This window comes from Silene latifolia, chromosome 3 (genome assembly GCF_048544455.1).
Source record: "Silene latifolia isolate original U9 population chromosome 3, ASM4854445v1, whole genome shotgun sequence".
NCBI classification, from domain to species: Eukaryota; Viridiplantae; Streptophyta; class Magnoliopsida; order Caryophyllales; family Caryophyllaceae; genus Silene; species Silene latifolia.
The window spans coordinates 89745452-89817540 of NC_133528.1; the positions used below are offsets into that span (position 1 = coordinate 89745452).

The 72089-nt window shown below is 37.3% G+C and overlaps 1 protein-coding gene and 1 non-coding gene across 2 annotated transcripts; both read left to right on the plus strand.

Moving 5' to 3' along the window:
- Positions 1-17118: 17118 nt before the first annotated feature.
- On the plus strand, positions 17119-17225 carry LOC141650241 (small nucleolar RNA R71). The gene has a single exon (XR_012546285.1). It is a non-coding gene; the product is annotated as a small nucleolar RNA R71 (small nucleolar RNA).
- A 30518-nt stretch (positions 17226-47743) lies between these two features.
- On the plus strand, positions 47744-59440 carry LOC141649324 (peroxidase 3-like). Its single transcript, XM_074458016.1, has 4 exons — positions 47744-47980; positions 56935-57126; positions 57817-57982; positions 58981-59440. Exons 1-4 carry the CDS (start codon positions 47744-47746, stop codon positions 59391-59393), a joined length of 1008 nt encoding a protein of 335 aa, XP_074314117.1. The 3' UTR covers positions 59394-59440.
- Positions 59441-72089: the final 12649 nt, after the last annotated feature.

Sequence of the window (72089 nt, forward strand, 5' to 3'; positions counted from 1 at the left end):
AGACGAGATATGGCACGACACACTCGGCCGAGTGTTACTCACTCGGTCGAGTATAGTGTGTACTCGGTCGACTGGAACTATTCGGTCCACTACGGCTTCCACTCAATCCAATACGGCTTCCACTCGATCCACTATACCCCCACTAGGTCTAACATAGCTCACAGTAGGTCCTTTGTAAAGATGTCCTGTAATACTACGGTTTTATGTGCTGTTGGGTACTCTATCAAGTAGGACTTACTCTGTCGAGTAAGTGAGTGTTACGTGCGAAATAGTGTACTACTAATGGGTAATCGATCGAGTAAGTGTGTTACTCGATCGAGTAGGGGGTACTCGATCGAGTAAGTAACTTACTCGATCAAAAAAGTTTGTTTTACGGGTTGTTTTTGACGGTTTTTGATAGCAACGTGAGAATGATATATAAACTTAATCCGTCAGTGTCTTTTCATTTTACCCTACTTTAACTTTCATAAAGATTAAAACAAAGTTATGTTGCTTCTCTCTCTCTCTCTCTCTCTCTCTCTCTCTCTCTCTCTCTCTCTCTCTCTCTCTCTCTCTCTCTCTCTCTCTCTCTCTCATTGCTATCAAATCCCAAGGCTTGTGTTGTCGGAATCCTGAGTTCTTTAGGCCGTTGAGACCGTCGCATTGTGGGTAAGATCCTAGTATAGTTTTTATGTTATTTCATTGATTTTGGTTGAAACCCTAATTGGGTATTTAGGGGGGCTTTTGGAGTATTGTGATTGTTCGATAGTAATTGTATGATTGTGTATTTGATAAGAGGTGATTTCGTAGAGGAACGTTTCTGATTAGGTGATTGTGACGATCTTGGTGACTGCTTTTCCAGGTAGGGTTTATCTACTCGGTTATTAATTATATTGTGTTGATTGTGGATTTTCGTTGGCTGTTTACTGTTGTTGATCTTTATCGCATTGGTAATTGTTGTTATATAATTGGTTGGATGTGTTTGTCTGTGGTTCGCGAGGCGCGTCCTCGGCTGAGTGGAGTCACTTGTAGGAGTGGCCTCACGCCCTTGATTCGCCCTCTATGAAACCCGCTACAGGAGGGGATTTGGACATTAAGGAACTTGGGTTTTCACTCGGAGTTGATGAGTGGGGATTAGGTGGGAACAGCTGCGGCCCCCCACTAGCGGTGTGGAATATCTGTTGCGATTGATATTATGGTAGGGCTACACACATTAGTGTGTATTCAGGAGTGTGGAGATGTGACAGAGTTGGGTGATCGTATGTATTGTTATCTTACTTATCTTGTATTGTGTAATAAGTAACTGACCCCGTTTAATTTTTTTAAAAACTGTGGTGATCCATTCGGGGGTGGTGAGAAGTTGTCTAGTAGCTATAAGATGTATGCGCACGGGATTAGCTGGTAATGAAGTCGCCACGAGTCTGATAGTAGTCTTCCGCTGTGTTATCATAATATTTTTGTTACTTTAGTTGTAGTTGGGGTTTAGAACAGTTATACTTTACTTTACAGTTAGTTTTGATGTAATTACTTTAAACTTTATGCTTAAATTATGTTTCTTGATGGTCACTTTTGATTACTATGTCTCGCGTAACTGAGATGCTAGCACTTCCATGCATTAGGTGGTCTTGGTAAGGCACCTTGGTGTATGGGGGTATTACAAAGTGGTATCAGAGCGACGATTTTGGAACCTGTAACTAATGAACCTAATGAATCTAGGGAGTCAAACTAAAATGAACCCGGGTAGGAGTTAATAGGAGATAATGCAAAGGCTTGGGAGACGTCCTAAAGTCGCGAACTCGCCCTACAACTTTGAACCGTTTACTTTTCGGTGTCATGGGATCGCTATGTGTTTACTAATGTTCAATTGCATATGTTGGATGAATATGTATATATGAATTGGTTGGATGAATGTTATGTGGTTGAATGGAGGATGTGGTGGGAAGGATGAAAGTAATAGTATATGGTAATATGATTTGTGGTTAAGCTACTTGTTTAGTGTTATTTCATATGCATACGTTGAATGAATATGATGGATGAATTGGTTGTAAAAGATGGAAGTACTAATTGAATAAAGGATATGGAATTTATGTTGGAGCGTGTTCATGTGACGAAGTGAATTTATGATGTGGTCATATTAGTAACATGTGATTAGGGGATGTGATGCTTTATATTTATGATTTTGTTGTACGCAAAGGTATAGAATAAAAGTATGTGGGTAATACATGATTGACAAGTTGAATAATATATGTGCATGATGGATGTTTTTGCTTGGCTTTTGTAGATAGTAACATGTGGTTAGGGATACTGGTTTTATGAGTATTGAGTTGTTTTTGTGGCCTTGTTGTTGTTTAAGTTGTTTGGAAGTAAAAATCTAGTAGTTATGTTGTCCGATTATAGAGAGGTTATCTTTAAAATTTTATAAGTTGAGATTTATATATGATTTTGATTTGATTCCAATTGGAGGTGATAGCTTGCTCTCTTAAGATTCTAAAAATAAGTCATACGCCCTAAATGACCAAGAAACGAGTGAGATATGATCGTTTTACAAAAATTGGACAGTGCTCAGAACTACGTAGGGTACTCGGTCGAGTAGCCCTTACTCGATCGAGTGCACCTCTTGGTACTCAATCGAGTACCCCTTAGTCGATCGAGTAGACCTAGTAATTTATTGTACGTGCTTCTGACCTTCACCTACTCGATCGAGTAGGCTGTACTCGATCTAGTGACCCCTGTATTGGTCTTATACTTATATTTTTTACCTCCGTGCATGTTATAATTATTTCAACGATGTTCTTTTGCTTCTTTATGCATTATTTTACATATGTGTTGGTCCTGATGCGTAAGTTACCAGACCTTGTGATGTAACGAGTAGTACCTTATGATGAGTATGAGATTGGTGGGGAGGACATGAGTTATATGTGGTTGTGATGGATAGTGGAAAAAGAAACGGGAGGTTGATGAGCTTATTGAAGCATTTAGCATGTTTTGTGAGACGTGGTGAGTGATATAATTGCGAGTTTGAGTAATGTAAGGTAAGTAAATATGGGCAGGGATGATGTATGTCTAAGGAATGTGAGAATGAAAAGATTGAAAGGAAGGATGTGGATAGTGGCAACTTGAGATGTGGAAGGATTTATGGAAGCAGATGGTTAGGATTGTGTTGGTTAAGAATATATGTAATGAAAGGTTGATGTATATGGTATATAGTGAACTTAGATGGAGTCATGTCGCGACGTGGATTTGTAGATATTGACTGAGTTTGGGGAATTTGATTTATTAAGAGGTGAACCTAGTATGTAATTCTTTGGGCAGTTAATGGTATAAAGTAAAATTTTGGGTTCTATAGATGTATAAGGAGAGATGCAATTAGTTGATGAGTACTCATTGATGGTGGGGACTTAATGGTGACAAGTGTGAGTGAGTAGCATGGTGAGAGGGATCAGTGATAAGAAAGAATAATAAAATATTAATATAAATGAATGGAATTTGAGTAGTGGAGCAACGAGAAGGTAACCGGATTACTAAAGAGTTAGGTAGAAAGAGGAAGTAGATGAATTAGTGATTGGTATTATTGAGTAAAAAGGGTAAAGAAGGATGGAAGTAAGCTGAGAGAACTTTAACCGGAGTTAAGGAGCATGAAAGTAAGGAATCAGGGAAATGTAAGATAGCATCATCAGAGGGTGTGAGTTAATGGTTATATAAAAGTTTCAGGACAACATATTAGCCATGAGTTTCGGGGAAGTAAGGAAAGTAAAAAATTGGTAAAATATTTGCACGATATGAAATTTTGGTGGGGAGTTAGGTGATGATACAATTAAGGATAGAATTGGAATGAATGCTGAGGTAAAAGTTTGTTGACAGAATTGTTGTTTGTTAATTAGGGATGTTAACCGAAATAGAGATGAACTGTTATGTTTAGAGGTGAGTGTAAGAGATGTGATATATGAACAGTGGTGGTGTTGTGGTGTTATCACTAGTGAATAAGGGTGATGATAAATAGGAAAGATAACCATTCTAAAGAGGTTGATTTTGTAGAGGCCGGATTGATATGTATGGTTGTGAGGGAGTATAAGATGTAGTTATAGGAGGCGGTTGCCAGTAGTTGAGTATTAATGGTATGGTTACATTTTCAGGAGGTGATAGTTATGCAAATGGGAGAATGTGTTATGCGGGGCATACGAGTCAAGCTCGGGCGAGAGGTAACCTTTATCAGGTGGTAACTTACGTGATCAGGATTGGTTAGTTGGATTCGATTATGGGGCTATGATTTGTGTAAGTGTTTGTGTGAGGTTCTAACCTCACGAATAGTGGTATGGTGTGATGGTTATAAAGTCGTTATCTGAGTGTCCCGCGTCATAGATGATATTAAAAAAGTAATAATTTGAGTGATCTGGCATGGCTAATTATACTTGTATGTGTATTTATGATATATGTAAGTGATAGTGTGATGTTCTGACCTCATGAGTAATAGTATGGATGATATTCGTAAGGTTATTATTTGTTTCTGTACGATTTGTTGCGTTGTGATCTAGTATAGCGGTTTTATGAAAGTTTTCTTGTCAAGTAAGTTATACTGAGTCAGTGTTTACGGGATTGTATAAGTTGCGATGACTATCGATGTGGTTGTTGTGCCTCGGGTGGCCATCCGGACTTGGTACTTCGTGTTGTGATGCGGGTATTTTCGCGTTGTTGGTGGCGGTGTTGCGATGCTGTCATCGGTTATGGTGAAGTAGGCGGGATACTTATGAGATGATTTTTCGAAAGTGTATACCAGTTATATAGATTGTTGTTTTGTTTATTACTGTTTCCTATGAGTTTCGGTTTGGACATATAAACTGTTGTTTTGTTTATTGATGTTTCTTACCAGTTTCGGCTTGGGAGTAAGGGTAGAGTATGATATGGAAGAGAGTTGCGTATGTTTCCGTTGTTCTCATGGTATAGTGATATTCTGTTAATGGGACATAGATGTCAGAGGTTGTTAGAATACTTTTGATCTTGTTTTAGATGAGATATTTGTGGACATAGTTGTGGCAAGAGATTTGTGGAACGCGTGTGCTGAGCTGGAAGCGGCAAGCGGTTTGTAATATTTATTGGGACAGTGGGTATAAGGTTGGCAATTAGTATAATGTTAAGTTATGGATGAGCTTTGCGGTAATAAAAGAAATGAACTTGAGGATCTAGTGTTAGTGTGTGTAACAATGGTGGATCGTGAGTTATGATCGTGGAGATGAGTGTATATATATAGAAGTATGTCATTTTGTGGTTATGTTGAAGAGTTGGGGTAGTGGTTATGTTGAGGATTTTATTATATAGGTTAGATGGAGTGCAGAATGAATTGAGGTATGAGGACTGTTAGAGAAAGAGATCCCTGGATATAGGAATGGTTGTAGGTGTTGAGGTTATAGTGGGTTATCGTTGACATGCGCTGGTAATGAGAAGTATGGGAAGATATAGCTAAGGATCTAGTATTAGTGAGTTACGAGGATGTAACTTTTATCTTAAGAGAAGTAGGATGCGACGAAGAGAGTTGATGGTTATATATGTTGAGGTATATTAGGAAGTTTAAGCCTTCGTGTAGAATAATGGATGGATTGATGTTGTGGTTGATACTATTAAAGGTAATGGCAGTGTTTGTAGTGGTGTGTCATTTATGAGTGTAAGAATACTTTGATAGTGTTGGCTGTTGTGTAACAACCCGGATTTTCAAATACGGAAAAACAATATATAAATAAGTGAATTAGTAAATAACATTATTAAAAATTCTTTCGGTGGCGGAAACACCGAGACAAAACCGGTTTGTTACTAACTCGAATATAAATCTTTACTACAACTTGGAGTGGGAATAAATACCCACCCGATAAAACAACTAAATGAAATATAACTATATAGCTTAAATTATCATAACTAATTATTTCCTTAGCTCGGAGTTCTCACTCGATTATCCCAACCAGCAACAGTAAATCATAAACCACCTGCAATCATCACCTGAAAGGGGAGGGCGATAATCAGTCGGGAGTAACTAGGTGCTCCCCAGTCATATTTTACCCAATAGAACATAAATTGTAAAATATTAAACATGCCCAACATGAAAGCACATATAGGACTGTTCGTAGAACTGTCCCTTCAAGTCTGGAGTCAAATGGAACAGTCACGAGGAGAGTTCTAACGGGTTCTCAAACATAATTAATAACACATTTGATCAACCAACATGTGATATCAGATAAATAACATTTATACAAATTATCAACAGAATAACGTTAACAAGTGAATAATGAGTAAATATGGTCAGGTATTACAAATATAGTAACAAGTGTCAACAGTTAAGTCAAATATGAGAACGGTGGAACGCCCGTGAATCAACAATATGACACACTCAAGATGATCAGACAATACTCACACCTCATTCCCTATGGTAGGACGACGATCATAATACGGTCCTAGTCTAAGTTTGGCCAAACTCTCGAGTACCAATTATACCCGATTCAACAACTGGTAACCTAAATGGTAAACCAATCCCATAGTCTTAAATCAAGTAACACGCAGCTACTCGATGGAGCGACCTCGTGGACCTAGTACCAACAATATGGCACAAGGATCTACCCACTCAGTGGTAACCTATCAATAGGTGGCACTTGTTCCAAAACAAGGGAAATCAAAGACCCTTGCTACCTCTCAAATAGACTCAACTAAAATTACATATAAGTGTTCTAACCACACAAGAAAACAGTAGGATCCGTTCACTTGTAAGTCTATCATTCATAAGTCACCCCAACATTTACATGTTTGAATCATCAATTTCATTCAGCTAACAATATCAATACTAACTGGGTTTATAGTTAATAAAGCAAATGCTATTAAACAACAAGACACGGTATAAACAAGTCAGACAACTCATTATTAACAAATGACAACACCATTTAGTGTTAGTACAAACATATTCCATCCACTATCACTAAGTTCATCATTAATGAGTGTAATTATACGTAGTGGAACAAATATCTCACTTAACCCACAACGAACAGCCAAGACAAGGCAAAAACGAGAGGCCCGATCGGGAAAAAATAAGCTAGGCGGGCTGCTATACCTTCAGATGATCAGACCATGTCTATATCAGGAGAGCAAAGCCTCTATGTTCGTAAGGCTATACCAGCAATAGAAACTCACTTCATGCAGTATTACCATAACTTACATGAATAATTTGTCGTAATTAATAGTTCATTATCGACCCACCACACTCACAAACTCAATCACAAACTCAATAAATATTGATGACCATGAGAGTCAGTGCTACGTTAATCAAAGACAAGCAACTTTAGAGTTTACTGCATACCTATTACCACACCCACATATATTCAATTTTTCAATAATCTATCTGAAACATCAATAAAATTCATTGAGGCAAGAACTTTAAACATCGATATACTAACAAGGAGACATCCAGATCATGCTAAACACACCCAATGTCCTACAATCATGTCTTAGAGGCTAAAATACAATTAAGGGGTTAGCCTAGTTACCTTATCGGAACGCTTCTTGTCAATAACATAAAGGAGTCGATATCGCCGTCGACGTAGTAAACCCGGTTAGAAGTGAAAGCACTACTGATAGAAACGGTGATGGAGACAAATTGGTGATGTCGAGACATTGAAGAGCATGTCGGGATGATAAAAACGCCAAAACACAGAGGAAGGAGCAGTCAATAGATCAGAGAAAGGACCAGCGCACAGCAACTCACATAAAAATTGGTGATAGGTTTAGGTTAATCTTAATTCTTTTGTTCAGTTTGATAGATGAACTCTTCGGTCTATTAGTCCACAATTTGGAGTATATAATCCTGAACAAGTTTTTATCATCTAATAAGAATATCGAGAATGGTAAAAATGTTTTTAGGCTAAAATTGTACGATGGTACCCACCCGTTTTAACCCATCTGAAAGTAAGTTATCTGAGAAAATGAATAAAATTAAGGTCGAAGGCTAAAATATAAACTTTAAATCAAAATATAAATTTGTAAATTATTAATTAACTATTTAAAAACATGGGGTGTTACATGTTGGGTGATGATGTTTATGAGTGTGAGTAAACTTCGAGGACGAAGTTCTTTTAAGGGTGGTAGAATGTAACATTCCGTTTGGTGGTTGATCTTTCTTGGCGGATTATCTTGATATTGGATTTTCTAGTATATAATATGTTAGTGAGACAGAGCTAACGGCATTTGTGGATGGTATTCGGTAGTGCATGGAGTTAATGTCGAGAGGCTATGATGTGGTTGATACGATATCATGAGCCATGTTGCGGAAGTAGCCATAGTTGGTGGAGTTAGTGTTAGGAGTTCATGTTTTGTAGGTTGAGTTTGAACTTCCGGGACGATCGTTTTTAAGGAGGGAAGACTATAATACTACGGTTTTATTTACTGTTGGTTACTCTATCGAGTAGGGTTTACTGGTGTGACTAAACTAGTCATCAAAGCTATCAACCAAAACAATATTTATAACTTCACAAACTACTCTTAGTAAGAGGTAAGTAAAGGTCGGATCCCACGGGACGGGTATTGATGTAGGATTTTCAATTGCAAGTAGCTATGTCTTAGGGTGTCACAAATTCGGTTGAGATGAGGTGTATTCTAAACTAATCAACAAGATGAATGTAAAACAAAGTAAAGCAATAAAAAAGAAATGGTAGACAAATGATTAAAGGCACTAGGGTGCCATGGGTTCATAGGGAATTCATGGGAGTAGATCATGCAAACATGTTCTCAATTTAGATGCAAGCACTTATTGTTGTGATGGGATCGAGTTAGTGTATATCTTATAATCCCTAGGAAGATTTAGGTCTCGGAGCCGAGTCGTCTAGACTGTACAACACCTACAAGTCGACTTAGTCTCCTCCTATTCAACTCTATGCATGGTCTAATGAGGCTCGAGTTGGTTTATGTCTTACAAGCCTCATTGAAGAGATAAGGGATGATAAAAAAAGGCAAGGTTTCATAGTCTAGCCTTTCCTCAAACATAACATGTGCATAGGTTGAAATCACAACAAGCAAGCAAATTAATTATGAGAACATATTAGATTAAGCATGGATCAATCCCCATGTTTGTTTCCCCTAATTCCCCAGTAACCCTAGCCAATGAACTACTCACTCATGATCAAGTTTAGCATGCTAATAAGGTTGTCAATCATACTAACAAAGCAAAACATGATGAATAAAATAAAGTGATTTACAATATTTAAACAAGGGTAAAAAGGAATTATACCTATGGAGATGATCCAAATAATAAAGTAAAGAATAATAGAAGTACTTGATGATTGATGGAAGGTTGTCAATCCTCCAAATAAACCCAAATAATCTTCTAATTACCCAAATAAAAGGAAGAACAATTGAAAAATTAAGGAAAGATTAAGATGTGATTAATATTGGAAAGTATATTACAACTAAATTAAGACTAAATTGAGAGATGATTAAGAACTAATTAAAGGATTGATTAAGATTGTATTAAGGGTTGATGATAATCTAGGTAATACAATGGGGTATTTATACTAAGATTAAGTACAAGGATTAGGGTTACTAAGGACTTAAATGACTATTAAGACCCTAAAAGAGACTTGAGGAATTGCAACTCCTGAGGGACATGCGCGGATCGTCTTTGCAAGTCCCACCAGGATCCGCTCGTCCTGGCCTGGGCATGGGTTGTCCTGTAAGAAGATCCACTCGGATCGTCCAGGGGACGCTCGGATCGTTGCTCTGGCACGCTCGGATCCAGCTCTGGGATGCTCGGATCGTTGCTCTGATCTGCTCGTCCTTAGCTCAGGATGCTCGGATCGTTAGACAGGATTCTTCTCTTGTTTGGCTCCTCAACAATCCGCGGGGATCTTTTTGGGGATTCAAGGATCTTTTCATCATTGCCCATTTCACTTTATTTATCTACTTAGGCCTCTAGTGTCGGTCTTCTCTTTGATGCTTGGTCATTAGATGGGATCCATATAGCTCCATTTCACTCCATATATGCAAGGTTAGCAATTCTCTCCTACCAAGGACATAAAACCTCAAAGAATATGCAAAATGGGAAACTAAAGATAAGAAATGACCCTAATATATGCTAGAAAGCATGAAAACGAGGCTAATTCGGGGACTAAATGTGCTCAAATATGAGTCACATCAAACATCCCCAAACCGAACCTTTGCTCGTCCCATGTAAACAGGTGACTACAACTATGACCTTTATTTAAACTAGCCAACTAATATAGCCGATATGAGATAATTAGAGGGTCTCACTCTGCCCCTTCAACTCACAACAAGACAACCATGAGGTAGGGTGCCTTCTTGCAAGGCAAGGTGGGCTTGCCAAAATGGCGATACATCCAAGCATTAAGCACACAAAACAAGTAATGGATGCATCTACAAAAATGAATAGCCACTTTCCTCATCTAAGTGGCAGAAATTATTTAGAAGGGAAGCAATTTAAGGGTACACACTCCATCATAGATGTGGTTTCTTCAAGTTACTAAGCCTAGGAGGATACCAATAAATCACCTCCAAGTTGTGTCAAGGTAGGGTACCTTTGTCCTCAATCGTTAAATGCTTTTGTCAAGAGTAGACTCCTTATGGTGTTAGAAATACTGTAGGATCGCGGAATTCCCCTTCTTGCCTAGACAAGAAGAGGGGTCGTCCCCTCTCCACCATGCACAAAAGTGGGTTCAATGGAAAAAGGGATCAATGTATTTTGAGTTTCATGATGGGAGTTTGCATTTGATTTTGTTATTCCCCCCAATTTCTTGTGGCATTTGACATTTTTGAGAACAATTTTTTTTGCCATTTCTTTGATGTTTGGCAATTTTGAAGCTTGACAATTTTTCAACTTTTTGCATTTTTGAACATTTTCAAAGTCACCCTAATTTGTAACGAGGGTGCTTATAATTGAAGTATAGGAGTTCTTTTTTTTATACTCCTCTTTTCTCTGATGCAATTTGCAAACTTCATATTTTTCATTTTGAATGCTTGAACTCAATTTGATCATTTTTGTGCCCATCCCCTTTTTGTTGACAAAATGTGATAGAAGTGGAAGATGGTTGCATGGCTTCAAAGGTCACCTTGGAATAAACGGTAGCCAAGGAGTTATAACACCACAAGGTACTCTTGACTAGGCCTTAATCCATGGGTCAAAGGATACTAGCATGACACAACCTAGGGTGTTTTAAAGGTATACTAATGAGCAAAGTCTCAAGAAGAAAAAGTATCTACAAGGGCCTTATATACACTTGTCAAGCTTCCCAAATAGATGTTTTCACAAAATTTTTACCTAAAATGCAACTACATGCCATAATGCAACTAACATTTATACAACCTAATGCAAATGCTTCTATCAACTAGTATGTCATATAAACTAAATGCAACTCCTAAAATCACATTGGTTTGTGCCGCATCAACCAAAATAAAGCCACATAGTCATTAACATAGAGAGGAAAAAGGAGATTGGAAAGATCATACCATGCGGTCTTCATATTCCTCATGCCTCGGATGTGGCGTAGTCGATCCAATGTAATAGGAGGATAAACAAACACGAGTATATACACAATATACAATACTACACTACAAAGGAAATGAATAAATTTTTGGTTTTTCAAATTTTCAGATTTTTATGGTTTTTTTTGTTTTTATGAAAATAAAAGAACATATTTTTGTGTTTTTCGAAATTTTTCAATTTTTATCATTTTTTGATTTTAAATGTTAAGTTAGAATTCCCAATCCCCACACTAGTATGGGCATTGTCCTCAATGGCCAATACGATAGGAAATTATGCAAGCTAAATGAGAATGCATGATTTTTACACTAATATGCAAACTATATGACATATATACAAGTGATGCATTATAATCTATTCTATATGATGCATGGTTTTATTTTCTGGAGGGCTAATTTGGATTAACTCGCATTCCTTGTGTTTGAACTTCTCCAAACCAATCAAGATACTATTTCTAGTGTCAAAATAGGGAAGTTCATGCACAAGTCAAAGATGTAGTGCATGAAAACTAATTGTCATTTTGGATTGTACAAGTGGGAACAATAAATGAGACACCTCAATGGAACCAAGGTGGGAGTCCTTTAAGTGTTTCTAGGACTCAAAACTAATGATCAAGATTAAAATTTTAAAACAAGAGGTATAAACAAAGTTAAAGGAGGTGTAGGAAACTCACAATGGAATAGGTTGAAGTCAAGTAATCAACCCTGCATATGTGGCATACTCCAAATAGCTTGTCAACCCTCACTTGTCGCTCATTGCGACATCCTCATCACCGGCATCATTGCCGTCATCATCATCATCATCACTTTCATCAATTTCTTCTTCATCTTCTTCATCCACCTCCATTGACCCGGAGGCTTCACCACTCTCATCATTATCATTTGAACCTTGCTCTTCTTCTTCTTCTTCTTGGCATGAATCACTACCTTCCCCATCTTCAACAACAACAATCTCCTTTCCACTAGCCACCCGACTATCCATTTAGGCATCTTTAGAAGCACTTGGGAAGAATACCTCTTTATCCGCCCAACTAGGCAAAGAAAATGAAGGATCAAGGAGTCCTTGCCTAGCTAGATGTAGTAGGGGTGGATATTGGGCACGGTAAGCATTCGCCCAATCTTCATGATCTTCTTTATGCATTTGTTGCATTAGTTGGGTCAGATAGTCGTTGCCTACCATGACATTAGAGCCACTTGGTTTGAATTCTTGGTAGGCAAATGGATATAGTGGAGTCACAATGGAGGAGGAGGAAGAGGGCTTGGTTTTGGTTCCCTATGTTGCTTGATGATCACTTCGGCTTCCTCGGAGACGGGTAAAAGGTAGTCGGGTCTACGGATGCAGAGACGTCAAATCTTGCTTGGCAAGACAAAGGACTTAGCATCTTTGATGAGCCACTCATACTTGTTGTCAAGATTGTCATTCTTGACCCAATGGAATTTGTTGATCATAGTGCTTATATCAAGGAGGTTGCTCCCTTTAATCGGTTTGTAGGTTTTATCTTTGTTGAAATTTGGGTTAAAGTGCTTAGCTAACCATGTTGCTAAGCCTCCGTTTACACTGAACGCCGCTCCATATTTCCCATTATCAATCTCAAGCCACCGATCAAGTAACAGTTGAAGAATGTTGTACTTTTTGGTGAACTTTCCATTGATATTCATGGTGGACTCAAAGTAGGCAAAATCAAGATCGGTAAAGTGATTGGTGCCTTTTCTAGCAATAAAGGTATTGCCCACAAACTTTTGCCATACTCTTATGTCTGGATGGTGAACATATAAAGCATGGCACTCCCGGAAAGAGTCAAATTTTCGCCCGGTATTCGCTTTCCAAAGGGGTGCGGCATCATATTTTAAAGGCTTCTTCTCAAATTCATGATATTGTAGAAGACCAAATACTTTACCAAACTCACTCAAAGCCATTCTTCTACTCTTGTTCTCTATCTTATACAGCTTCAAAGAGCTCATGAATTCCATGGTTAATGAAGGGTAAGTCAATTCTTCCATTTCAAAGAGGGTTAACAACCTCATGGACTCGAAAAATGCTCTAGTTCTCTCAAGCACACCCAATTTTTCTAAGGCATCTTGACATACAAACATAGTGGCCACAATAGACTTTTTAACAAGGGATAAAAATGCATTCCTATGAGCCTCGGTTAAGAAAGTTACCTCTGTAAAATTTAGTAATTGTTCTATAACCGGAGTAGGTGTGGTAGCTTTCTCAATAGGAGTTACGGTTTCTTGGATTTCCACCCTTGGTTGGACCACTACCAAAGCCTTAGATGCAAGAACAGCTTGTTGTCTCTTTGATAAATTTGGGGTTTTGGGTGCCTTGTTTCCGCCTTTTGTTCTTGCCATTGTGTTCTCCTTCTCAAATTTGTATCAACAAACCAATATTGTGCTTGAATGCTCCTTGTTTCCTCAAACTTCAATCAATTCCTCAATCAATATTAGGATTTTCGAATTTGTACCCAAACCCTAGAAAATTGATTTAATTTATGAGGAATTTGATGTTTAGATGGTCTTTTGTTGATAAAGGAGTCATTTAATCTTGTTTTGAGCAAGTTTTGTTTTGATGGTGGTGAATTTTGTTGAGAAATTAGTGTTTTTGTATGAGGGGATTGAGGGTTTTGAGGGAGAAAAGGTGTGTGTTTGTGTTTGTGAAAGATAGAAATGAATTAGGAAGAAGGGGGTCATCCTGTGTTATGCTTAAGTAGCAGCTTGGGATGCGCTGATCAGACACGGGATGCTCGGATCAGCTTGCAGGATTTCCTGAAATTGCAAACCCGTGCCAGGACGCGCAGACCAGTCTCAGCTCGAGCGGATTCCTTCTGGGGATGCTCGGATTCTCCTGGGGATGCGCAGATTTCTTTACAGGATAATTTCATGAACTTGAAGCATGCCAGGATGCACGGACTGCTGCGAAGACGAGCGGCTCACTGATGGGGACGAGCGTCCTGATAATGATCTGCTCAGATTTTCTTACAGCTCATTTTCTTCAATTCAAACCTTCCCAGGACCCACGTCCTAAGGCCAGGACGCTCGGATTGCCTCTGGGGATGCCCAGATCATATTTAGCCCCCACGGGCTCAGGTCTGCCCGTGGGGATTCCTTTTTCCATATCATTCTTTCTTCTTTTCCTTTGTTCATTGTTGTGGGTGCACTATGAAGGCTCGGTTAGCCTAGGCATTTGCCATCCTCACACTTGATAAAACACTACACATCAAAACACATTAAAATACCTCCCTCACTTGCTCTCATGTCAAAAATCATGATCAAAGCACAAAAATGCAAATCCAAAAAATGACAAAGATGCAATAAAGGAAATAAAATGCTTGTTAAGGGGTTAGAATATTTAAAAATGGTGGTTTAGGGAGGACTCCACCAAACTCTCATTCTTTGATGAGATGTCAAGGGGGCAAAGCCAAGGTGTTGTTGATGTTGCTCAACACCTTATAGAAGTAGTCGAAAGCTTGCTCATTTTCATTATAAAGATCTTAAATAGATCTTTGTGCATTGTGTTCTTCATGGTGGTGACCCGAGTCAAGATGATGACAAGGATAAAAAAAGCCTTGGTCTAAGGTCATACCATTTCCAATATAAGGATTGACTAATCCTTTAAATTCGTCATCCCATAGACCGCAAACTTAACTAGCGTGTTCCCCAATGATGTCATGAGTTTACAAGAGCAACTCTTCTTTCTTGTTGTCATGGCCAATGAGACCTTCTTCATTACTTCTCATGATGGGTGAGCTATTCAAGCTTTCATTGTTGTTGAAAATTCCTTGCTCTCCGAATAGAGCTACTTAAAGGTCATCCACTTCCTTCTTCCATATGGGTGGTGTTGCTTTACCCATAGCTTGATCTTTGCATAGAGATGCTAACTTCTTTCTATCACTTTCTCGGCTATAATGATCAATCATGAAGCATGGCTCATGTAGTCGGGGAACTCTCATTGTTTTGTCAAGATTGAAAGTAATTGTCTTATCCCCTACTTCAAGTGTGAGCTCTCCATGTTTCACATCGATTACCGCTCCCGCGGTATGCAAGAAAGGTCTTCCTAAGATGATAGGAATGTTGGAATCCTCCTCCATGTCTACAATGACAAAGTCTACCGGAATGAAGAATTTGTCAATTCTCACGGGCACATCCTCCCATACCCCTAAAGGTATCTTTGTTGATTGATCCGCCATTTGAAGAGTAATGTTGGTGCATTTGAGCTCTCCCATTCCTAGCCATTTACACACCGAGTATGGCATCACACTTACACTTGCTCCAAGATCACATAATGCTTTGTTGATTGTAGTGTCGCCAATGGTGCATGGAATAGAAAAACTTCCCGGATCTTTGAGTTTTGGAGGGGAACTTCCTTGAAGAATAGCACTACTCACTTTGGTAAAGGCAATAGTCTATAGCTTTTGGATGGATTTCTTCTTGATAAGACTATCTTTCATGTACTTTGCATAGGCCGGAACATGATTGATCAATTCCGTGAATGGGATTGAGACTTCTAAGTTCTTCACAATTTCCATGAACTTTCCAAGTTTTTCATCAAACTTAGGCTTAGCTTGACGACTTGGGAGTGGAAGTCTAATTACAAGAGGCTCCTTTTCCTTAGCCTTCTCTTCATTCTTCTTCTTTGAAACTTCATTGGTAGAAGGATCTACCTCCTTAGAGTTCTCCACAACTCTTTGCTTGTCACTAGCATCCACAATATCTTCATCAATTGGCCTCTTCGGCCCTTCAAATCTTGTACCATTCCTCAAATGGATGGCATTAACCGTCTCATGTCTTGGGGTTTTACTTTGAGGTGGTAATTGCTCCTTTTACCTTTGAGAGCTAGAAGATGCTAATTAAGTCATTTGAGTTTCTAACATTTTGGTTTGGGCAAGTATGTTGATGGTGATTTCCTTAGCTTGGCTATCTTTTTGCATTTGGGTGAAGAATTCTTATTGGTTCTTTTCCATTTGGAGGACCGCTTTTTGAACATCAACGCTTTGGTCATTCGATTGGTTGTAGTAAGGTTGATTTTGATAACCTTGGCTTTGGTTGAAAAAGGGTTTTTGAGCTTGATTTCTCATTGGAGGTGGGGTGTATGTTGGTTGGGGGTTTTGAACATTTTGGCTCTTGTATGAAATATTTGGATGAAATTTGGTATTCTCATTATAGTAGTTAGAATAAGGGGTACCACTCTTATATGCTTGGAAAGCATTCACTTGTTCATTTGTTCCCCTACATTCACTTTGCTCATGTCCCAAAGTTCCACAACTTTCACATACTTCACTTGGAATTGAGGATGATGCCACCATAGCATTGACATGTTGTTTGGTTGATTTGGAAGCTTCATCAAGCTTCGCCATGGCCTTCTCAAACATCAAATTGATGGTGTCGATATGAGCACTTAGTTGAGCACCCAGTTGTGTGATGGAATCTATGTCATGCCTTCCTCCTCTAGTGGCCTTTCGAGGCCTACTAAATTGGGAATTATGAACCGCCATCTCTTCGATTTTGGCCCATGTTTGATTGTCATCAACATCGATAAACATCCAATTGGATCCGATATTGAGAATGTTGCGGGAATCTTCATATAGACCATTCCAAAATTGTTGTACAAGGAACCACTCACTAAGCCCATGATGTGGACAAGAACGACAAGTGTCCTTAAATCTCTCCCATGCTTCATCCAATGATTCTTCATCCCTTTGCTTGAACCCGGTGATTTGGGCTCTCAACATATTGGTCTTCTCCGGAAGATAGAATTTCTTGTAGAAGGCAAGTGCTAACTTCTTCCATGAATCAATACTAAGGGTAGCCTTGTCTAGGCTCTTCAACCATTGCTTTGCGGTACCGATCAAAGAAAAAGGAAACAATACCCATCGGATTTGGTCTTGAGTAACTCCGGTTTGAGAAATCGGATCACAATAGTCACAAAAAGTCTCCATATGTGAATGAGGGTCTTCACTAGGCATCCCTCTAAATTGACTTATCTCAACTAATTGTATGAATGCGGATTTGGCAATCAAATTACCGGTTAAATGTGGTGGTGTAGGAGTACCATTTGGTAGGTTCTCCTCATTTGGTACGGAATGTGATGATAATTTAGGCATTGTGGGTTGATTTTGTGGTTGGTTTTGAATTGGGTTATCCTCTCCTTCTCTTGCAAAAGGGTTGACAAACTCAATGTTATTGGTTGAATGTCCACAATCTCACCAATACCTACAACTCTTGAAGTACCCCTAGAACCTCTTCTATTGTTGGTTAAGGTCCTTTCAATCTCGAAATCAATAGGTAATAAATTACCTTGTGATCTCCTAGTCATGAAAAATATCAAACAACTCGAAAACAATTAGAACAACCTTGAGGAGATTGACTTCCCCAAGGTAAAGAAAAACAGAACTACAAACAATTAACGAAAATTAAATCAATTTAACACCGTCCCCGACAATGGCGCCATTTTTGGTGTGACTAAACTCGTCGTCAAAGCTATCAACCAAAACAATATTTATAACTTCACAAACTACTCTTAGTAAGAGGTAAGTAAAGGTCGGATCCGGAGGGACGGGTATTGATGTAGGATTTTCAATTGCAAGTAGCTATGTCTTAGGGTGTCACAAATTGGGTTCAGATGAGGTGTATACCAAACTAATCAACAATATGAATGTAAAACAATGTAAAGCAATAAAAAGGGATTGGTAAACAAATGATTAAAGACACTAGGGTGTCATGGGTTCATAGAGGATTCATGGGAGTAGATCATACAAACATGTTCTCAATTTAGATGCAAGCACTTATTGTTGTGATGGGATCGAGTTTGTGTATATCTTACAATTCTTGGGAAGATTTAGGTCCCGGAGCCGAGTCGTCTAGACTGTACAACACCTACAAGTCGACTTAGTCTCCTCCTATTCAACTCTATGCATGGTCTAATGAGGCTCGAGTTGGTTTATGTCTTACAAGCCTCATTGAAAAGACAAGGGAGGGTAAAAAAATAGAAGGTTTCATAGTCTAGCATTTCATCAAACATAACATGTGCATAGGTTGAAATCACAACAAGCAAGCAAATTAATTATGAGAACATATTAGATTAAGCATAAATTAATCCCCATGTTTGTTTCCCCTAATTCCCCATTAACCCTAGCTAAAGAACTACTCACTCATGATCAAGTTTAGCATGATAATAAGGTTGTCAATCATACTAACAAAGTAAAACATGATGAATAAAGTAAAGTGATTAACAATATTTAAACAAGGGTAAAAAGGAATTATACCTATGGATATGATCCAAATAATAAATCAAAGAATAATAGCAGTACTTGATGATTGATGGAAGGTTGTCAATTCTCCAAATAAACCCAAATAATCTTCTAATTACCCAAATAAAAGGAAGAACAATTGAGAAATTAAGGAAAGATTAAGATGTGATTAATATTGGAAAGTGTATTACAACTAAATTAAGACTAAATTAAGAGATTATTAAGAACTAATTAAAGGATTTATTAAGATTGTATTAAGGGTTGATGATAATCTAGGTAGTAAAATGGGGTATTTATACTAAAATTAAGTACAAGGATTAGGGTTACTAAGGGCTTAAATGACTATTAAGACCCTAAAAGAAACTTGAGGAATTGCAACTCCCGAGGGACATGCTCGGATCGTCTTTGCAAGTCCCACCAGGATCCGCTTGTCCTGGCCTGGGCACGGGTTGCCCTGTAAGAAGATCCGCTCGAATCGTCCAGGGGATGCTCGGATCGTTGCTCTGGCACGCTCGGATCCAGCTCTGGGAAGCTCGGATCGTTGCTCTGATCTACTCGTCCGTAGCTCAGGATACTCGGATCGTTGGACAGGATTCTTCTCTTGTTTGGCTCCTCAACAATCCGCGGGGATCTTGATGGGGATGCAAGGATCTTTTCATCATTGCCCATTTCACTTTATTTATCTACTTAGGCCTCTAGTGTCAGTCTTCTCTTTGATGCTTGGTCATTAGATGCGATCCATTTAGCTTCATTTCGCTCCATATATGCAAGGTTAGCAACCCTCTCCTACCAAGGACACAAAACCTCAAAGAATATGCAAAATGGGAAACTAAAGATAAGAAATGACCCTAATATATGCTAGAAAGCATGGAAACGAGGCTAATTCGGGGACTAAATGTGCTAAAATATGAGTCACATCATTTACTCTGTCGAGTAAGTGAGTGTTCCATGCAAAACAGTGTACTGCTGATGGGTACTTGATCGAGTAAGTGGGTTACTCGATCGAGTAGGCGGCACTCGATCGAGTAAGTTGGTTTTATGGGTTTTTTTGACGGGTTTTGATATCAACATGAAAAAGATCTATAAACTTAATCCGTCAGTTTCTTTTCATTTTACCCTACTTTAACTTTCATAAAGATTAAAACAAAGTTACGTTCCTTCTCTCTCTCTCTCTCTCTCTCTCTCTCTCTCTCTCTCTCTCTCTCTCTCTCTCTCTCTCTCTCTCTCTCTCTCTCTCTCATTGCTATCAATTTCAAGGCTTGTGTCGTCGGAATCCTGAGTTCTTTACGCCGTTGAGATTGTCGGATTGTGGGTAAGATCCTAGTAGAGTTTTTATATTGTTTTATAGATTTTGGTTGAAACCCTAATTGGGTATTCTGGGGGTTTTTGGAGTATTGTGATTCTTAGATGGTCATTGTATTATTGTGTATTTGATAGGAGGTGATTTCGTAGAGGAACGTTTCTGATTAGCTGATTGTGACGATCTTGATGATTGGTTTTCTAGGTAGGGTTTCTCTACTCGGTTATTGATTACATTGTGTTAATGGTGGATTGTTGTTGGTTATTTACTGTTGTTGATCTTTATCGTATTGGTAATTGTTGTTGTATAATTGGTTGGATGTGTTTGTCTGTGGTTCGCGAGGTGCGTCCTCGACTGAGTGGAACCCGCCACAGGAGGGGATGTGCACATTAAGGAACTTGGATTTTTGCTCGGAGTTGATGAGCGGGGATTAGGTGGGAACGGCTTCGGTCCCCCAATGGCGGTGTGGAATATCTATTGCGATGGACATTCTGGCAAGGTTACCCACTTTAGTGTGTAGTCAGGTGTGTGGATGTGTGACGGAGGTGGGTGTTCGTATGTATTGTTATCTTGCTTATCTTGTATTGTGTAATTAGTAACTGACCCCATATAAATGTTTTAAAAACTGTGGTGATCCATTTGGGGGTGGTGAGCAGTTGTCTAGCAGGTATACTATGGATGCACGCGGGATTAGTTGGGAATGGAGTCGCCACGATTCTGATAATAGTCTATCGCTGTGTTATCATAATACTTTTGTTACTTTAGTTGTAGTTTGGTTTTAGAACAGTTGTACTTTACTTTACAGTTGGTTTTGATGTAATCACTTTAACGTTATGCTTAAATTATGTTTCTTGATGGTCAGTTTTGATTACTGTGTCTCAGGAAACCGAGATGGTAGCACTCCCATGCATTAGGTGGTTTTGCTAAGGCACCTTGGTGTATGGGAGTGTTACACGTCCTTCATTCTCGAGTTGCTTTTCATCGGGCCTAAGGGACTCTCACGCATCCCAAGCGTCCTTTAAAGGTCTGAAAAGGTCTGGGTATTACAGCATCTAAGTACAATGTAGACTATGAAAGACTAATATGGAAACTTAAACAACTCTGTAATAAATTAGAGCAATGGTCGTTTGTATTAGGGTCAACTTCAAACTATAATATCTAAAGTTATAGAGTTACAATTTAGGTTATTTAAATTGGAGGTAAAAGCTTTTTGTCTTATCTTTCCAACGCATGACACAAGTTGCATTGCGATAAGTAACGAAGAAATTACGGTCGTTTAAAATTCAGTGCGCAAAGCTAATTAAGAATGCCGAGGCAAAGGTCCCTTGATCGAGTATAAATTTTAACCGATCGATGAACTCTCGTAGATTTAAGTAAGTTGAATGTTATAACATGGCTTGTCATAGATCAAGGTCCCTCTATCGAGTATCGGCTTTACTCGATCAACGAACCCTCGAGTAACAGCACCAGTTTACTTTCCTAAAATCCAACCTTCCTAATTTGTTAATACTATTATTATTATTATATTAAATCCTTAGGCCGGCCTAATTTAAGATAAGCATGTAAATACCTATTAACCATCAAATTAAATCCCTTTTTCGATATATTATAAGTCTATATAATTATTCACAGAAAACTCAATTAGAGGGAAAAAAATTGCAAATGAAATTGAGGATCTTTTATTTAGCAAGCAAGTTCACACCTTTTTTTTAGTAAGTGTTCTAATCTATGTTTGTAATCTTTTATTTACATTAAATACATAGTAATTATTGGCCTACTATGTATAAGACAATCCCTAGGTCGTGATCTGGGGAAACTAAATTATAATGGGGGATTGTATAATTAAGTTAGTGATTGTATGCAATTGTTTGAATGTTATAGGTAGCAATTTCTTAGAGGAGCGGTACTAGAGTCATGTGTTAGGCGTGTGACGCAAGAAGTTGCGAATAGGTAGGGATCTCTTACTCAATCTATGCGTTATTTGTATGAATTGTCTTACTTTTCTTGTGACTGTTGTATAAGATGATTGTTGATGTTGGGACATATACTTGGAACGATTTATTTGGTGTTGTTGGGCGTTGTGATCATTAAATTTATAGGTAAAATTATTGTATATTAATTATTGTGAAAGTCATATTGAGATAAGAAATAACATTTGCCTTTAGGCTCCTTGAAATAATGAGATTATGATACTAGCCTTTTAGCTCCGGGTTTATTCTGGGGATCACTTAAGAAGGTTGATCCTGGCTCCATTGAACATGGATGACACCTCCTCATTCTCCTCTTAGGGACCCACCCTTTGAGAGATGTGCACATTCAGGACGGGGATGATACTAATGTCGTTAATTCGATCTGTGATGTTAATGCCATTAATTCTGTTTGAGATAAAGAGATGTAAAACTAATGTCGTGGAGGTGGTCTGTGATATTAAGTTGTGTAGTTAGCGTTGTAATAATGCAATGTTTGGTCCTGGTTTATTTATAGGTGTTGTTATTATATGCTGAGATTGTTTAGTCAAGTTAACTTCAGTAATGTCTGACCCAACTCAACTTTTGGTTGACCTATGTGTGTGTGTGTGAGTGTGTGTAAATTGTCACCCAAGCCTTTCAACTTGGTGGCCTTTTATGAACCATTTTTTATTTCCGTTCAAATGTGGAGTAGTAAATCTAGCAGGTAGTGGATAGTGAGTTGGTTGCTTCGAAGTTGTGGCTTGGGGCGTGAAGATGGGAATAGTTCAAGTCATGACCAGTCTTTATTAGTTCGAGTTATAGTGTGACAGCCGTTATTTTAAAGACTTTCGTTGTAATAGCTTTATTAAATTAGTAGGGTTTCAGTTTATGTAATAAACAGTTTGAGACAGTTGTCAGTTTTATGTACCTTCTATCGTTTTGTCTTTTTTAACTTCAGTAATGTCTGACCCAACTCAACTTTTGGTTGACCTGTGTGTGTGTGTGTGTGTGTGTGTGTGTGTGTGTGTGTGTGTGTGTGTGTGTGTGAGTGTGTGTGTAAATTGTCACCCAAGCCTTTCAACTTGGTGGCCTTTTATGAACCATTTTTTATTTCCGTTCAAATGAGGAGCAGTTAATCTAGCAGGTAGTGGATAGTGAGTTGGTTGCTTCGAAGTTGTGGCTTGGGGCGTGAAAATGGGAACAGTTCGAGTCATGACCAGTCTTTATTAGTTCGAGTTATAGTGTGACAGCCGTTATTTTAAAGACTTTTGTTGTAATAGATTTATTAAACTAGTAGGGTTTCAGTCTATGTAATAAACAGTTTGAGACAGTTGTGAGTTTTATGTAATTTTATTAATGTACCTTCTATCGTTTTGTCTTTTTTATTCACTACATCGGACAACCGAGATGGTAACAGTCCTGATTTTCAGGGAATGCCTTGGTAAAGATTCCTTGATAGTTGGGGGTGTTACACTGGGGGCCTAAGACAAGGAGATCCGTGTCGATCTCTCTATCTCTTTGTTTTAGACATTGAGATCTTGATGTGACCATAATTAGAGCATATTTAGTCCCCGAATTAGCCTTATTCCCATGCTTTTTAGTGCATATTTGGGTCATTTATTGTCTTTAGTTCTTTGTTTTGGATATTCTTTGAGGTTTTGATCCCCAAGGATTTTATGAAGAAAAAGGAAGAAAAGAAAAAGAAAGCACACTGCCTGACAATCCGCGCGTCCTCCCCCAAAGACGCCCGTCCACCACTCCACAATCCGTGCGTCTTCACTTCAAGACGCCCGGGCAGAAGACCAGAAGACGTCCGTCTTCACCCCAAGACGCCCGGGCAGAGACCACCAAATCCGCCCGTCCCGTGCTAAAGACGCCCGGATTCCCAGGCAGACCCATTTCGTCTTCTTCAAGCTTCAAGGAAGGATGCACATCTTTTTCTAGAGACCGGAGTCTCCCTAGAGACCGGAGTCTTTCCAAAAAGACCGGCGTTTCCCTAAGTAGGGACTTAATCGTCATTTAAGCCCTTAGTTAACCCTAATTCATCCACCTAATCCCCACTATAAATACCCCATTAGTCTAATTAGAAGAGCATGTTCTTCTTAGCAATCTTTAGTGTAGTTAATATCAATCAAATCTCTCTTTAATCTTGTAATCAACAATTAATCAAGTCTTATTACAAGTTTTATTTCCTTAATCTCTCTCTTGTTCATCCTTTATTTTGGGTAATTGAAGATTATTTGGGTTATAATTGGGAGATTGACAACCTTCCAATCAAACATCAAGTACTTCTTTTATTCTTTGCTTTATTATTGGAATCATTAGTAGGTATAATTCTCTTAATCCCTTTTTAATTATTGTTGATTACTTTCATTTATTCATCATGTTTCACTTTGTTGGTATGATTGACAACCTTGCTAGCATGTTCAACATGATAATGAGTGAGTAGTTTCCTTAGCTAGGGTTAATGGGTAATTAGGGGAAACCAACATGGGGAATGATTCATGCTTAAATTAATATGCTTTCATGGTTTATTTGCTTGCTTGTTATGATCTCAACTCATGCACATGTTATGTTTGATGAAATGTGAGCCTATGAATCCTTGCATTTTTTACCCATCACCTATCTTTTCAATGAGACTTGTAAGACATAAACCAACTCGAGTCTCATTAGACCATGCATGTTGTTGATTAGGGAAGATTAAGTCGACTTGTAGGTGTTGTACAATCTAATCGATTCGGCTCCGGGACCCAAACTTTCCTAGGATTGTAAGATATAAACCAACTCAATCCATCACAACAATAATTGCTTGCTTATAATTTGAGAACATGTTTGTATGATCAATTCCCATGAATCCCCTATTACCCCATGACACCCTAGTGCTTTTTATCAATTGTTTACATCCCTTTTTATTCATCTTGCTTGTTTACTTTCATTGCTATTTAGTTTAGTGATCTTCTACATCAAACCCCAATTGTGACACCCCTTAAGACATCACTAGTTGCAATAGAAATCTCATCTCAATTCCCGTCCCTTGGGATCCGACCATTACTTGCCTCTTTACTAATTGTAGAGTTGTTGGTGAAGTTATAAAGTGTGTTTTGGTCTAGGTGCTCCTAACGACAAGTAACCGAAAGATTTAGTTAAATACACGACCAAAAATGGCGCCGTTGCCGGGGACGGTGTTAACTTGATTTAGATTTTCTTATATTGTTATTAGTTGTGTCTTTCTTTGCCTTGGGGAAGTAAAACTCGTCAAGGTTTGTTCTAATTGTTTTCAAGTTGTTTGATATTTTGCAAGATGGACCTTATAGATTGTTTTGTAGAGGGCAACTTAAGTATACCTTTCTTCAAAGATCCCATGCAAGCATTGGAAGCCTTGGAAGCAAGTGAGGCTAAAAAATATGTATTGGGAATTGGAGGTAGATCTTTTTGAGGCCGCTCTAGCTAATAAAGAACTTACTCATGCACAATCCGAATTAGTGCATAACATCCTATAGAGGATGAGCAATCCATCCTAGAAGACATTTTACAAGCTCAAGAGCAAGAGGAATCCATCATGGAATTTGAATGTGATGAGATTGATGAGAATGAAGAACAAGTTGAATATGCTATGAGAATGGAATGTCTAATGGAGATGGAGCAAATTCTCAATGAAACTCCAAAGGAGGAAAATGAGGTACAAACTCCTACTTTAAAACCCCTTCCCCCAAATTTGAAGTATGCTTACCTTGATGAATCAAAGACAAAACCCGTGATTGTTAATGATAGACTTGATGAGAACCAATTGGGAAAATTGCCTGATGTGTTGAAAAAACATGAGAAGGCTATAGGTTATAGTCTAGATGACCTTAAGGGGATAAGTCCCAACTTTTGCATGCATAGAATTCATCTAGAGGAGGACCATAGACCTACCATTCTGAAGGACAAGTAGATCTATATACTTACATATTCATATATGTTCCATTTTAATTTATCATAAAATTAACAAATGATCTTATGCATGCAAACTATTTAACAAAATAAAGAAGAAACATTCATCCTTACATTGGAATTTCGGTTCATATGGGCACAAAAGAGATCTCCTTCTCTTTTGTTCTTGTGCTTTCCTCAATGGATGAACAAGGACTCAAATGTAGAATCCCTCCCAAGGAATGATACCCAAGATATACCCTTAATAAAATTAATTTTATTTATACTAGAATAACATTAATCTTTTAAATAAAATGACCCAAAATTATTTTTGGTCCTCTCTAATTTTCGGTCAAGAGGAGAAAGAAAGAGGAAGTGAATATTTTTATCTCACTAAAAATATTTGTGTGTTGTTAGAATGAATTAATTTACACTAGATGTCATGTAGTGTATATTGGAGAGATTTAGAGAAAACCCTTGGCTCCTCTTTTGTCCAAAAACCGGGTAGGGTGGGGGAAGTGTGGCCAATGCATGCACAATTTGTTCTTTACAAGAATGTATAGGTGTGCATGGCTAGCAATAGGTTTACATCATTATGCTTTCCATTAACTTTAATTAACATAATATATATGTTAATTCCTCCCAATATTTCGGTCAAATTGAGATAAAATGGATTCCATTTTATTTTTGTCAATTGTCAATATGTCACATGTCATATGTTACATAAATTTGTTATGTATTTTTAACATATTAAAAATCAACGTATTAATAAAAATACGTCATATACAAAAATCGACTTAGTAATTCATAATTACTTGTACCAAAATAATTTACCAATTATAAATTACAATAACTTGTATTTATAATAATTCATTCAATTTCAATTGTTTCCTTAAACAATAATTTCATCTGAGTAATGAAACAATTCGATTACTCAGACCGTATCTCATTTAATCAGATTATAACGAAATACGTAAATTTAACTTCCAAAATCGTCCGTCAATTTTTCAAGTAATTTAATTAACTCGTAACGTTATACGATTAATTAAATGATCAATTAAGAGTAATATCCTTTTAGGTATGACCTAGGGGATCAACTGATCACCACCGTCGCACGGCAGTAATGTCAAACTCTAGTCAGCCAATCATTACCGATATATGTTGACCAGTTGAAAGTAAAAATACTTCCCAATTATATTCTTTAAAATGAGATTTAAACATGTATCATTATGATCAACAGTTGTGATCGCATTATTGTCGGAGGACACTTATTCCAACAATCTCTCACTTGTCCTCGACAAGTGTGCGTCACCAATTCTCTTGTCCAATTACTATCTCCCACTCAATGCAAGGTGTCTTTCAGGTCGTACTTGCAAGTGATCATATCGAGAGTGGTTTCCTTGATCTGGAGAATAACTGATTGACCGGATTTATCTATCATAGATACCTTCCGAGCGTAGCCACGCATTTCCAGTTCATTACTCCTCGAGTGACCCTGAGATATTGTTATAACCCGGACTAGGGGTGGACAATTCCTATCGCACTCATTCCCTTCGACTAGCCACAGCCATCATAACCCAAAATATGCCCATTTGACCCCATTTACGAAGGTCGTAGTAACACAAATCAAAGTTAATCAGAAACTGTGCCATCTTAGGCGAATAGTCTTTAGTCAAAAGAATCGACTCATTTGAATACTATAGCAGCTCTCGCCACGACCAGGCTACATAAATTTGCCAGAACTCTATAAGCGGTCATAAGGCCGGACAAAATGTTCCTAATGATGCCTATGTGATCGACTAGTCATCTCACATGACTCTATGGCACTTGAACTTGCCATCAATCGCATCACACTCTAGTCACTTCGAGACGTCACCTCATACAAGTGACTATGGGCAAATACTATGTTAATCCGTGTTCACTTTAACGGGGTTCAATTGTCACTTACAACCCGTTTGGATGTAACAATGTATAAATTAAAGATAAAAGACAAATGTGATTGTGAACATGAACAAAAACAACACTTTTATTTCATTTCAAAATCTAACAAAAACTTGTTACACGTTTAAGTCCCATGGACGCAACATGTCCATCGTGCTTAGCCTGCGATAAAGGCTTGGTGAGCGTATCGGCTATGTTGTCATCCGTCCCAACCTTACAAATCGTAATTTCCTTTCTCTCAATGAAATCTCTTATTACATGATATTTTCTAAGTACATGTCTAGATCTATTACTAGACTTTGGCTCCTTAGCTTGGAAGATTGTCCCACTATTATCACAATAGAGAGTGATGGGATCATTGGCGGTAGGTACTACTCTTAGACCTTCCATGAATTGCCCGATCCACACAGACTTCCTTGGCGACTTCGATGATGCCGCAATGTACTCAGCCTCCGTTGTTGAATCCGCGATTGATTCTGACTTCCTTGAAGCTTCTCCACTAACGGCTCCACCATTGAGCATGAAAACAAAACCAGCTTGTGATTTCATGTCATCTCTATCTGTTTGGAAGCTTGAGTCCGTGTAACCATTAACACGAAGTTCGGTGTCTCCTCCAAACACTAAGATAGAATCCTTAGTTCTTCTCAAGTACTTAAGGATGTTCTTGACAGCAATCCAGTGACTCTCACCTGGATTTCCTTGATATCTACTCGTCATGCTCAAGGCATACGAGACATCAAGACGCGTGCATATCATGGCGTACATGATTGATCCAACAGCGGAAGCATAAGGGATCGTCTTCATGCGTTCTGCATCATGGGGTTCGGAGGGAGATTGAGTCTTGCTCAATATTGTCCCAGTTACCATAGGTACCAAACCCCTTTTGGATTTGTCCATGCTGAACCGTCGAAGAATCTTATCAACATAAGACTCTTGACTTAGTGCCAATATCCTCTTGGATCTATCTCTATGGATCCGGATACCTAATATACGTTGTGCCTCTCCTAAATCCTTCATTTGGAAGTGGTTACCTAACCACTTCTTAACAGAAGACAACATTGGAATATCATTTCCAATGAGTAGTATGTCATCGACATACAAGATTAGGAACACAACATTGCTCCCACTAAATTTCATGTATAAACACGGTTCCTCAACACTTCGAGTGAAACCATTTTCCTTTATAACATGATTGAATCGATGATTCCAACTTCTAGATGCTTGCTTAAGACCATAAATGGATCTCTTAAGCTTGCACACTTTGTTAGGATTTTTAGAATCAACAAAACCTTCGAGTTGTATCATGTACACCTCCTCTTCTAAATGCCCATTTAGAAAAGCGGTTTTGACATCCATTTGCCATATTTCATAATCACGAAATGCGGCAATCGCTAACAAAATCCGTATGGATCTTAGCATGGCTACGGGGGCGAAGGTCTCATCGTAATGGAGACCTTGGACTTGGGTAAATCCTTTTGCCACTAGCCTAGCTTTGTAGACATCGTCATGTCCTTCTATGCCATTCTTGATTTTGAATATCCATTTGCATTGAAGGGGTCTTGCCCCTTTAGGCAAATCTACCAAGTCCCAAACTTGGTTTTCATGCATAGAATCCATTTCGGACTTCATGGCTTCAAGCCATAAGGAGGAATTAGGACTAGAGATTGCAGTTTTGTAGGTAGCGGGCTCGTCACTTTCTATAAGCAACACATCGAGTGTTCCATCTTCTTCGATAAGTCCCACATATCGATCGGGATGGCGAATTACTCGACCCGTTCTTCTTAGTGGAGGAGGTACAACCGCGTTAGACGACGAAGAAACATCTTCTTGCGTCTCTTTCTCGGTTTGTGGCTCTTGAACTTCTTCAAGTTCAAAATTTCTCCCACTCTGTCTCTTAGAAATGAATTGACTTTCTAAGAAGACAGCCTCGCAAGACACAAACAGTTTGTTATCTTGAGGTTTGTAGAAGTAGTATCCTCGAGAATCCGAGGGGTAACCTACAAAGGTGCATTTTTCGGATCTTGGGGCAAGCTTGTGGTCATTCTTAGTTTTGACGTAAGCATCACATCCCCAAATCCTCATATAGGATATATTGGGAACTTTTCCCGTCCACATCTCATATGGAGTCTTTTCGGTGGATTTAGTGGGACTATTGTTCAAAGATCTAATTCCGGTTTGAATCGCAAATCCCCAAAATGAGTTCGGTAACTCGGTTTGACTCATCATGGATCGAACCATATCAAGTAGGGTTCGATTTCTCCTTTCGGCAACACCATTTAATTGTGGTGTTCCAGGTGGAGAAAGTTGTGATATAATACCACAATCTTTCAAGTGTGAATCGAATTCAAGGCTAAGATATTCCCCACCACGATCGGAACGTAGTGCTTTTACCTTTTTGTTCAATTGGTTCTCTACTCTGTTTTGAAATTCCTTGAATTTCTCAAACGCTTCACTCTTATGTTTCATTAAATAGACATACTCATGTCTACTTAAGTCGTCGGTGAAGGTTATAAAGTAGTCATAATTACCACGAGCGGTGATACTCATTGGTCCACACACATCGGTGTGTATGAGTCCCAATAGCTCACTAGCTCGTGTCCCTTTTACCACTAAAAGGATTACGAGTCATTTTGCCAAGTAGGCAATATTCGCATGTACCATATGATTGATAATCAAATGGTGTAATCACATTTGTCGAAATTAATCTTTTGATGCGATTCTCGTTTATGTGACCTAATCGACAATGCCAAATGAACGCTTCACTTGGGTCACTTGATTTGAGTTTCTTTGATTGAATGTTGTAGATATCATTAGTCGGATTTGAGGTCTCTAAAATGTAAATTCCATTGATAGAGGAAGCTTGGCCTATAACCAAGTCGTTCCTAGAAATAGTACAACGATTGTTCTTAATGACAAAACAAAAACCGTCCATGTCTAACATGGCGATTGAAATAATGTTTTTAGAGAGTGTAGGCACATAAAAAAAATTATGTAAATACAACTCAAATCCGTTAGGCAAAGCTAAAACATAAGTTCCTTTGGATTCGGCCACTACTCAAGCTCCATTTCCAAGGCGTAGATCCACATCTCCCTTGCTAAGCCTCTCCACATCTCTTAAACCCTGTAAATGATTACAAAGGTGAGAACCACAACTGGTATCTAGTACCCATATCGTAGTGGAAGTATAATTTATGTCAATAACATAAATTTCTTTAGGAATTTTACCTTTTGGAATGATGATTCCTTCCCTTATATTTCGCAAATATACGGGACAATTCCTAAGCCAATGTCCCATGCCATAGCAATAATGGCACTCATCATTAACTTGCTTGAAGTTTTTGATTTTCTTTCCCTTCTTCTTGAACTTTTTGCCCATTGAAGCAAGAACTTGATTGCTTGAGCTCCCACTAGTTTTGGCATCTTTATCTTCCAGAGACAAAGACCCTATAGATTGTATGAGGTAGTCTTCCTGAGACGGGCTCACACGAGGTCTAGTAGTAGTAGGTGGTTTAGAAGAACTGATGAAGTTAAGGTTTCCATCCGAACCTATCCTAAAATGAAGTTCTCTAGTAGTGTCGAAATCATTGTTGGAGCAAACGTCGTCAAAAACATTGTGGTAAGACTCAATAGTTATCGGTGCGGTAGCATTTGATGGATTCATTGTAATGAACTACAAGTATGGAGGAAAAGGAAATATTAACATTTGTCTTTTTAAATCATACTTGTAAAAGATTAACAAGATATGAGCATTTATATAGTGACCTCTACCCAACTATCATAAATGATTCCAAGATCCAAATTCATATTAACTTGGGCACGGTATGGCCGATGAAACCCTTATCAATATAACTCGGTGGATTAACGTTTTAATCGATTCTACTTTTAGAACTCTTGGTCGATAAAATTACTCTAATAATTATCTTTAGCCCAAAACACATCCGACAAGGGCACGGTATGGCCGATGAAACCCTTATCAAAAACTTTTGTTGAGTTCAATCCAAATTTCGAATAAATGTGTCCATGATCCAAATCCATATCAATTTAGGCACGGTATGGCCGATGAAACCCTCATTAACATGAACTCGGTGGATTAACATTCATCACCCACTTCCCCTACGTAACAAGGTTTGTACCCCGGAAGGGCCGAGTGCACTCCCTCGCGAAATAGGTTTTCATGGTTTCTACTATTTGGTAAGGCTGTGTCTCAATTAATTGTTTTAGCGAGAGGTCATGTCAATTTATAATCTATCACGTTTTAAGTGAACTAAAGCGGTGAACTAATATAATTTTAATTGACACGGTCGATAAACTCGATGGAAGAAGATGCATGTTTTAGTTATGGCGATTTAGCGATGCATGCGACATATAAATAAAATGCAAACATAAAATAAATCCTAGTATGGCCTTCCTAAAAATAGAAAAACTATTTAACTATTACATATTCGGAAACCAACTCCATTGGTCCCTTGAACTTCGGTTGTGGCACGCATCTCGAGGTAACACCATCTTAATGTATCGCCATCTTGAAGAAATCCGTCTTGGGGAACTCCGAGATAAATTAAATTACATAGCAAATTACATAATTTCCTATTATACATTTGTAACTAAAATAAAATAAATCTATTAAATTACAAAACGGTGATACGAGATGACAAAAAATTACAACCGAATCGATATTCCCATACATTTCGGGAAATACCAATTAAAACTAAGGCCATACTAAGTAAAAATTACATAATTCAAAAATTACATAAATTAAATGATGACAATCATAAAGAAAATGCAGCAATATAATATGTATGAACATGCCCAATTATATGCTAAATCGCCTTTAAATAGCCAATATCGTATATTACTCGGTTTTTACGGATTTGCGTGATTTCAACATTTTATAATCACAAAAATTACATAAATTCATATTTATGCATAAGTTAATTACCCTAACCTCTTAGGACTCAAAATTTAGTCTTCACTAATTATTTGACCATAATTAACTCATATTTCTAAAATTGTTCATTAATGGACCAAAAATTACAAAAATAAGCTATAAACTTCAAATAAATCACAAAATTTCAGATAAATTCAAAATTTGAAATTTAAACTCATGAACATTCTGGAAAAATACCATGACACTCATAATGTTCAAAACTTAGGTTAAAAATTTCGAAATTTTTCCGGAAAAACAATGTTGCGGTTTATCGGTTTTTTAACAAAATAATCATAAAAACATGAGAAAAATTATATTCATTAACTTTTTAATTTTAGATCTGAAAATGATAATAAAATGCAACATTTGACATTTTTCCTTAGTCATGGAGTATGTTTTATTAATTTTTTTCACTAATAATGTCACTATTTATGCTATTTTTCTTCAAAAAATCATAAATCATGCACAAAGACTTCAATATAGCCTATTATTTTACACACATCTTGTAAAATTGCATGTGACAACATACTAAATTTCTATGACCATATTCGAAATTTATCTCATATTAACCTATTTTTTACTTAAATCCGATTTTAATAATGAAAAATCCATTTTTCGAGCATAAGAAGTCCAAAAATTTTGAAACTTTACAAGTTATCTCAAAATAATATATGTGACAACATATACAAAAATCACTGGAAAATTCGAAGTTTAGCTAATTTTAGTCTGAAAATGACATTTATACTCATAAAATCATATTTTAATCTCATTATTATGTAATATGAACAATAAAAATCCATAAAATAACCAAAATATCCTAAAAACATTTTAGGACCAGAAATTTTAACATGCATAAATTAATTTCGTGATATATCATAATAACACAAATTATATAAGTTTTATATGTTAATCTTTATAACTCGGAAAAACTTTTAACCGATTTGCATGCACACAACCATTGCTCTTGATACCGATTGAAGGACAAGTAGATCTATATACTTACATATTCATATATGTTCCATTTTAATTTGTCATAAAACTAACAAATGATCTTATGCATGCAAACTATTTAACAAAATAAAGAAGAAACATTCATCCTTACATTGGAATTTCGGTTCATATGGGCACAAAAGAGATCTCCTTCTCTTTTGTTCTTGTGCTTTCCTCAATGGATGAACAAGGACTCAAATGTAGAATCCCTCCCAAGGAATGATACCCAAGATATACCCTTAATAAAATTAATTTTATTTATACTAGAATAACATTAATCTTTTAAATAAAATGACCCAAAATTATTTTTGGTCCTCTCTAATTTTCGGTCAAGAGGAGAAAGAAAGAGGAAGTGAATATTTTTATCTCACTAAAAATATTTGTGTGTTGTTAGAATGAATTAATTTACACTAGATGTCATGTAGTGTATATTGGAGAGATTTAGAGAAAACCCTTGGCTCCTCTTTTGTCCAAAAACCGGGTAGGGTGGGGGAAGTGTGGCCAATGCATGCACAATTGTTTCTTTACAAGAATGTGTAGGTGTGCATGGCTAGCAATAGGTTTACATCATTATGCTTTCCATTAACTTTAATCAACATAATATATATGTTAATTCCTCCCAATATTTCGGTCAAATTGAGATAAAATGGATTCCATTTTATTTTTGTCAATTGTCAATATGTCACATGTCATATGTTACATAAATTTGTTATGTATTTTTAACATATTAAAAATCAACGTATTAATAAAAATACGTCATATACAAAAATCGACTTAGTAATTCATAATTACTTGTACCAAAATAATTTACCAATTATAAATTACAATAACTTGTATTTATAATAATTCATTCAATTTCAATTGTTTCCTTAAACAATAATTTCATCTGAGTAATGAAACAATTCGATTACTCAGACCGTATCTCATTTAATCAGATTATAACGAAATACGTAAATTTAACTTCCAAAATCGTCCGTCAATTTTTCAAGTAATTTAATTAACTCGTAACGTTATACGATTAATTAAATGATCAATTAAGAGTAATATCCTTTTAGGTATGACCTAGGGGATCAACTGATCACCACCGTCGCACGGCAGTAATGTCAAACTCTAGTCAGCCAATCATTACCGATATATGTTGACCAGTTGACAGTAAAAATACTTCCCAATTGTATTCTTTAAAATGAGATTTAAACATGTGATCATTATGATCAACAGTTGTGATCGCATTATTGTCGGAGGACACTTATTCCAACAATCTCTCACTTGTCCTCGACAAGTGTGCGTCACCAATTCTCTTGTCCTATTACTATCTCCCACTCAATGCAAGGTGTCTTTCAGGTCTTACATGCAAGGGATCATATCGAGAGTGGTTTCCTCGATCTGGAGAATAACTGATTGACCGGATTTATCTATCATAGATACCTTTCGAGCGTGGCCACGCATTTCCAGTTCATTACTCCTCGAGTGGCCCTGAGATATTGGTATAACCCTGACTAGGGGTGGACAATTCCTATCGCACTCATTCCCTTCGACTAGCCACAACCATCATAACCCAAAATATGCCCATTTGACCCCATTTACGAAGGTCGTAGTAACACAAATCAAAGTTAAATCAAATGTGCCATCTTAGGCGAATAGTCTTTAGTCAAAAGAATCGACTCATTTGAATACTATAGCAGCTCTCGCCACGACCAGGCTATATAAATTTGCCAGAACTCTATAAGCGGTCATAAGGCCCGACAAAATGTTCCTAACAGTCTGCCTATGTGATCGACTAGTCATCTCACATGACTCTATGGCACTTGAACTTGCCATCAATTGCATCACACTCTAGTCACTTCGAGACGTCACCTCATACAAGTGACTATGGGCAAATACTATGTTAATCCCTGTTTACTTTAACGGGGTTCAATTGTCACTTACAACCCGTTTGGATGTAACAATGTATAAATTAAAGATAAAAGACAAATGTGATTGTGAACATGAACAAAAACAACACTTTTATTTCATTTCAAAATCTAACAAAAACTTGGTACACGTTTAAGTCCCCATGGACGCAACATGTCCATCGTGCTTAGCCTGCGATAAAGGCTTGGTGAGCCGATCGGCTATGTTGTCATCCGTCCCAACAATTGTGATCGCATTATTGTCGGAGGACACTTATTCCAACACATTCAACCTCAAAGAAGATTGAACCCCCACATGCAAGAAGTTGTCAAAGGAGAGGTTATGAAATTACTTGATGCGGGAATCATATATCCCATATTGGACTCTTTGTGGGTTAGCCCCGTTCAAGTGGTACCTAAGAAAGGAGGTACCATGGTGGTGACAAACGAAAAGAATGAGCTAATACCCACAAGGAAGATCACCGGATGGCGTATGTGCATTGACTATCTAAAATTGAACTCCGCAACAAGAAAGGATCATTTCCCCCTACCATTCATTGACCAAATGCTGGAGAGGTTAGCCTCCAACAAATTCTTTTGTTACCTTGACGGGTATTCGGTATTCTTCCAAATCCCTATACACCCGGATGACCAACATAAGACCACCTTCACGTGCCCTTATGGTACTTTTGCATATAGGAGGATGCCTTTTGGTTTATGTAATGCCCCCGCCACTTTGCAAAGATGCATGATGAGTGTCTTCTCCGACTATCTAGAGACCATAATGGAAGTTTTTATGGATGATTTTAGTGTTTATGGAATGGACTTTGACTCATGTTTGTATAATCTTTTCTTGTGTTGCAAAAATGTGAAGATGTTAGTCTTGTTTTAAATTGGGAAAAGTGTCACTTCATGGTCAATGAAGGAATTGTTTTGGTACATTTAATCTCGGAAAAGGGCATCGAGGTCGATAAAGCTAAATTTGAGGTGATAGAGAAACTCCCACCTCCCGTGAATGTTAGAGGGGTGAGAAGTTTTCTCGGTCACGCGGGTTTTTATCGCCTCATAAAGGATTTTTCAAAAATAGCGAAACCCCTCACTCAACTCTTTCTTAAAGATGCCCAATTCCATTTCACTGATGAGTGTATTGAGGCCTTTAATCGAATCAAGGAAGCACTAATCTCAGCACCGATCATTCAACCTCCAAATTGGGAACTACCATTCGAGATTATGTGTGATGCTAGTAACTACGCCGTTGGAGCGGTTCTTGGCCAACGGGTAGGAAGAGCTCTTCATACAATCTACTATATAAGCAAGACTCTTGATCCCTCCCAAGTGAATTATGATACCACCGAGAAAGAGCTTCTTGCCATTGTCTATGCTTTGGACAAGTTCCGTTCCTACTTACTTGGATCCAAAATGATTGTCTTTTCGGATCACCGTGCTCTCCGGCATCTCTTGATAAAGAAGGAGGCAAAACCAAGGTTGTTGAGATGGATTTTACTTCTTCAAGAATTTGACTTGGAAATAAGAGACAAGAAAGGAGCCGAAAATGTAGTGGCGGATCACTTGTCAAGGATCCGATTTCATGATGAACAAGGAGAAACCCCGATCAATGACTCATTTCCCGACGATATTTTGATGGCCATTCAAACACAACTTGAAAGGCACATCACCCCATGGTTCGCCGATTATGCTAACTACATTGTTGGAAAAGTACTCCCTCCAAATTTGAACCACAACCAAAGAAAGAGGTTCCTATTCGAAGTAAATAGGTACTTTTGGGATGACCCAAACCTCTACAAGGAGTATAGTGATGGGCTCTACCGGAGATGCATCCCTCAATGGGAAGTCCAAGGAATCTTGGAAGGGTGTCACTCATCACCCTACGGTGGGCACCATGGAGCAAGGAGGACCATTGCAAAAATTCTTCAATCGGGCTTCTATTGGCCTACAATGTTTCAAGACACAAGGGAATTCATCATTCATTGCGATGCTTGTCAAAGAACGGGGAATATCTCTTCGAGGAACGAAATGCCACAACGGGGCATTCTAGAGGTGGAGATCTTCGATGTTTGGGGGATCAACTACCAATGTCCGTTCGTGACATCCAATAGGAATAAGTACATCCTTGTGGCCGTAGACTACGTCTCAAAGTGGGTGGAGGCAATTGCCACTCCAAACGATGATGCAAAAATGGTCACCAAGCTCTTCAAGAAAATAATCTTCCCAAGATTTGGAGTTCCTAGAGCAATTATAAGTGATGGAGGAATGCATTTTCATGAAAAGAAACTTGCATCTCTTTTGACCAAATATGGTGTCCAACATAGAACCGGCTTGGGATATCATCCTCAAACAAGCGGTCAAGTTGAAGTTTCAAATAGAGAGATCAAACAAATCCTTGAGAAAGTTGTGAACAAGACCCGAAAAGATTGGAGCACAAAGTTTGATGATGCTCTTTGGGCTTATAGGACGGCCTATAAGACTCCCATAGGAGCCTCCCCTTACAAACTTGTCTATGGAAAAGCATGTCATTTGCCAATCGAATTGGAGTACAAAGCTTTTTGGGCAATCCAAGCACTTAATCTTGATCTCAAATTGAGTGGTCAAAAGAGGATGATTCAAATTCAAGAGTTTGAGGAATTCCGACTACAATCCTATGAGAATGCAAAGATTAACAAGGAAAGGACGAAATTGCTCCATGACAAGAGGATTAGACAAAAGGCCTTGCACAAAGGGGACAAAGTCCTTCTATTCAATTCCCACTACCGACTTTTTCCGGGAAAGTTGAACTCTAGATGGATGGGTCCCTATGTGATAACCGAAGTTGGAAAATATGGAGATTTTGAAATCAAGGCGGAAGATGGAAGCAAGTTCAAGGTCAATGGTCAAAGATTGAAACCATATTATGAGGGAGCGTTTATTGGAGAGGTCGAGGTCACCTACCTCGGGCCTTCTCATCCTTGAAAAAACCATCAAAAGGGAGAGTTTGGTGGAGTCCTCCCTAAACCACCACTTGTAAATATACTAACCCTATAACTTGTATTTATAATTTTATTGCATTTCTTTAATCATTAACATAAACTCTTTCCATGAGAGTAAGTGAGGGAGGGTAACTAACGAATTTTGAATGAAGGAAGGGACCAATCTTCAAGTGTGGGGAAGCATTTATGAGAGGAAAGGAAATCAAAGGAAAGATTCGCAGCTTGAACCCGAGCGTCTTCATTGGAATCTGCTCGTCCTACTAGAATCCGGGCGTTTTAGGAAGTATCCGTCCGTCCTTCTAAGCTGTGAAATTGAAAATTTTAGGACTGTCGAATAATCCGAGCGTCTCAGGAAGGAAGACGCTCGTCCTGAGGAATCCGGCCGTGTTTGCAGAAAGACGGCCGTCTTTTTGCGTGTGCATTTCAAAAAATCTCACTGTCTCAGAATCCGTCCGTCTTTGGGAAAAGACGCCCGTCTCCTTTCAGAAGAATCCGAGCGTCTTGGGGTCGGGACGCCCGTCTTTGTGGCGTCATATTTTTGGAAATTTAACTGTGACAGAATCCGGGCGTCTTCCGTAGAATCCGCCCGTCCCGAGAAGCTGGAATCCGAGCGTCTTATGCTCGAATCCGCCCGTCTTCCTGCGATAATTCGGCCCGACTTTTCTTAATTTTATTACACCCCACCACACAATTTGTGACACATCACCCTTCCTTCCACTTGTATTATAAAAACACACCTCCTTATGACTCCAAAGCATATCCCAATCACTCTTTTACCCCACAAAATCAAAAAGCCCCAAATTTCTAGGGTTTCAAAGGCAACACTCAATCCACAAGGAGCATCTTTATACTTTAACAAATCAAAAATTCCAGCTCAATAATCAAGGAATGGCACCAAGGAGATCTTCTTTTAGGGATGGGAGGAGACCGAGGGTAAGAGGAAGCTCTTCCACCTCCCATGTCAACACATTAAGAAGGGAGCATGAAGAAATTGTGGATCTTACAAGACTTGATGACTTCTCAAATGTTGAATTCGTCAATGATGTACATAGACTAGTCTTCCACCGGCTTCTTAGTAAGAACATTCTCCCTACTAAGTTTTTATGTCATAATACCTTACGGAAACTTGGGATTTATCACCAAGTGGAAGCTCTCTTTGAAGTGTTTGGTCTCTCCACCCTTTTCCACATGTATGAACAAACTTACCGATCTCTTGTGCTTGAGCTTTTGAGCTTCTTGAAGATTACAACCTTAAATAGAACAATATGAATAGAATTTAGGTTGGAAAGTGTTTCAAGGATGATGACTCTAGTGGAATTCGCAAATGTGCTTGGTCTCGATGTCTCGCCTACCCGGACATCGAAACCAAAGAAATATAGTGTTGAACCTTTATGGAGGGCCATGACCGGCCGAGATTTCATACACACCAAGGAGTGTCTCGCTTTCCATAATCAAAATCCTATCTTGAGACTTACTTATCGGTTCCTTTCCGGCACTCTACTTGCTCGCCGAGATCCGGCAATTGTGAATCAACTTGACCTTTTGTTCAAGGAATCTTACCTCAATATTCAAGGAAGGAGTGTGTACCACTTCAATGCGCCTCTTGTTCTACTCGAAAAATGGGCAAAGTTTAGGAGTGGTGATGATGATGGGATGAAACACATTGTAAATGGAGGACTCATTACAAAGCTTGCGAAGCATTTCAATCCGAAATTCAATGAGAATAATGAGTATGCTCCTCTTTCGGGAAACACAAGGATAAATGAAGATATTCTTCTTATTCATCATCATTGGATAACCCTTGAGGGGGTTGATAAGAGGATCAAGTGGATAACGAAAGGAAGTGATCCGACCTATCTTCCAATGACCGGACTACCACGAATCTCCCCAAGAAGAGGACCTTTATCACCAATCCCATCCTACCTCATCCCGAACCAAGCAAGGCAAGCAACACCACCTCCGAATCCCCAACAACAACAACAAGAGCAACAATCTCAAGATGAGAAGATTAAAGTGCCTCCCTACCCATTTCCTTATCAACCGTACAACCATCCCAACCCCTTTATCCTTCCCCGTGATGACTTTGTCACGGGAATTCTACAAGATTTTCACTTCCGACAATACGAAGCTACCGTGGACAATTACTATGCACTCTATCCTCAATACCGCGATATGGCTCAAAGGGGAAGGATTAGTGAGGAGGGAGAATTTCCCTCTTGGGCACAAATGGACTTACTCTTCCCTAATTCGGAGATGGAAAATAAAGGGGCAAACGGGAGACAAGAGGAAGGGAGCAACAATTCTTGCGTAGGGGACACGGTGGAGCTTGAAAGTGAAGAGGACGAGTTCATGGACCCGAATATGAGTGATGCATCAAAGGAGATATGGGATAGTGATCTAGAGGGAGATGACGGCGATCTCTAGAGGATCACTTCATAGCTAGATGGAGCGGGCGTGAGGCACTCATCTCAAGCTTAAGTGAAGTTTCCTCATCTCTTCTCTCTAGTTTTTAAATTTTCATGAAAGAAGTCTATGTTTTGCTAACTTGTATATTATTTAATCTTGATCATGGTTGGAGTAGTCCTAGCAACATAGAGGACTAACACCTCGGCCCCATTGAGGTGTTCTTATTTCATTGTTCCCACTTTTGAAAATCCAAAATGACAAATTTAGTTTCATGCATTGCATTTTGTGTGCATGAACTACCCCAACTTTAGGACATTAGAAATAATGTCTAACTTGGTTTGGGGAAGTACATGCATACGCAACGGGAGGTAATCTAAATTACGCTCTCCGTCATAAACAAAAACCCATGCATCATGTAGTGTAGATTAGTGTAGCTTGCATTTTGTGTAGAAATCATGCATCATGTTTGCATAGTTTCCCATCATTTTGGCCATTGAGGACAATGCCCATATTAGTTTGGGGATGAGGAATTCTAACTTAACTTTTATTCAAAAATCCCAAAAAATTGAAAAATTTCAAAAAATCTCAAAATTATGTCTTTTAATTTCATAAAAACAAAAACCATAAAAATTGAAAATTTGAAAAACCAAAAACAAGTTCATTTCCTTTGTAGTGTAGTCATGTATATATTGTTGTATAGATATTGTGTTTGTTCTATCCTTGTTCACATTGATCGACTACGCCAGATCCGAGACATGAGGATATTGAAGACCGCATGGTATGATCTTTCCAATCTCCTTTTTCCTCTTTATGTTAATGACTATGTGGCTTTATTTTGATTGATGCGGTAACAACAATGTGAACTTAGGACTTGCATTTAGTTTATATGTCATATTAGTTGGTAGAATCATTTGCATTAGGATGTATATATGCTAGTTGCATCATGGCATATAGTTTGCATGTTAGAAAAATTTTGCGAAACCGTCTACTTGGTAAGCTTGACAAGTGTATATAGGCCCTAGTAGATGCTTTTTCTTCTTAAGACTTTGCTTGTTAGAATACTTGTAAAACACCCTAGGATGTGTCATGCTAGTATCCTTTCACCCATGGATTAAGGCCTAGTCAAGAGTACCTTGTGGTGTGATAACTCCTTGGCTACCGTTTATTCCAAGGTGACCCTTGAAACCATGCATCCATCCATCATCCATGTTCTACCACATTTTTGTCATCAAAGGGAATGGGCACAAAAAGAAATCAATTTGAGTTCAATGAAATGAAAAGTGAAAGAAAGTTTGCAATTGCATCGAATGAAAAGAGGAGCAAAAATAGAACTCCTAAAGCTTCAAATATAAGGCACCCTCACTACATATGGGGTGACTTTGAAAATGTTCAAAAAGAAATGCAAAGAAAAGTTGAAAGTTGTCAAGTATTGAATTGTCAAAAATCAAAAAGGAATGGCAAGAAAGTGTTCTCAAATGTTATATGCCACAAGAAATTGGGGGGAAAAACAACAACAAAGCAAACTCCCAAATGAAACTCAATTACTATTGATCCCTTTATCCATCGTATCCATTTTTGTGCATGGTAGAGAGGGGACGACCCTTCTTCTTGTCTAGGCAAGAGGGGGAATTCCGCGATCCTCCAGTGTTTCTAACACCATAGGGAGTCTACTCTTGACAAAAGCATTTAACGATTGAGGACAAAGGTACCCTAGCTTGACACAATTTGGAGGTGATTTATTGGTATCCTTCTAGGCTTAGTAGTTTGAAGAAATTGCATCTATGAAGGAGTGTGTACCCTTGAATTGCTTCCCTTGTAGATAATTTCTGCCACTTAGATGAGGAAAGTGGCTATTCTTTTGTAGATGCATCCATTATTTGATTTTGTGTGCTTAATGTTTGGAGGTGTCGCCATTTTGGCAAGACCCACCTTGCCTTGCAAGAAGGCATCCTACCTCATGGTTGTCTTGTTGTGAGTTGAAGGGGCGGAGTGAGACCCGCTAATTGTCTCATATCGGCTATGATATTAGGTTAGTTTAAATAATGGTCCTAGTCTTTGTCACCTCTTTACTCGGGACGAGCAAAGGTTCCGTTTGGGGATATTTGATGTGACCATAATTAGAGCATATTTAGTCCCCGAATTAGCCTTGTTCCCATGCTTTTTAGTGCATATTTGGGTCATTTATTGTCTTTAGTTCTTTGTTTTGCATATTCTTTGAGGTTTTGATCCCTTGGTAGGAAAGGAGTGCAAACCTTGCATTTTCTTGGCAAAATGAGACTAAATTGATTGAATTCAATGACCAAGCATCAAGGAGAGACGAGATTAGAAGGCCCTTGTACATACTATAGTAGATGGGAAATGATGAGAAAAGATCCTTGCGTCCCCGAGGAAATCTCCAAGGATTTTATGAAGAAAATGGAAGAAAAGAAGAAGAAAGCACACTGCCTGACAATCCGTGCGTCCTCCCCCAAAGACGCCCGTCCACCACTCCACAATCCATGCGTCTTCACTTCAAGACGCCCGGGCAGAAGGCCCAGAAGACGTCCGTCTTCACCCCAAGACGCCCGGGCAGAGACCACCAAATCCGCCCGTCCCGTGTTAAAGACGCCCGGATTCCCAGGCAGACCCATTTCGTCTTCTTCAAGCTTCAAGGAAGGATGCACATCTTTTTCTAGAGACCGGAGTCTCCCTAGAGACCGGAGTCTTTCCAAAAAGACCGGCGTTTCCTTAAGTAGGGACTTAATCGTCATTTAAGCCCTTAGTTAACCCTAATTCATCCACTTAATCCCCACTATAAATACCTCATTAGTCTAATTAGAAGAGCATGTTCTTCTTAGCAATCTTTAGTGTACTTAATATCAATCAAATCTCTCTTTAATCTTGTAATCAACAATTAATCAAGTCTTACAAGTTTTATTTCTTTAATCTCTCTCTTGTTCATCCTTTATTTTGGGTAATTGAAGATTATTTGGGTTATTATTGGGAGATTGACAACCTTCCAATCAAGCATCAAGTACTTCTTTTATTCTTTGCTTTATTATTGGAATCATTAATAGGTATAATTCTCTTAATCCCTTTTTAATTATTGTTAATTACTTTCATTTATTCATCATGTTTCACTTTGTTGGTATGATTGACAACCTTGCTAGCATGTTCAACATGATAATGAGTGAGTAGTTTCCTTAGCTAGGGTTAATGGGTAATTAGGGGAAACCAACATGGGGAATGATTCATGCTTAAATTAATATGCTTTCATGGTTTATTTGCTTGCTTGTTATGATCTCAACTCATGCACATGTTATGTTTGATGAACTGTGAGCCTATGAATCCTTGCATTTTTTACCCATCACCTATGTTTTCAATGAGACTTGTAAGACATAAACCAACTCGAGTCTCATTAGACCATGCATGTTGTTGAGTAGGGAAGATTAAGTCGACTTGTAGGTGTTGTACAATCTAATCGATTCGGCTCCGGGACCCAAACTTTCCTAGGATTGTAAGATATAAACCAACTCAATCCATCACAACAATAATTGCTTGCTTATAATTTGAGAACATGTTTGTATGATTAATTCCCATGAATCCCCTATGACCCCATGACACCCTAGTGCTTTTTATCAATTGTTTACATCCTTTTTATTCATCTTGCTTGTTTACTTTCATTGCTATTTAGTTTAGTGACCTTCTACATCAAACCCCAATTGTGACACCCCTTAAGACACCACTAGTTGCAATAGAAATCTCATCTCAATTCCCGTCCTTTGGGATCCGACCTTTACTTGCCTCTTTACTAATTTTAGAGTTGTTGGTGAAGTTATAAATTGTGTTTTGGTCTAGGTGCTCCTAACGACAAGTAACCGAAAGATTTAGTTAAATACACGACCAGATCTTGTCAAGATACTTAAGGCAAATATGAATTAAGCCCCGGGTCACTTACCACCCCAAATGTGCTAAGATTAAACTCAATCACCTTATCTTTGCAAATGATCTTTTGAGGTTTGTGAGAGCTGATGCGTCATCTATTATTGTTGTAGCCCAAACTCTTGGTCTCTTTGGTATTGTTTATGATTTGTTGGCTTACAATGAGAAGACTAACATCTATTTTAGAGGTGTTAAAGAGGAGGTTAAACTAAAGATCATTAGTGCCACTGGGTATTCTAAAGGAATCTTTTCTTTTCAGCTACCTTGGTTTGCTACTCCATGATAGCAGGATTAGTTTGCAGATGTATAATGCAATGACCTGTCAAATCCATCAATCTATTCATCATTAGACTACAAAGTTGATTTTCTATGGCGATAGATTATACCTACTTAACTCTGTGCTGTTTGGTCTTGAAAATTATTGGTGTAACATTATTCATATTCCTAAGGCTTTGCTAAAGCTTCTCAACAAGTTTTGTTAAAATTATGTTTTCAATACTAAGGAAGACCATCAAAAGATGTATATGAAGAGTTTTTCGTCTTGTTGTTGTCCATAGGTTGTGGGTTGTTTCAACATTAATGAGGTTCTCTCACGGAATATATCTAACCTATGTAAATAGCTATGGAGAATCCTAAATCATATTGACTCTACATGGACAACCGTGTATACTCAGTACAACTTGAAAAATGCGCATATCTGAACTACTACTGTAAGCCACCATTATTCTGAAAGCTAGAGAAGTGTGCTGCATATTAGGGATCTCCTGCTGTAACTGTATGGTACCAGCACTGAAGCTCAAAAATTCTTGCAACAATGAGTCTCTATCGATGGTTCATTTCAGGTAACTAGAATGTATGACTTTCTTCGTCCTAAATTTCCCGAAGTTATATGGTCAACGGATATTTGGAGGGTACAAGTCCTCTCAAAGACAGTTTCATTACTGCCCCTGTCATCTAATAGAAGCTGCCTACTGTTAAATGATTAAACAGAAGAGTATTATGTCTGGTCAATTGTTGTGTGTTATGTAATAGGGCTAGTGAAACTCACTCACACCTATTTTTCAAGTGTTCTACCTCTGTTGCTCCTTGGAAACAAATTCTTGGTGGGATGAATATCCTAGGTCGCTCCTCTGATCTTTGGCATGAGCTCACCTAATGTGTATCTAGATCAAAGAAAAAAAATTGAAAAGGGGGATGGTTTCGTACTTGTCTTGCTGCAACTATTTATACTATATGGTTGGAAAGGACTTTAGGGATTTTAATGGCAAGGAATCCACTCTGCAAGCTTTGGTCAACCAAGTCCAATTTTATGTAGGTGTCAGAATTTCAGATAGAAACAGTAAGTGCTGATGAGGTGCTAGATCACCTCAATTCTATTTATGCTTAAACTTGAAAACTTCTTTTGTAAGAACCCATTCTTATTTGATTCCCCTTGGTGGTGTATAAATATATGTGAATGATCTCCATTGAGTGCAGATCTGGGTGGGTTCGGGGAGCACATATCCTGATATCCACACCAAAAATTACTAAATATTTATTTATGCTAATTTATGTTGAGTAAAACACATCAACCCTTATAGTTCAGTAGTTAAGATTCGCGTCTTTTTTAGCGTGGAGTTAAGTTTGATTTCCATCAAATACCTTTTCATGCATCAATATATTATTTAATCTGTGGTCATTTGAATAAGCAAAGGTCCAACTAATTTACAATGTTTATACTCTTTAGTTTGGATGTTTATAACTTTTTTTTCTTATAAGCAAAAACTTAAATAATAAAATGTTAACATTTCACCTTTTCTTCTAACAAAATATTAGAATTGTCCATTAATATTTGTACATATAATATAAATGTAGTGATTATTCGTCTATTATTATGTTAGTCTTGTTTTTCATATCTTTTACTTCGAGCATGTATTTATGAGATTTTAGAGTTGACCATTATTTATAATGACCAAGTACGATTCGTATGGCTCGCATGAGTAAGACAAAAGATAATATTACTTTTTATTTAAGACAACTAACATTAATTTTGAATTATTTGCACATCATTAAGAGTTTATATTTAAATGCGTAACATAGGTTATGAAAACATCACAATCCTATTTAGGATCCGAAATAAAAACAAAAAAAATGAAGTGTTAATTTTTATAGAATTGTTATTCATATTTAGATGACAACAAAGTATAATTACATAATAACTTTTCTATTTTTCAATATTTTTCTCTTACAAAATTGTTTACCTATTCAAAACTTATGTAGAATGAGTTATATAACTTTATATTTATAAAAAAATTAGTTTGACACAACTGCGGTTTAATTTATTTGATAGATGATAAACAACTATTGTCGGAAGTCAAATTAATTTAAAAAACAAAATTTAGAAAGATAATAGAAAGGTATATTAATTAATTCCGTAAACTTTTAAATGATATTAATGTCATAACTTCTATTGTGGTTGCTGTTTCACATTGTTTCGTGTTATGTCACTACTTATGTTATAAAACTTCTTAAGTAGAAATGAAACTGAAAGATAATAAAAGTTTGCGGTTGTTACTCATTAAAGCATCTTTTAATTTGGAATAGTGAGTGATAAAAGGGAGATTACTTGTCCTAAAAAAGAGAGTATATAAGTCATATATTAAGAAGGTAATTTAAATAATTACTACCCTTTCACTAAATATTATTGGTGTAATGGTTTTCGCTACCAAAAAAATGGAAACAAAAAATTTCACCTTCTTGTTATACTTGGTATATTATAGTTCATTTTTACTTTGCAATACTATGTCTTTATCTATTGTTATGCATAAGGTTCCTGAAAATTTTAGAAACGAGGGCTATTTGGATAATTATAAGGACCAAAAAATAAAATCCAAAGATGGTTTACGAAATAATTTCTATAAGAAGACATGCCCTTCTGCCGAATTAATTGTGAGAAACGTTACTCAGAGTTACGTTCTTAGAGATCCAACCGTGGCTTCACAACTTTTGAGGATGCATTTTCATGACTGCTTTGTCAGAGTAAGTATAGTATCATTTCAACAAGTAATTTATCTTAATATTTTTTGTGATTAATAATTACTGAGATTATCCCTAGGTATCCAACTAGTGTGACATTATGTTTTCCTAAATTATACTATAGAATCCATGTAAAAAAAAGTTGTTGAACTTATTATAAGTGATTTATAATATCCCCGTACGCATTTGGTTCACCTAGTGTAAATATAATATACCGGTTATTGATGTAGAAAAAAAAAAGTTGGTGCCGCCTAGGATTAATGTAAAGTTGAAACAAATTATGCTCAATATGTAGAACATTATCACTTATTTCTTAATTTGGGGTGCACCTTCAATGTATGTTTATAGTAAAAAAAATAGAGCGAATCACATATATTTTTTCATTTCAATATAATGTTTTTGGTTAAGTTAAAAAACTATGGTTAGCTATATAAATAATATAATGTTTTTAGTTTTGATATTTTTATTGTATTGTTAATATTTGTTCGAGCAATTAGTTGTTGATCAATTTAAAAATATACAATCTTGAAATACATATAAATTAGTTAGTTAATAGCTTATTTCCTTGACAACTTTGGTTTCTTTTTGTAAATCGAATCCTACAAGTGACAATGTGCTAGCTACTAATTTTGAGAAACTTCATAACGGAGCAATGACAAAGACGACTTATTATATATACGTGTGTTTTACTCCAAAATATAATAAAGTGAGTTGTTTAAATATTAAAAGTTGAAACCATCCGTATATAATAAATTCCGCATGGAAATATCTTCAATAACGCCTTATAAGGTTGTAAACGCAATACCTGAGTATAGTCATCTCCAAATTATTTCCAAACCTCTCCATCAACCCTCCCATAGAAATATATTTGAAGTCTTATCACCACGTGCATGTATGCTTCAAATATTATTAACATCCAAACAACATTTATTATATCGATATAAAAATATTAGATACGATTCAACGGTATGGTCGGTATCTACTCCATGTATTTTGAATTAAATTTTCTTTTCAATAGATGAATAATCAAAAAAACTATATTCCCTAAATAAGAATTCCAAAAGGTTCATAAATTCTTTTAAGTTCCTTATTACTATTTCAATAATTTGATCCATCTCTTGTTATACTTATGTTCACGGTCCTATATAAAAATAAAAATAGTATTAATGTAACACCCTCATTTATTCAGGAGCCTTTAGCTACACATCCCAAGTAATGAGAGAGTTACCATCTCGGTTTCCCAAGGTAGTGAATAACAAAGTCCAACTCACCAAAGTACTTTAAATTACAAGTTAGCGATTACATATTTATTACAACTTAACTAAATTATACTTAATATAAAATAAGATACAACTCGCAGCGGAAATAAATAAAGTAATTAAATAAACTATGTGGTCTAGACTTCTAGGTAGACTGGCCAAATCCTCACGCATCTCATAGCTCTCAAGTCAGCTAATCTTTAGTACCTGTCAAATCTGCTCCCCATTATGGTTCATCACAAGTGTTCACGAATACACGGTCAACCATGAGGTTGAGTAGGAAACTAAACAATGAATAAGAATAAAGCAACCTGCAATATCAATGATACACAAATAAATTCTATCACCACAATTTCGTTCACTTCACACCACGGCACACAACCACTTCTAGACACACAGTCATACTCCTCTTCTAGACACACGGTCATACTCCAGGACACAAAGTCCAATGGACACAAAATCCCGCCTCTGACACACAATCTAGATACACCTAGACACGCAGTCCACACCAAGACACAGTCTTAAGGACACGCAGTCCCTCCTCAGGTCCACGACCCTTCCACATCCCGTGCCTGGCCTACACAAAACTCATCAACCAATTCCAGTAATAACAAAATATAATAATCAATAAATCCAACAATAAATAATAACAAATCCAGCCATCATTAATAATAAATCCAACCGTCAATAGTAATGATTCCACAATAACATGAGCCGATAAGATAAATTTTATCAAGCCAATACTAATTCCATTCTTTTCTCACATACCCAACAATTAATAAACATTAATAATATAATTCAATTGTGTAGTTTCCTACCTGGCAAGTAATATCCAATTAAGCAGCTTAAGTGATCCAAATAATTAAAGAAATCTGAACCCGACTATAATTTCTTCACAAATCGTCACCTAACATAAATATTATAATTTAATTATTACCTTCCATTATTATTTATAAATTATATTCATTATTCAAATTAATTATTTATTATTATTATTAAAGGGTTACAATATTAAAATAATTAAAACCTGAGTCACCCAAAATTTAACCAACTAAAACCCGTCACAAAAACACTCAAAAACCTCCCCCTTCATACACGGTTTTGAACTGTGTCCAACACTCCCCAAAACACCCTTAAATCACCACCAACCGACACAAACACTTCCACGAAACTCCTCCCGCATCAGCTCCCTCTGCCACCAGCTTCATCTCACCACTGCCACCGTCACTAATCACCACACACGACCTTACCATCACACACATAAACCCGCCTTCTCCTCCACACACAAACCCGCCTTCTCCTAACACCACATACCACCACCGTCACTACCCAACCTAGCCACCGCAAGCCCACTACACCACACACCCATACACTCTCTGACCACCCATTAAACCACCACTATCAGCCCAGAAACATCTGCCCCCGTGTAAAGAAGCCCTCGCCAACACCACCACAGCCACCACTACCACCTCTGGCCATCACTGTTGACACCACTGTCCCACGGTGACTCCAGGGGTGGTCCCCCCTCCCTGATTGGTTAACAAATGAAGTCACGGTGTTCGTCTTAAGACGGTCACATACTCGCCCCTAATTTACCCTTTTCACGCAACTTCGATCATCCACCGCACGAACCACCGTCCACGGCCTCCCTAGACCACCCACCTTGGTCAACTAACCACCCAGGTCAGAACCCTACCTTACCCAGGTCAAGTCGAGTCCGATTAAGTGTTCAATTACCCACTACAATCCCCACTGCCAATCCCCAACCCCGTCCAATTAACTACCCTAAAACCACCAAGGTCCGATCAATGACGGTCTGGGAAGGGTCTTGCCAAAGTCACGGTGGTCCAAGGTCGTTCTAGGGTCAGAAACACGAGTTCTATAGTGGTGTATAAGGTGTTATACGGTGGTCAAGCTATACGATTACAATTGAATAAACCACGAGTTAATTATTTATAAGACGATCTTATCTTTTATCGTTAATTGCTTCTTCCGTCTCCAAAATCTCCTTCCTCTATTTTTATGAATTACTTTTCAGATTTATCATGTATTTCTATTATAGGTTTAGGGAGTATATGAGGCCAATTAGGAAATTATTGTCGTAATCCGATTATTATTAGGAATTACCATATAAATTTTATTATTATTATTATTATTATTATTATTATTATTATTATTATTATTATTATTATTATTATTATTATTATTATTATTATTATTATTATTATTATTATATATTATATATTATATTAGCCTTCCCATAGGTAGAATTACTACATATCTCCATTACTAATTTTAGTATAACAAGAATATTATTTAGGATTATTAATATTATAATTATTATTAGTTTTACCTATTATTATTCTCTTCATTAATATTATTATTAAATCTGAATCAATTCCCGATCATGCTCATACTAGGCCAAATATAATCGTCTCACTTACCTTATTCACACGGCCCAAGGCCTTATTACTAGCCAAGCCCAATTCCCGACTTGCTTACTTACTTTATTATTCAATTAACGTTTTATTTGCAATTATTATTAGAAATGTCATAAATTAACTATTAAATTACATAAATTATTCTCATAAATTATTATCAAAATACGGGGTATTACAATTAAAGACTATACAATAATATATTCCGATTTAAAAAAAAACACAAACTTAAAAATATACAGATTAGAATTTAGAAACCATACTATTTAATATTTATCTGAAGGTTCACTTTTGCTTCCTTTTAGTACATGACTGATAATAGTTCATACGAAATGAAAAAGAAAAATATATGTTAGAGATGATTATACTCATGAATACAAAAATATAAATTCAAATAGATTGATCGGGAAAGCATAATAGTAAAATTACACAACAATATACACTTGATAACAAATTTAAAGATATATTAGAAGAACTCCATTTTGAGATCAACAATCATCTTATAATGGTCCAAAAAGCATAAACCACTTAAAAAAGTAAAGTAATTTTTATAGAAAAACAGTCAAAAGGTGGGAGTTGGAGAAAACTTAAATTAGAAGAGGGAATGACATAATTAAAATGATTAATTAGTCATGATGGTTCAAAAAGTAAATTGTGAAATTTTAAAGATTTTTCTTAAATTATTTGTACTTATTTATTTACCATTATTTATGAGAGTAGGTTTTTGTTAGGAAATTATGAGAGTAATTTTTATGTATTATTCCTGTTTTGACAAAAAACACATAAACTTAAAAATATATGAAATAGAATTTAGAAATCATACTATTTAATATTTACCAAAAGGTTCACTTTCGCTTCCTTTTATTACATGCCTTGATAATAGTTCATATAAAACGAAAAAGAAAAATATATGTTAGAGATGATTATATTCGTGAATACAAAAATACAAATTTAAATAGGTTGATCGGGAAAGTATAATAGTAAAATTACAACACAATATACGTTTAATAACAAATTAAAAGAAATATTATAAGACTTCTATTTTGAGATCAACAATCATCCATTATTTATCAACTTCAACCTTACGTCATTTTTACCTTTAATTTTACCTCAGTTTCGCGCCTTTTATATTTCTTCCCTCTTCAGATTACCCACGTGATGGTTTGCCTTATCTGCATTCACATACGTTTCATGGTACTTTAAAACTATATAAAAAATACATTGACCAGAAGATAAAACATCAACCTGGCAAAAACTTGACAAGCGAATCAAAACATTGTCGTATGCAAGTCACTTAAATTAAACCAACTAGAAAACATGAATTCAAATATAAAGCAAACGATTCATAAAACCAACAACATAACAAATTAAAATATACTTTATTGGACACAACAGCAAGAACAACAACAACAATAACAACAACAACAACAACAACAATACTCGACAATAATACTCAATATAATCAAATACATAAAATAAACCATAAAATACAATTCACAACTTATAAACTCATGACAAATGGGCATATTTTAAATAAATAAAGTAAATAGAAACTATTATTGGCATTATAGGTTTTATAGTCATTACACAACCATAAATTCTCATATTTTAATTTAATTTTTAATTTAATTTATGGTATTATTAAATTAGATAATTGATTGCCGAGCATCTCAAGAGATGAATTAAATAGGGCAAAATGTTAATGAAAATTATGGGTGTTGAGTAATATAAGGAGTTTTAGTAAAAGTATTAACATATTATATTACAGAAATTAATTAAATAGGAAAAACTTTTAATTAATTTGGTGTGTGTTAAGTATTATGAAGAGTTTTAATCAATTTATTACCATGTTTAATTAAAAAAGTAATAAATAGGAAAATGTTAATAATGGTGGGTGTTCAGTAATATGAAGAGGTTTAATTAATTTATTAACAAGTTTTATTACAAAAATTTTAAAAACAATGAATTAAATAGGAAAATGTTCATAATGGTGAGTGTTTAGTAATATGAAGAGGTTTAATTAATTCCTTAACATGTTTTATTACAAAAATTTCAATTAAAATTTCAATTTAAATTATAAATTATGAAATTTATTAACATATTTTATTACAAAAATTTCAACTAAAATGTCAATATTAATTATAAATTATGAAATTTGATGTACATTTGTAAGGGTTATATAAATTTTGGAAGACAATATATTTAGGGTTATTCCCATCTGTACCCCTATAGTTTTCACTTTTCTTAACTGTACCCCCGCGTCTGACACTTTCCTAATTGTACCCTTAAACTTAGTTAGTTATTCCCATATGTAGCCAATCTACTCTAAACCGTCTGTTTTGCCGTTAAGTGCCAACATGGAATTGCCAACATGACATTCCCCCCCCCCCCCCCCCCATTTTATTCAATATTTCCCTCCATAACTTCCTTTTCATTACTTCCCTTATATAATCTATTAATCCCTCAATTTTATTTCATTAATCCTCCAAAATCCTTCACCCTCCTTTTTTTCCTTAATTATTCATAATTGCTGTCCGGATCCTTCACCCTTCTTTTTTTCCTTAATTATTCATAATTGTTGTCCGGATTAAGGGGAAATTAATGAAGTAAAATTGAGGGATTAGTAGATTATATAGGGGAAGTAATAGAGGAAAGTTATGGAGGGAAATATTGAATAAAATGGAGGGAATAAAGAACAAAAAGGAAAGGAAAAGTCATGTTGACAATTCCATGTTGGCACTTGACGGCAAAATAGATGGTTTAGGGTAGATTGGCTACAGATGGGAATAACTAACTAAGTTTAAGGGTACAATTGGGAAAGTGCCAGACGTAGGAGTACAGTTGGGAAAAGTGAAAATTACAGGGGCACAGATGGAAAAAACCCATATATTTAACCGGGTTTTAAAACGTCGTTGGCGTTTTATAACAAATCGTCGACGTTTTTTTTTAAAAAAAAGACCAACATACCCTTACCCTCTCACTACTCCTTCTTTCATTCTTGCTCTCTCTAACTCCTCCTTACCCGACAAACCACACCACCACCACTTACACCACCACCTGCACCACCAGTGCAGCAACACCATGCACCACCGCAGCAACACCACGCACCACCACAACAACATTTCTCCATTTCTCTTCTCAATTTCTTCCTTATTCTCAAGTAAATTTGTTTTTTCTTCAATTACTTTAGTGAGTTTTTATAATTCCATTTCAATTAGGTTAGTAATGTTTGTATTATTTTATTTCTTTGTAATTGTGTTCATTCTATTGTTAATTTCGCAACCATTATTTGTATTAATTTGAATGATTTTGAATTAATTTGCTTTGATTTTGTTCATAAAGTAGTTATTGTTGTGCGTTGTTGTTGTTGTTTGCAATTGTTGTTGTTGTTGGATTGTTGTTGGATTATCGTTGGGTTGTTGTCGTCTTTGTTATTGGTGCTCGACATTAAAAATCGTCATAAGAGAGGGGGATAAACGTTGATTGTCAACGTCCATGATGGCTGGGGACGATGAAACTCATAGTCCTTAACCAAATAGGACGTTGAAACTCATAGTCTATGCCCATAGGGGATGTTGAAACTCATAGTCCATGCCCATATAAGACTTGGAAACTCATAGTCCATGCCCATATGGGACGTTGAAACTCATCATCCATGCCCATATGGGACATTGAATCCCATTGTCTGGCACCAATATGGACTATGATTTTCATTGTTTATGTGCAAGGCATCAAACACGTAAATAAAGTTCAATTCATGTTAATTCTATTCGCAATGTCATTCAATACTAATTCTATTGATTCTAATTCGGTTCATTCTAAGACAATTCATACTAGTCCACATCCATAAGTTAATTCGAATAAAAATTTAATTCAAACTAATTCGATTCAAACGTGAAAAAATAAGTTCATACTGATTATTCGTCGCTAGCCTTTGATTTAGGTGGCTCGTTATTTGACATTGAATCCGAATAATATTAACAAAGTCTTGTTTTTTTTTTAAATGTTTGTTGGTTGGGAGGATTGGGAGAGAATAGAGTAGAGAGAATGGGGAAGGGTAGTGATGGTCTTTTGTTTTAAAATACGTCGACGATTCCTTACAAAACGTCGACGACGTTTCGCATTAATTTAAAAAACGTCGACGATGTTTCGCATTCGTTACAAAACGTCGACGACGATACTCCTATTTAATATACAAAATTAATTTAAAAATAATGATAATATCCTTTAATATTGTAGATATAAGTGAATTAAATTAATTTATTGATAAATGATTTAAATTAATGTCATGTAATAATAAATTGATAATCCATGTCACATTAATTCGCCATGTCACATTAAAAATATGCAACATCACATTTAAATATGCCACGTCACATTAAATTTTGATCTAGGTGGCTTTTTAGATCCTACGTGACTTTTTCTAGGAGGCGTTTATTTGTCATTTTAGGGTAGCCTTTTAATTATATTTTATAGATTATAATATAATGTGATAGAGGGTATATGGTAGAGTGGTGTTTTCTAGCGATCTTTTTTAGAAAGATTTTTTGTAATGATATGACGTTATTTGCAAATGTAGTATTGTCTTATATTTTGAATTGATTGGTTAAGAATACGTATCGGGTAGAGTATTTCAACAATTATTTTGACATAATTTTGTAATAATTCAAATCTCTAGTTTTATCATTTCATACTCCTGTTAATGGTCAATGAAAAATTTCTATAAATGTGTCGTGCATTTTAAAATCATATGATGATTTGACAATTTAATATAATGTTTTTGGTAATGTGCCTTTCAGTTTTTTGCCAAGTGATGTTTGTATAAATATTTTGTGCTATAGGTTTTATGACTATGTTAACTGGCTTTTAAGTTAAAATTAATTTATATTCGAGCATTTCTCGTAATAAAGAGAGTAGTGCTTGTCAAATAAATTAATTATCATTCAATTTAATATATGAACCAATAAATATGGTAATATAATAATTAAATTTTGTGTATTGTATATAATGGATTTCATGTTCGTCTAGGTTAGATTGTGCACAAATTAGTTACAAATCCTAGAAAAATACAACTAATTTTTTGTATTGTATATATTGATATATCTCGAATCATCTCAAATGCTAAATCATAGTTATAATCCATCAGTGCCTTTAGCCTGTTAAATGACTAACATGTTGCTCACAGTTGAGTTAAATAAAATAATTTATATCATAATTGATTTGTAGTATGAAAATGTTCTAAATATATCGATACCTACAGGGCTGTGATGGTTCATTTTTGTTGAACTCAACTGCAAATTCAACAGCTGAAATGGACGATATAATGAATGCACGCCTGGGAAGATTTGAAGTTATTGAGGATATAAAATCACAATTAGAAAAACAATGCGAGGGAATTGTGTCTTGTGCAGATATATTAGCTCTTGCGGCTAGAGATGCTATTTCATTTCAAGTAAATTTCTTTTTCTTAGTGCTATTGACTTCCACCTTTTTATAATCTGTTTTAGACTTCTATTTCAAATATTTTGAATATCGTTTCTAAAACACTCATGAAAAATCCAATGTTATCAACTTGAAAAGATATTCTATTTAGATATCAATCATGAAATATATTATTCAAAGCTAACTATTGATGCATAAATAAATTATACATAATATTACGAGACAAGTACTTTCATTCTGAAAAAAAAAAAATAAGCATTTTGTGAAATCGGAAAAAATGTAAGTGTTAAATTGTGTGAGAAATTTGAAAATGAGGTATGGAAGACGCGGTATAAATTAATTCTATTTATTTTATATTTAATTTCGTATATGATACAGTTCATCTTACAAGGAATTTATTTTACTATTATTTTTAAATAATAAATTATCTTTTTGAAATTTTTTCAATATTAGTATCTGTATGTAAATTTAACTATAATACAGAGTGGAAATTCTTGTCTTTTTTTTCACCTTGAATATTAATTTTTCAATATAATTTTTTTTCATTTGAAAAATTAATAAATCTTCCTAACATAAATATTTGTAAAAAATTATATTTCACAATTTTTATTTTTAAAGGTAATTAAACAATTGTATTTTATTTACTGCATTATCCACGATACTAGTGGTAATATTAATAACTATTTTTTATTGTCGATAGTATAAAAGAGATCTTTGGAGAGTGCCGACGGGTAGAAGGGATGGTAGAATATCTCATGCATCAGAGGTTCCTTTGAATATTCCGTCCCCATTCTCTTACTTTTTCGTCCAAGAAGAGTTCTTTGCTAAAAAAGGTCTTTCAATCCATGACCTTGTTGTATTATCTGGTATGTTATTTAAACATTCGTATTCATTTGCTCAACGTTCGTTTCATTACATTAGCGTTCCTTACTTCGAAATAATCCTGTTGAGGTAATTATACAATTACGTTTTAATAAGTAGAATTTGTACTTTCATCTTATTTATACGTTGATTTCAACATTATTATAACTTTATAGTTTCTTACAAATAATTGTAGGTTTTCCAAACATTTTATTCAATACTCCTATTTAAATCCAATTTTCAAAAAAATACAAATATCATCTGTGAAACTTGCAAGAGAGATATACATAGCTTATAATGTACAATAAAGGTAAGAATTATACGAAACAAAATCTATGTCATAATCAATATCAATACTCATATAAAAAGAGAAAATATATGGTTCAAAGCTTGCTGAACTTTGCTAATGGTAGGATTTTTCTTTACTTTTAAAATTTTACAATGTTGCACTTAGTCTTTCTATTATGAAACTTTGGTAGATGTCTAACTTTAAGATGATTTAATATAAAAGTTAACATTAAATACAATATTTAATTATCAGATTTTCCAAGAGATTGTTTTGACAATAAGATATACTAAGATATACTCCCTTCACACACTCATTTTCACCCCATTTCATTAAAGTACTCTACTCGTATATTAGAAAAATTTAAATGACCAATACAAAGTCAAACACTAGTTCTAGTTTCTTATCTACTATGAACATTATAGTAGATTGGTAGCTCAAGAAATGAGTACCTAGGAAGAATTTATCAACAGACCATTACTTAGTTCTTTTTCCACTATAACTAGAACTAAAAACGCATGCACGCAAATTAAGAGCCTCGTGATCAACATACTTGCCTTATTAGTAATACACGAAAGAAGAGAAATTGATACTTTCATACATTTTGTTATTACTTGTAATACTTACACCAAAAAAACATTCACAAAAAATCGAGTATTATTAACATACCAATGAGACAAAAATTTTGGCTAATAGTTTTGTATCAATATTATATAGGAGCGCATACAGTCGGAAGAGCACACTGTCAGAAGTTTACTTTCAGGCTATACAACTTCACCGGCCATCCACCAGACAATCAAGACCCCACAATGAACAAAACGTATGCAGAATTTTTGAAGACAAAATGTAATAGCCCGTTTGATATGACAACTACTGTTGAGATGGATCAAGGAAGTTCTAGGATATTCGACAACCATTATTACATTAATTTGAAGCAAAATAAGGGTCTTTTCGCTACGGATGCACAACTTCTTACCAATCGAACTGCCATAAAAATAATAGATAAACTTGTTCTAAGTAACACAAGATTTTTACATGAATTTGGAAAATCCATGGAAAAGTTGGGACGTATTGATCTTAAAACTGGTACAGAGGGGGAGATTCGTAGAAAATGTAGTCTGGTGAATTAATTGAGGAAAATATAATCAATAAAGTCTATACAATATTTTAGGTTGATTTATGTGGAGGTTTATCAGTTGTATCTTATTAAACATGACCAATTCTTTTGAATTGATTCAAATTTATTCTCTATTGTTTGGATTGAGATTTAATTTGAAGTTTGAATGGATAAAGTGGTTTTGAATAGATAGGTGATCAGGATTGGGTTGAAAGCTTCATGAACTAACTAATAAATATAATTATTGTGAAAAATTAGGAAGGTGATAGGGTCACACAAGGTCTGAAGAATTTCCTTACACAGTGAGTTAAAAAGTGACACATGATACTCTTTTTTTGTCATTTTGTGAGTTAATGGCGCAACTAGGAGGGAAACTAATAAAGTGGAAAAACATAGGTTGGGAAAAGTTGGTGAGAAAATTATTCTGTTAATAATAAAAGAGACAATTTCAATTCATTTCTTTAAAGATCAAGTTCTTAATTATCAATATTTAATAATTTAAAAGCCACATTTAAAAGCCACATATTACAAATTTGTTGCTGCTGCTTGATTTTTGAAAGGCAAACCTCGTATGTATGGGAATCATTGTTTGTAATTTAAGCTTGATTATAAAATTAATCTATAACGTAATTAATTTACTACAACTCATAGAAAACTAAGTGACTATTTTAAGAGGAAACCCATGTTAAATTAAGTTGAAGACATCTCATCTACACGTACACATGTGATGACAGCCATTGAGACATGATGGTTTCATTTTAGTTTAGTCGATGTTGTCTTGATAAATGTTTAGTATTGAGCTATTTGTGAATTGAGGGGTCCATACCAAGTAATGATAACGTGTTTGGACAAACATTGGGTTCGAATTTTCTTCTAAGTCATAAATAGCCAAATCTAAAATGAAGTATTGTAATACCCCGTCTTATTGGGATGCGGTTCTCATTTGTGTAACTCAATCTAGTGCTTTGAGGACTCGGTGGATTGGGTGTCTGTAATACCACGGTTTTCTGGGTCTTGTTACTCGACCCAATAGAGCTAACTCGGCCGAGTAGAGTTTCGTATGTTTTATGGCCATGATATTGTCCAGGAACACTCGGCCGACTAGTTTAATACTCGGCCAAGTAAGGGGTACTCGGCCGAGTATTCTTGGTACTCGAGCGAGTAACTGATCTGACAGGATTTATTTCCGCGGTTTGATTAAGGATGATCAAAGGTTATATATATCGTGTTTTACAGTTTACTTTCATTTTTACCAAAATCAAATAACGTTCCACACTCCACTAATCATCCTTAATCACTCTCAAAACAAGTGATCGTTCGTGAGTCTTTCGTTCATCTCTTTCGCGTCAATTCGTCGGTAAGTCACTAGTTTCATATATTTTGTTAGAGTTGTCTGATCGGTCCGTTTCGTGTTCACAATTAAAGGTGTGGTCGTTGGGTCACGTCCGAATCAAAACACAATTTATAGCTTCACAAACAACTCTACAATTAGTAAAGAGGCAAGTAAAGGTCGGATCCCAAGGGACGGGTATTGAAATGAGATTTCTATTGAAACTAGCGGTGTCTTAGGGGTGTCACAATTTGGGTTGATGTAGAAGGTCACTAACTAAAATAGCAATGAAAATAAACAAGCAAGATGAATAAAAAGGGTTGTAAACAATTGATAAAAAGCACTAGGGTGTCATGGGATTATAGGGGAATCATGGGAATTGATCATACAAACATGTTCTCAAATTATAAGCAAGCAATTATTGTTGTGATGGATTGAGTTGGGTTATGTCTTACAATCCTAGGAAAGTTTGGGTCCCGGAGCCGAATCGATTAGATTGTACAACACCTACAAGTCGACTTAATCTTCCCTACTCAACAACATGCATGGTCTAATGAGACTCGAGTTGGTTTATGTCTTACAAGTCTCATTGAAAAGATAGGTGATGGGTAAAAAATGCAAGGATTCATAGGCTCGCATTTCATCAAACATAACATGTGCATGAGTTGAGATCAAAACAAGCAAGCAAATAAAACATGAAAGCATATTAATTTAAGCATGAATCATTCCCCATGTTGGTTTCCCCTAATCACCCATTAACCCTAGCTAAGAGACTACTCACTCATTATCATGTTGATCATGCTAGCAAGGTTGTCAATCATACCAACAAAATGAAACATGATGAATAAATGAAAGTAATTAACAATAATTAAAAAGGGATTTAGAGAATTATACCTACTAATGATTCCAATAATAAAGCAAAGATAAAAAAAGTACTTGATGCTTGATTGAGAGGTTGTCAATCTCCCAATAATAACCCAAATAATCTTCAATTACCCAAAATAAAGGATGAACAAAAGAGAGATTAAGGAAATAAAACTTGTATTAAAACTTGATTAATTGTTGATTACAAGATTAAAGAGAGATTTGATTGATATTAACTACTCTAAGAATTGATAAGAAGAACATGCTCTTCTAATTAGACTAATGGGGTATTTATAGTGAAAATTAGGGGGATGCATTAGGGTTAACTAAGGGCTAAACTAGTAATTACACTTTTTAGATTGAGCAGGGAGGAGCCGGTATTTTTCGAAGGAAGGGCTTCTTTCTTTGTAACTTGGAGAAGGGGAAATCGCGCTGTAGAGGAATCCGAGCGGTTTTGGGTCGGGACGGGCGGATTTTGGCGGATGAAAACGAGCGGCTTTGAGGGAATCCGGGCGGATTGTGGTGGCCAAACCCGAGCGTCTTCTGGTGAATCCGCACGGATTGTGCATGGTGAGGACGGCCGGATTGTGGTCAATCCGCACGGATTGTACCTCAGCAAGATTTCTTCTTCTTTTCTTCCCTTTTCTTCATAAATTCCTTGGGGATTTCCTTGGGGACTCAAGGATCCTTTATCAACATTGCTCATCTACTATCATATGTACAAGGCCTTCTAATCTTGTCTCTCCTTGATGCTTGGTCATTGGATTCGATCAATTTAGTCTCGTTTTGCCATGAAAATGCAAGATTCTTACTCCTTTCCTACCAAGGGATCAAAATCTCAAAGAATATGCAAAAAAAAGAACTAAATATAATAAATGACCCAAATATGCACTAAAAAGCATGGGAACAAGGCTAATTCGGGGGCTAAATATGCGGTAATTATGGTCACATCATTGTCTTTTAGAGTTTTGCCCTAAAATTTGGATTTGGGGAAAAGGGTTGTTTGGCATGTTTGTGATTAGATTATTGTGATTAATGTTAGGTGAAGGATTCGTAGAGGAACGCCTCTAGCTTCTGTTGTATACTCGTGAATCGGATTAGTGATAAAGTAGGATTTCCCTACTCGGTTGCCTGTTTAATTGATTTAAGATGGATTGTTTGTTGTATTGGCATGTTTAGTAACGTTGTTCGAATTGTTGGTTGTGGATTGGTTGTTGTTTGTCTATGTTTTCGAGGTGCGTCCTCGGCTGAGTGGAGTCATCATTTGAGAATGGCTTCACGCCCTTGATTCACCCCTTTTGGTTCTATTCACAAAAGGGGATGTGCCAATTAATGGACATGGGTATTGCTCGTTGCAATAAGCGGTGCTCAGGTGGGCAAGGCTGCGGTCCCCCTGTAGCGGTGAGGATTACCCGTTGCCATGGGTAATATGGCAGGGCTAGACACTTAGGTGTGTAGCCGGACATTGGATATGATTGGAGTTAGAGAATGTTTGTACAGTTGTTGTTTTGATTGTTTCTTGTGATTAGCTTATTTTGATTACTCAGTTGACTGAACCCGTTGTGTTTTGTAAAACTGTGGTGATCCATTCGGGGATGGTGAGCAGATTGTGACAGGTGATGATTTTCATGTTAGCCGCGGGGACGAGAATGGGATGTCATCACTATGAGTCTAACTTCTGTTATCACGAGTTTTAGATACTTGTTTTGATGTATTGTGATTTATATTCTTTTACGTTGGTTTCAGTTAAGACGATGTATTCATTAAACATTATACTTTAATAATTGTTCTTGAATGGGTACTTTTGATATACTTGCCTCGGGCAACCGTGATGGTAGCGTCATCATATGTTAAGTGGTCCTTGGTAAGACACCTTGGTATACGGGGGCGTTACAAAGTGGTATCAGAGCGACGATTTTGGAACCTAAAACCAATGAACCAAAATGAACATAGGGAGTCTAATTAAAATGAACCGGGTATGAGTTGTTTGGAGCTACCGCAAAGGCTTGATAGACGTCCCGAAGTCGCATTCAGGCCCGTACAAATTTGAGCCAGTCACCATGAGGGTGTTTTGGGAATCGTTATATGTTGAAGTAATGTGTGTTGTATATATATAATCCATGTGAATTTGTTGGATGGAATAAGTAAATGATTACATATATTGAGCATTGTAGTACTTGAGGCATGGTTATATATTATTACATGGCTTTCGGGTAGTAGTAACATGTTTAAGGGACGGTATATCTTGGTTCTGTACGTTTTTGTTTAACTCGATGAGTAGCTTGTTTGGTATAATTCAGCCGAGTAGAGCGGGCACTCGACCAAGTAGGAGATACTCGGCCGAGTAACCAAGCACTCAACCGAGTGTGGGTTCGTGTGTATGAAACAGTAGCGACTGGTTGTGACCACTCGGCCGAGTAAGAGGGGCACTTGACCGAATGAGGCATACTCGACCGAGTACCCTATGTACTCGACCGAGTACCCTATGTACTCGACCGAGTATGTTTTATGTGACTTAGAGGTAAGCTACTGGAGTAGGAGACTCGGCCGAGTAATCTTAGTACTCGACCGTGTAGTTCACAATACTCGGCCGAGTACTTCTTTGGCGGATGATTTGGTTAGTTTGAGCCGTAGGCTATCTGCTATCGTTTTCTTGGTATATCACCTCAAAATGCCGCCAAATAGGTCAGTTGCATACATCCAAGCTACTGAGATGAGTCTTGATAAGATTGCTAGATTGATTGAGCAGCAAGATGCGCTCATGGAGGCACTCAGGAATGTGGATAAAGGAGGTGAGAAACCGATGGATGCATCTCAGCTGAGCAGCACTATTTCTCACTTCCACCCCTCTACCTATGAGGGCACCGGTGAGCCAAAGCTGCTTGACAATTGGCACCCAAAGATGGAGAGTTTGCTAGAGGTAGTGAAGTGTTCGGCGGATATGATGGTGGAACACGATGTGTTCTACCTAAGAGATGAGGCTGAAGTATGGTGGCAGGACGTGAGGGAGGAGGCTCGGGCATACTATAGGGAAAGGGGACAGGATGCTATTCCATAGACAGGTTCAAGAGTGCCGTGAGAGCACTTTGTGCCGGAGCATATTCGCGACAAGCTGAGAGCTGAGTTCGATTCCTTCTCCATGTCTGATAATACGACCGTCACGGAGTACTATCACTTGTTTATAGAGTTGTCACGGTACGCGGAGGATATGCAACTGGGTCAACGGAGTTTGGCTCTTCACTTTGAAAAGGGATTTGCACCAAAGATCATGGATAGACTACCAGTCGGGGTTCTCACAGATCTGAAAGAGGTATATGCAAAATCAGGGCACGCTGAGAGGTTAGCGAACTTAGCCAAGAAGGCTACGGAAAGGAATGGTATGAAAAGAAAGGTAGAGAGTGAAGGTGGCAACCAGTCGAGTCACAAGAAGGGCAATCACAGTCAGGCTAGGACCTTTTCTGGAGGATCTAATTATGCAGGAGGATCTCGAACTTGAGGAAGAGAAGGCGGCTGGAGTACCAGTGATAACTCCAATCTTACCTGCTTCAATTGTGGTGGAACGGGTCATAAAAGGTATGAGTGTACCAGTGCTGCTAGGGGAGGAGGAGGTTTTCCGGGGACATATAAGGGAAAATTTTCGCATGCTCCAAGCCAGAGCTTTGCTAGCAACAGGCCAGCTGGGTCGTGGGGGAATCGTGGAGGACTGAACAACAACAATGGCAGCTAAAACCGCAATAATAGAGGATCCTATCAGCATCCGAACAATAGTGTGACGTAGAACTCGACAGCCAAGCCGACTACTTCGGCTACCACGGTTCAAGGTGGAGGCCATAAAACCAGTGAGAAACTCTTTATGATGGGCAAGCCGAAAGCGGAGAATGATGCTCACGTTGTTACCAGTTCATCCGGGTGGTGACAAGCTCTACAAGGACTTAAAGAAAATGTTTGGTGGCCTAGCATGAAGAAAGATGTGGCGGAGTTTGTGGCTAAGTGTTTAACTTGTCAAAGGATAAAGGGTGAACAACAAAGACCACAAGGTAAAATTCAGTCACTTGAGGTACCAGAGTGGAAACGGGAGTCGATCTTTATGGACTTCATCGGGGGTTACCAAGGACTCGGAAAGGTAATAATATTATGTGGGTGATCGTCGACCGTTTAACATAGTCAGCTCACTTTATTCGGCCGAAGGATACTTGGACTAAGATGTAGCTAGCTTTGGGATATAGGAAGAATGTGGTTCGGCTACATGGGGTACCAAAGGTTATATTATCAGATCGATATGTAAGGTTCATATCACGGTTTTGGCAAGAGTTGCTGGACTTGATGGGAACTACTTTAAATATGAGCACAGTATTTCATCCTATGACAGATGGTCAGACTGAAAGCACTATCAAGACTTTAGAGGATATGTTGAAGGCTTGTGCCATGAAGTTTGGTGGAAGTGGGGAATATAGGCTGGACTTGATCGAGTTTTCATACAATAAGAGCAATCACACCAGCATTGGGATGTCACCTTTTGAGGCATTATAAGGAAGGAAGTGCAGGAGTCCGTGTGTTGGGATGATAGTGCTGATGCTGTGGTTTTAGGGCCACAGATGGTGCAAGATATGATTATGCAAGTTCACTTGATTCGTCAAAATATGAAAACAGCTCAGGATCGCCAAAAGAGTTACGCGGATTTGCACCGCAGGGACATTGAGTTCGCGGTAGGTGACAAGGTCCTTTTAAAAGTGTCACCTATGTGAGGGTTGATGAAGTTTAGCAAGAAAGGGAAGTAGAGTCAGATGTTCATCGGTCCTTTTAAGATTCTAGACTGCATAGGTGAGGTAGCTTATCGTCTAGCTTTGCCACCAGCACTGGATCGGGTCCACAATGCGTTTCATGTATCGCAGCTACAGAAGTATGTGAGTGATCCATCACATGTCCTTGAGGCGGAGAACATAGAGTTAGACGATTCTCTAACTTATGCCGAAGTTCCTAAGGAGATCTTAGACCGTAAGGTGCGCAAGAAGGGGAATGGTGAGACCGTCTTACGAAAGGTCCTTTGGTCTAATCACAACGTGGAAGAGGTCATATGGGAACCGGAGGAGTTTTTGAGAGAGCGTTTTCCTCACCTTTTTGATCAAGTATGTTTGGTTATGAGGACGTAACCGTTGTCTTTTAAGGGGGATAGCAGATGGCCGCCTCCATGTTTTGGGTTAGTTTATGCTCAACATGGTTGTGTTGTTGGCATCTTTGAGCTTGGGATGTGGAGTTTTGTTGTATATAGTTGGTGTTGTCAGTACCTTTGAGTAGTTGTGGTTGTTGTCTTTGGGTAGTTAGTGTTGTGTTGTTTTGTTTTGTTTTGTTCTGGGTATGGTATGAATATCTGGGATGAAGTTTGTTTTGAGGAGGGAAGACTGTAATACTACGGTTTTCTGGGTCTTGTTACTCAGCTGAATAGGATTAACTCGGCCGAGTAGAGTGTCGTATGTTTTCTGGTCAGGCTTGATGCGTGTCCAATATATGATGTTTTGCACCTCATTTCACACGCATTTCAGAGCTCAATTAGTAGTTTATTCTACTATTTTTCCTATTTCCGTCTACTTTTGTGTTTTTATGTGATATTGCAGAAATATGAAGATTTCAGCGGAAAATGAGCCAAATCCGTCCCTAAGTGTTTAGCATAGCATTTGACATAAGGAGAAAGCTCGAGGAATAAGCTTGGTGCGCGTTTCAAGGCCTAAAGATAGCAAAAGCATGGGTGCGTACGAGTTTAACAAGCAAAGAAGCACTTCACGATATTGCAGCATGCTTCAAATGGCTATATCTCGAGTTCTAGAGCTGATAATCGAGTGATTCTAAATGGAGGTGAACGCTTATCCTCTTAGCTTTCAAACGCCGCGAGAATCGCTTTATTCCGATAAGTAACGAAGAAATGGAAGCTGTTTTAAGATCGTTGTGCGCTGTAGAATCCGTCAGAATGCATTACTGTACAGCGCCTGTGGTCGATCGACTGGTCCAGCTGGTCGATCGACCACCCCACGAGCTGATGCGCAATTTAAAAGACGAGAACTAGAAAGCCCATTGTATATTAGGTTTAGGAATAAGTGTTACGTTATATTCCTATATAACGTAACCTGATGTATTCAGTTTTCAGGCGGTTTTTGATTATCAAATTTTAGGGTTCATTCATTAGCTTAATTTCCGTCAATAAAAGTTACTTTCGCTTTCGGTTTTAATCCTTTCTCTGCAATTCCATTCGGTATTTCTCTGTCCTTATATTCAATTTTATTACTTTATTTCGTTCATACTATAGAATTGCTAGAGTAGTGTTCCCAAGCCAATTTATCGTCTCATGTTAATTGTTTGTTTAGCTATTTTAATCATGAATTCTACTGTTTTATTAGTCAATTTTATTTTTGTTATTATTTCCAGCATGAGTAGCAAAATACCCTATGCTAGGATGTAGGGGACCTATAGCTTAGATGGCGTAGAATTAGGCGACCTGAATTAGGGCATTGGTCGATCGACTGGCTTCTCTGGTCGATCGACTGTGCCAGTTGGTCGATCGACTGCCTATAGTGGTCGATCGACTGACGCGTGTATGTTTAGCACTGTTTTTAATTTATTAAGTGCAATATTTGACAACGAGACCGAGAGCAGACTTGTTAGATGCTTAGTATTGACCAACCCACTAAGATCGAGAGATAGGGGAGGGAAATAATTAATGAATTAGAACGACTAAATTGCTAAGATCGAAAGATAGGTAATTTAGGCTTTAAGAATCACTTTTCATGGCGAGAGCTAGCATTAGTGAGACTTAGGGGCTAGTAGCATAGGCCGAAAGGAGCTACTGGTTAACTTGGACCGAGAGGACTTGTTATTTACCCATCTACACGACTTTATTTCAGACTCACCCAGGACATGCGCCGTCATAGCTATAGTGAACCGACCATCTTAGCATCCCTTTTTATATTTGATTTTTATCCATTTTCTTTAATTGCTTATTTATCTGCTTTAGTTTAATTATTTTGCATATTAGCTTTAGAAATTTCCCTTAACACCCCCTTATTTGTTACTTTTAGACTGAAATCTAGAACAACTGAAATTCCCTTCCTCCCTGTGATTCGACCCTGACTGCCGCTATCTACAGTAGTAGTTTGGAAAATTATAAATTTAACTTTGATACTAAACGACGGTATCAAATTTTGGCGCCGTTGCCGGGGAGGTAGCGCTAGTTTTAGTTGTTTTTATTTTGGTCTGTCTTTAGCCTCAAGGGAAGACTGAGTACCTTGAGGTAGTTCTTATCTTCTTCTTTAGTGTTGTTTCGATAGGTCCTACAGGTCCTATTAGCAGTACTTCAGGAGGATTCACCATGTTCCGTTCTTGGGAGCAGCAGGTGGAATTTTGTGGGAGATGTGGTGCTGAGGGGCATGATTCTGCTATGTGCCGAGCAAATATGGACCAAGTATATGCTTACAGGCAATATAAACAAGGTCATTATACGCCGCCACATCCGTACTATCAACAAGGCTTTCAAGAGCCTTCATATTCTTTTGCACCACCTCCGCAAATCCCTCTTCCCTCTAACGAGATAGCGGATCTCAAAGCTATGATACAAGAGATTTCGACCAAAACTGCAGCATGGTTTAAATCAACTCAGTCCCAAATGGCCGAACTTTCTTCTCTTCAAAACGTGGAGACCGTGCATGCTATGCGCGCCCGTAATGGGTCAACCCCTGAAGGGCCTGCTATGGAAAGGGTAAGCCCGGAAATTATTAAAGATGAATCGGGAAGAGAAGAGGCTGAACTGTCAGAATAGAAGAATAGCGTCAGGAGTAGAATTGCAGCATTTGAAAGTCGATCGACCTCGCCTACTGCTGATATTGTTGATAATTCGACCCGAATTCTTGACGGGTTGTTCATTTCAAGAGCAATGAAGTTATTTCCTGGTGTTGATAAGGGCAAGGTCCTTAATTCAAAGGATGTTTCAAAGAAGGAAGTAGAAGAGCAAGCCAAGTTGTCGATAAAGCTTTCATTTCCTGAGCGGCTCCAGAAATCAAAAGACGAGACTGAGCAAAAAGAGACTTTGAATGCCATAACACTGAGGAGCGGGTCTACTACTGCCGGGCCCACTGTGGCGAAAGATGGGTCTGAAAAGAAGAAAGAAAGGGCGTCTGTGAACAGTGGCAAAATAAAGACGACTAGCAGCATAGGCAGTCGATCGACTGCCTATCATGGTCGATCGACCGCCTTGAAAGAATAGTGGCGGAAGATTAATGAAGCAGAAACTTCAAACAGCAGCAGTACCAGTCGATCGACTGACCATCATGGTCGATCGACCAGTCCCCGACCTTCCAGTGCTACTGTACCTGAAGACCTCAGTTGATCGACTGACCACCATGGTCGATCGACCGAGGAAGCTGCTGAAAGTGCACAGTTCCGTCCTCCAATGCCTGATGACTTGAGAGACCATTTGTTTCGGGGTTCGACAATTCCGAAAATATTGAGACAAGAGCCAAATGCTGATGGGTCAGTTCCAGTGCCCAAGTATGACCCCACTACTGTCAATGGTTCGTTCCTGCGACGGACTGAAGAGGGTTCTAACTACAACAAAGAGAAGATGGTCGATTTTCAGCCCAAGTTTTCAGATGCTGGTATGAGAGATTTAGAGGAGCGTACTAAATTACTTCTCACTGCCCCTTATCCAGAAAGACTGGTGCTGACGAAGGATGAGGTATCTTTCGAGAAATTTAAATCTGTTATTCATAGTTTAAATGTTCAGATACCTTTTCTTGAGTTGGTAAATCAAGTTCCTGCTTATATGAAATTTATGAAGCAACATTTGGCTAAAAAGCGGAAACTTGATAGAGTCGAGTCTGTTGCATTAACTGCTGAGTCTAGTTCTTACTTAATTCATATCGCTCTCATGAAATTAGCCGACAGGGTAGTTTCTCTATCCCATGTCAAATAGGCACCTTTAGTCTCGATAAAGCTTTATGTGATTTAGGCGCTAGCGTGAGTGTTATTCCATTAAGTCTAGCTAAACGACTTGGTTTAACTGAGTTTGCTTGCACGAGTATGACAGTCCAAATGGCCGACCGTTCTGCGGTCCAGGCCATAGGAGTGTTAGAGGATATTCCTGTGCAAATCGAGAAATTCTTCTTTCCTGTAGATTTTGTTGTCCAAGATATACCCGAGGATCGTCACACCCCGATTATTTTGGGTAGACCATTTATGCACACTGCTGGTGCAGTTATTGATGTTGGCTTTAGGACATTGACTTTTAAGGTGGGGAAGGAAAGAATTTCATTTGCTCAGTCTCCCATTCGCAGGGATCCTATGATGGTTCAGTGTAATGCTAAGACAGCTAATACTTATGTGATTATTGATGATGTCTCGCCTTTTATTCCTACCCCTATTCCTGCTTTAACACCTCCGCCCCAGATTGGGAGCGAATTGGAGGAAAAATCTCGTGTTTTACTTGTTGCAGGGTCTGGTTTGGGGAAGGAATTACCGCATATTGCTCCAGCTGTGAAGGAACCAATTATTCAGAAAGGTGGACTGGGATGTTTAAGCTGTGGATCAGATGAGGAGCCGGAGAAGAGGCCAAGAAAGAAGAAGACAGTGCGAGTCACGAAGTATGACTTGGAGTTCGATGAGCCAGACGATACTAGAGCATGGGAGGCCAGGGCTGCTGATGATCCATTGAGTTGCCTAGATGATGGAGATGGGTGGAGTCCAGCTGCCGAGATTAGTATTGCTGAAGGAGTTTCTTATAGCCAGAAGCCGAGCAAGTGGGCTATTCCGTGGCCATTCTTGATCAACTATTAGTTGATTAAGACTTTTTACAAAAAACATTCATTTTATTGCTTTTGTTAGACTCTTTTTATTGCTTCTGTGTGCGCGAGACTTCGTTTTTTTTTTTAAGTTTGCTTAGGATTTTAAGTACTTTAGACTGTTACTTTGGGTTTTGCGCAATTTTGGGCGCGCTATTATGTGTATTTACAGATTTGTAGACCATGTTGGCTCAATTTATTGAGCTAATAGAAGAAATCAGAAAGTTACAGCAGGTAGTTCAGTCGATCGACTGGCCAGTATGGTCGATCGACTGAGCGCTACAGTTCCAGGAGCTTCTGTTCCTATTCATCCTGGTCGATCGACTGGGTGATGTGGTCGATCGACCGCTTTCGCTGCTGTACCTGTTCACGACCATTCCCCTGCTATGTTTGGTCGATTTGCGGATGTTGAGGGAGTTTATTCTCCACTTTATTCTCCGATTAATTTCTGTTTTCTTCTGTTTTTCTCATTTTACACATAATTTTGCGTTTCATAAATTGTTTTCTCGGAATTACGCATGGTATTTTCTGTCTTTTCAGGTACTTATGGTAGCACTGCTGGCTACTGAAACCTCCTAGCTCACGCTGGTTTGGGGAGGTTTCCTTTTGCTGCGCTTAAAGTCTTGTGAGTTTCCGAGTCCTTTCTTTATGTCAATTTTAGTTTTTATTCTGCAAAATCCCATTTCCTTTGCTT

Coding starts and splice junctions, on each gene's coding strand:
- LOC141649324 (XM_074458016.1), top strand. CDS start 47,744: ATGTCTTTATCTATTGTTATGCATAAGGTTCCTGAAAATTTTAGAAAC. Junction 47,981..56,934: donor TTCATGACTGCTTTGTCAGA/GTAAGTATAGTA, acceptor CGATACCTACAG/GGCTGTGATGGTTCATTTTT. Junction 57,983..58,980: donor TGACCTTGTTGTATTATCTG/GTATGTTATTTA, acceptor AATATTATATAG/GAGCGCATACAGTCGGAAGA.